At 39.2% G+C, this 69,607-nt stretch overlaps 2 protein-coding genes across 3 annotated transcripts in view; both read right to left on the bottom strand.

Moving 5' to 3' along the window:
* gabra1 (gamma-aminobutyric acid type A receptor subunit alpha1) overlaps positions 1 to 4,424 on the bottom strand; it is a 31,054-nt gene extending 26,630 nt beyond the window's left edge. Inside the window, exons 1-2 of one of the 2 annotated variants that reach the window (XM_035666749.1) lie at positions 4,324 to 4,424; positions 1,861 to 1,966 (exon numbers count right to left, since the gene is read on the bottom strand). In XM_035666749.1, coding sequence (XP_035522642.1) covers positions 1,861 to 1,940 — 80 coding nt within the window. In that variant the 5' untranslated portion in view covers positions 1,941 to 1,966; positions 4,324 to 4,424. Of the gene's footprint in view, positions 1 to 1,860; positions 1,967 to 3,461; positions 3,665 to 4,323 lie in introns of those variants that run through there. The other variant, XM_035666750.1, reaches the window with a different exon arrangement.
* Positions 4,425 to 34,839: 30,415 nt separating this feature from the next.
* On the bottom strand, positions 34,840 to 63,063 carry gabra6b (gamma-aminobutyric acid type A receptor subunit alpha6b). Its single transcript, XM_035666748.1, has 10 exons — positions 62,689 to 63,063; positions 62,412 to 62,536; positions 61,925 to 61,992; positions 60,709 to 60,929; positions 59,985 to 60,067; positions 59,202 to 59,345; positions 58,596 to 58,748; positions 53,759 to 54,042; positions 46,677 to 46,933; positions 34,840 to 38,708 (listed from the first exon to the last, which is right to left on the bottom strand). Exons 1-10 carry the CDS (start codon positions 62,775 to 62,777, stop codon positions 38,696 to 38,698), a joined length of 1,437 nt encoding a protein of 478 aa, XP_035522641.1. The 5' UTR covers positions 62,778 to 63,063; the 3' UTR covers positions 34,840 to 38,695.
* Between the last annotated feature and the right edge of the window lie 6,544 nt (positions 63,064 to 69,607).

The raw sequence follows: 69,607 nt of genomic DNA, 5'->3' as shown, positions 1-69,607 counted from the left end.
TCTCTCTCTCTCTCCCTTTCTCCATTTTACTGTATCTCTCTTTCTCTCTCTCCTTCTCTCTCGTCACTCGGATATCTAATTATAAGGCAATTTCTTGCGTTGGCAACATACTGTAGCAGAGTGCTAGGTCTTCCTGATTACCGTGTCTCGTTGAAATCCCCCAAGGTGTGTATGTGTGTGTGTGTGTGTGTGTGTGTGTGTGTATGTGTGAGTGTGTGATTCTGGATTTGACTTCAAAAAGGGGACTGGATCATACAGTAAATCTTTGGGTGATAATTGCTTTGCAGTGACAGTTCCTCAGTAAAGTAATCAGTACTTTTACATTTTCTCTAATGTGCTCAACATACAGCACATCAAACCCAGTAAATCAGACCCTCCACTGGCTAGTCAGTACATCTCAAATCTAACCCAACTTCCATGATTAATAAGTTATATCAACTGAGTGTGTATTAAGGACGTATGACAGTGCACCATATATTCAAAATAGGACACATCCATCTGTGATCTGCATGTGCTCTGGGCATCTAAGATGAAACATGTAATGTGTGCTGTATGGACGACGTGTGTTTTTTTGGTGTAGTTGTTGTCACTGAGAGATAAGCAAGTTGGACCATCTTAAGGCATCACCGTTCAAGTCAACTGCCTGTGACAGTTCTTCTGAATTATTCAACCGTGCAGAAAAGCCTGATCCCCTCAGTCTCTCCAGGATTCTCCAGAAGAACCACAATGGGATGAGAGCTCAAATGATCTCGTGCACTTGCAACAGCTGATGAATTTTACTTTTGGAGTTGCTGTCTTGGTTGTAACCGTGAATGTCTAACTGGTCTGCAGGTTTATTTACTGTAGAGTTCACTGTCAGAGTTATCCACGTTAATCCCATGAGTGGAGTCAGCTTAAGATGTTTTAAGGTGTGCTACACATGAATGCTGCCCAGCATTTGAATCATGTGGGAATTAATGCAGTTGCAGTCACATGACAGTGGATCGTATTGCTGTCATCTTTCATCCAATCATTTCCTCTCTTTCTCCTTCTGTCTCCTTCTGGTTAGATGACATCCAACACCTCAGTGTTGACATTGAGAAGTGTGTCTGTACATTGAGCCTACTATCCCTGCAGTCACTGTCAAAAACACATGTGCACAAATTTGTGCCAAATATCATGCTGCAACACACATCCTCTAGTGTACACAGTCCAGGTCTTAAAATGAGAATGCAGATGTTGGCCTACAAGGCCAGTGAACCAAAAAAAGAGCGTAGCACTGTGGTAACATGTATAGTGGCTATTTTGGCTCTCCGTCTCCTTTCTCTGTGTTGCACTTCGTATTACTTTTATGCAATTATAAGCATGGAGTGTCCTGTGGGGATGCCCCAGTTACAACCACAGTGAATATGCTCTGTAAGGGTGTAACCCAATAAACTCAGCAATAGGTAGGGAGATGGAATATCAGCCTAGCAGGTGTACCACTGGCTGCCCCCTTGGCTGGCTGACTGCCTGACTGATTTACTGACACATTTACTAGCCAGTTGACCATTTGGCAAGCACTGAGGCCAGCATTAAAAGGTAATTGTCCTTTTCAGCAAAACTACATTCATAATTTGCCCAACGCAGCATGGTCTTCACTGTTTGTCCCCCAAATGTCACTACGCACTATACAGTGTTCTAGTGATATCTTGATCATATTATTTAGACCTACAACAATGAGCCCACTGGGTGACTTAAAATCAAAAGTCATATGAACAGTGGCAATGACATACGTAGATTATCTGTGGTGTTCACATATTTAGAATTATCAAGTGATACAATAATAATAAAAGTAATGCACAGGTACATATGTATTTCTAAGTCTAAGTTTGTTCTTACCTTTTCCCACCCAGTACGCTGTTGGCGACAAGCAAGCAAGCCCACAGACACAGAAAGGTCGTCCTGCTCCGTCCACACATAGTTGCAATATGAGGACCTTTCACTGCTGGAGGTCAAAGAGAGAGAGAAAAGAGCATCATTACCAAGTCACACGAGCCAGTGGTCCACCATTAACTCCAGGGTGTCATCACATTAAGTGTCAACAAGGATGTAGATGTGCTTAAACAACAGCCAGAGTGGAGGTGGAGGCTGTGAGGGAGACCTTGTTCCTATAGAGATGCTTTATGAGTGAGGTGTTTGGTCCAGCTTCTCAACATCTCTCACAGATTCTCTGACAGCACATGAATCAAACCAAATGGCCCTGCCACATGCATTGGGCCATCTTATGGCACTTGACACACGCACTTTACATCATCGTTTTGAATTATCTGTCACATTGACAGAGACACATTCTACACCTTAACTATGTGGGGGAACCGAATTTAAATAGCTGCCCAGCATTTCCATAATCAGAAAGAGACTCAGTGTAAGTGCGACTTTCATAACTGACACACAGTACACACGCATACGGCATGGCTGCATCTGTAGCGCATAATGATTAAGAAGAAATAACAAGGCAACACATCATCGACCACATAACACCCCGTGTGAGCTTGTAGCACCTGTACACAGCCTCCTCTAATACCCTGCAATGTGAAACGCGGCGGTACCGCAATATCAAATCAAATCCCCCTAAAATGAGAGCATTTGCTTCCTCCTCAATCATTAAGCTATGATGTCAGCCGGGTCATAAAGTATGTAAGCAATTAGCCTGCGCTATTGCGCATGCAAAACACAATGCTCAGATTCACGGTCCATTTTTGAAGGCATAATCAATGTGTCCACGAGAGGACCAATTACTTACTTACAGGAAAGCGCAAAACCAGTATTTCACAAACGACCACCAAATCCTGCCACTGAAACACAGCCCACATAGAAGACAATACCCCTGCTATACTTGCTTGTGATGTTCCAAGGTGCACTGTGAGCGAATGGGGGTCGGGGGACACACAATGCTCTCTTAAAATGAAATAAAAAAATAAAATAAATCCTTCGGTTGACAAGGATTTGACAAAGCAGGGATAATGCAGATTAACGAATGGAGAGGAAAATCCCGCACAAGCACACTTTCTAAGTTATTCAGAGGAAATGTCACCCTTCTCCCCTGCCATATACGAACATATATCAGCTGGGTAGAAATTTAGCATGCAACTGGCATCCCTGCGAGGCTGGTTTAAATACATGCATGGCGATCCAATTCGTGCGTGGCGGAGTAATTAAGCAAATGTGCGTTGATGGTGTTTTTATTCGGAGCGCTGTCCGTGGTGCTGAAATCAGGCTGCCTCCCGTTAAACACATCAAACGGCTCCTGTTTGCCATAAAATCCCCCGTAAACGATCCCAATTTCGACGGCAGACTCCCCCTTCTCCCCAATAAAACTCGCCTTCGATTCTAGCGGTGTCCAGCAACACAAACCATCCCTTTTTCTAAATCCGAGTGTTACTCCCCTCTCCCCTTCTTCTGCCTGAAAAAAGGCGAGAAAAATGGAGAAAATCACTTACAGCAGATGAGTCGGGGTATATTCGCTGTCCGCTGGCTATATCCTCAAACTTTTGAGAATATCTTTTCTAGCCGGACTGAATGAGAAAAATCCTCTGTGATCTCAGATCTGACGAATTTTAGCTTGAGGCTGGAGAAGCGGCTGCTGACGATATGCGCAGGTCTCTCTCACTGTTCATTGGTGGTGCTGTAGTGAGTTGAACTCTCGCAGTCTGTCAGCAACAAAAAAAAAAAAAAAAGATCTTCTAGTAAACTAACGAATCTGATCTGTGCACCGAGGTCCCTATCCAAAATAAACGATTTAGTTCATAAATCGTACCTGTAAATAAAGTGCATGGCAAACAGACTGTGCCCAAGCGCAGACCATTTAATTTTAGAATAGGCTGTACTAACCCAATATAAAGACTAGCCCGCCCATTTTATATGCAGCACAATTTAACTTCCACTGCTGTCGCCCTAATCTCTTTTCAGTGGCTGCTAAATAAAAATCCTCTTACATTTTCAACTGGGATCCCTTGTTTTTTCCCCATCGCGCTTTCTCCTTTCACTGTCTCGCTCCCTGACTCCTACGTGATGATTTCCACGGGGATAAAATTGACATTTATCAAAAGACCGTCTCGCAACCAAGCTGCTAGAGCATCTAACGGACAAGAGTAGCAGTGATAAAACCGACAGTAAGTTCTTAGGATGAAACAAACAAAAAAAAGGGTTAAAACACCGAATGGGCTGCACGACTCGGATACGCGCGCACACAAGCAGGGAAAAGACACCTCCAAAATGTTTAAGAAAATCGTGTTCCCTCACCAGCTATCCACTGATGAGACGAGCCTCTCTTTGCAATAAAATCCTCCTCGAATCACTCACCGTCTCCTAAAAGCCTGCGTTTCGCATCGAGACAACAGCACCGTGTCTCTGTTTACAGCCAAATATTCTGCTGCTACAGCCGCGCCACTCAAGACTGAGCTCAGAACGGCGAGGAGCGCTGAGCTGCGTGCATCTGCAAGGGAGGAAAAAAAATTGGGCTGATGATACCCAGCGTATATTTTTGTAGTCATCTGCGTATTTCAAGTTAAACTACAAATCAGAGGACATTTTCATCACCGAAGACTACAGCAGCAGGCATAAGAGGGAAAACAAGGACATTCTTAGGGGTAGTTTATTATCATATCAGGGCAATTCATGCTTGCACAGCCTCACATTAAACCCAAGCTGTTGATTTTGGAATGCTTTTGACAGAGGAGCAACTCATTTTTGACTGGGGGTTTATTTTCATCAGAGCAGCAGTGAGCTGGCAGTGTAGTCACGTCAGTCCAGTCTGCAGTGCAACGTTTCCTCTGCGAGTGTGTGTGCGTGTGTATGTGTGTGCGTTGCCTCCTCACGCGTGGTTAAAGTAGTGCATGTGCGTGATTAGTTATGAGGGACGTCACGGGCTTATGTGGCTCTGTATTCTCTGCATTCAATAAGACCTATCTCAAACCAAACTGTACGACGCTTCATGATACACATGTTAAATGAACGTCGTTTGCAAACCTTCTAAATACAACTAAATAAGAACAATCAATTCATTCAGATATTTTAATAGGCTACATTGACTTATTCCCCCTCTTTATCCCTCTTCCTGCGCTCTGCTCATATTTCGCCCTCATAACCTGATGCTGCCGGTGCACGCGCATATTTTAATACTAATAACAAGGGGGGAGGAAACACCCTCCACAACCCACTGTGATCCCTCCATAGAATTAATGCTATTGTAATGCAAGTGGAGTATCATTTCAAGCCGCTTCCCTTCTCTCAAAGCCAGACGCCACCGCTGCATGTGACTCGATTTGCCTCTGCGCGCGCGTGCACGTGCGAGCATGCATAACCAACACGTGCCCGCGTGCGTGTTGTGTTGTGCGCGCACGGCCGAGACGGATAGCGGAGAAGGGAAAAGTACGACTCTCGTCTCTCCAACCCCCCCCCCGCCGCCCCCTCCAACCCTCCTCCTCCTCCTCCTCCCTCCTCACGTTTGAATAACCTTCCGTTCTGAGGAAAGAGGAGGATTTTCTTTGCAGGCAACAACCGACAGCTTCCGCAAAACACTGCAAGTGATCAGTTAAGAGGAATTTTTCAGCGATGCCGCTCAAACAAATAACGACCATCGACGGCGACTTGCCTATTCACAGCTCCATCTCTGGGCAGGTGATGAGAACGGATAGTGAAGTGAGGTGTGTGTGTGTGTGTGTTTGCGGGTAAGGCTAAACGGAGAGAGATGGATGACGGTAATTTGGGTGAGAGATGTGCAGGTTATGGGGAAATAATCACTCGCTGTGAACAGTGCTTTTGAATTTTAAAGGAAGGGATATTGACGAGCTACGCCCCCCCTCCCTTCTCTGTTTGTGCATCCATCATGGTGCTGTATTTAGTGATAATTTGTTTCACACCAACTTAAAGTACCTTCTGTGGCAAATTGATATTCAGAAGCAAAGTGTGGAGGAGTCTTGTATCGCTGACACATTAACACAAGTACAAATTACAGAAGTAGCCTGCAGTCACAACCTTTTTATCCCTGTGTTTTTGTTTTGTATTGGGTGCCTATGTGTGTTTCTGAACATGTATGTTTTGCTCAGGTGCACCATCAATCTTGAACATGTCAATGTATTTCAGGATTTGTCCATTTGACCTTTTAAGGTTAAGTTATTCAGACGGTTTTTCACTGTTTCTCAGTGTGTGAGTGTATTCACGTGGAAGTGCACAATTACTTGCTCTTCCGGGGTTTCCTATGGAGCCTTTGTCCAGCACTTACAGTAACAAACCAGGATTGTTGTCTCACAGAGGAAAAGTGGCCCTCTTGACTCTTACAGGTTTTGCTGAACTATTTTTAGTTTAGTGAACACCTGCTTGTTAATAACTGTGACACAGTCTCAGCACCCGCATATTATTTTTCAGTCCTTGTCCATAAGCTCACAGACAGCAGCAGGTAAGGTCTCAGTTTCAGCTTATTTGTAGGCCGTAAAAGGCATTTTAAAAAGGATAAAACCAGGACTGGTGTGAGAGGGCTTTTTTTCTTCTTTGGAGTGGACCAGAGCACTCTTCACAGGGGAGGACTGTCTTAATTTGGCATGTGATGTCGATTGGAAATTCCGGAGTCTCTCATGGCCAGCAGCACTGTAGTTCTGGTTAGGTCAGGGCTGCCTCTCGATGAAGAGGTCGCTCAAGACCACTCTCTGTCCAGTAGGCAACAGCAGGCAGGACTCCCATCTGGCTGCCTCCAACTGAGGCTGTAGCAGGAAAGAGTGAGAGAGAGAGATAAACCCAAGTGAAGTACTTCAGTTCAATTACTGCAGTAAAGCTTGATTTGTGCTTGCCTTTTTTGCCCCTTGGGCTTGTGCATTTCACAGTGCCAGCGGGTTGAAACTCTGCTACTGCTCTGGCTCTTGAACCTGGACTCAGTGTATGCTGCTTAACAGTGTCTAATTCCCCTCCTCTCCAGCTCCTGGTTTTATTTTTGTATCATCCATTAACAGGCTAAATGAGACTTTTTGAATCCGCAGGAATATTTTCAGTGAGGTGCTATCCACATGTGGTACCAAAAAGAGGAGAAGCACTCACAGGAAATCAAAATCAGTGTTCCTGTAGCGCTCCTCCAACAAACAAGAATGACGGATTGGCTTCAGAGTGGACCAGAATCCACCGTCAGAAGTTGATGCTGCCAAATTGCTGGGTACCTACCTTGTAGCAGTTTTACTGGTGGACACAGCCTCCTTCTGCAAAATGACTGTGAGTGACTGAGAGTGGCTTGCCTCAATCAGTCGTCCTGAAGAATAAATCAGGCCGTTGCAGAAGACAAAAGGGTGCTCCCCCTCTGTGAGCTGTTCTATGCAATCAGCCATAAGGTGATAGCTCCTCTGACTGACTGTTTCAGGCCAAGTCCTGTGCAACACAGACACACAACTGTTCATGTAGGCAGACATGCAAACATTTAAACTTATACACACCTATGTGAATGTTTATATGCATACATGCTTTTATACAAAAATGCATACTGTACAGACTGCATGTGCACACATGAACTTAGCTGAATGAACTTGTGCAACTGCCATTGATAATCTTAGTAAAGATTGCTCGGTGGTTTGATCAGTTAGGTCGTAAAGGACCAGTGTGGAGGATTTAGTGACATCTAGTGGTGAAGTTGCACATTGCAACCAACTGAATGCTGCTCGCCTTCCAAACATGTATGAGAAACTACGGTGGCTGTGAAACCCGTGAAAAGGGCCCAATCTACTGTTTGGTTTGTCCATTCTGGGATACCGTAGAAACATGGCAGTTCAAACATGGTTATCCCCATGGAAGAGGTCCACCCCCTCCATAGATAAAAAGGTTTCATTCTAAGGTAACAAAACACAATTCTTATTTTCAGGTGATTACACACTAATGGAAACATACCTATTCCATTTCTGACAATAGATCCTCCTAAATGTTATACACTGGACCTTTAAAAAAAAAGATTTTGTTGAAATCATGATTGGCATGGTTCTTATTTGAACCAAATATAAAGACTCAAGCCAGACATATGTCAAGTTTAAAAAGACTGGCACAGTTATTAAAAAAATAAAAAATAAAATGTAAATAAAGAAAATTGAAGTTCTGCTGAGCATATTTTAGACAAACAAGGAATTATTTTTGTATAAGCTGACATACAATTTTAATGAAACCCTTGAATCTTTTCCCAAATGTTGTACTATACATACAATCTACCCACAGGCTGGAGAAACCAGTCATTATTGATGTAGACAAACATTTAACAGGACTGGAAAACAAAAAAAATAACGTTGTTGGTATTATTTAGTTGTGTATTAAAAGACCTGTCAATCACTTTAGAAGTGTTAGTAGGTTGGTACACCTGTGTTTAACGTTTGCTAGTGGGGATTCATAGTGTTCTCCAATCAGTGTGGGCAGTGGCTAATAAATGGCCTATAGTTTTTCTTGGATTAATCTGAAATCATCGCCAACATAAGGCAGTAAACAGACAACTTCACTTTCCTGAGAGTTCACATCAGACTCAACCACTCCATTGTTGCAGTTGCTACATTTAATAGTTACTGTCACAACTGACCCGTAGGAAGGCAAAGGGACAAGAATAAGACATATTAAACATACACAATAATATATAATGCTGTAAGAGATACTTAAATAACTGCTGGGATATTAGACCAGATTATATTGCATAAATAAATATAGCTTAAATATAAAACAAATGGGAAAGATAAACTCAAGTAATTAAAGTAAACCAATCTGTGCTGTAACTACAGTATATTACAAAGTCTTGAGAAAATATACTGCATGTACTTATGTACACAAGCAAATCCTATACATATGTCCATTAGCAGGCACACATGCATATGCATACATAAGGGTTGTGCGCAAACATCCACGTATATCCTGCTGTATGCTGTGGTAAAGCCATTGCGAATTATATACAAGCATAAACACGCCCACATCCATCTACACACACACACACACACACACGTAAAACAACAACACATATATAAACTCCATGTGAATGGATATCAATAGAAATACACAGGTCAGCTCCATTTTTAGAATAAGCCTACATATATGTGCTAACATGAACCAAAGAATTTAGAGGCCTCTCTGCTATATCTCTGTACCACAAAGTACATATTGCATACCATTGATTTTCTGTATACAAAGACACCCAGTGGACTACTATCCAGTTACTGTCATGCTTGTATGTGAACTGTGTGGGTGTGTGCATGCATGCATTTATATACTGTGCATACATGTGTATATACAGTCTGCTTGCAATAAGCTTTTACTTTACAGTATTTTCATATAGTCACAACCATTTTCTTGAAGCTAACAGAGATACAAATAAAGTCAAAGTAATAAAGAGGAAGATAAAATAAATACTTTTTAAATATATTTTTTTAACTGATATGAGACAATATACCATCTTAATTTTCCAGCAAGGTTAAATGTTACACTGACTCTTCATGTTACATAGTTTTCTGTTTATGGCTAGTAAATTCTACAGTGATCTATGATATGTACAGTTCCAGCCCATTTCAGTTGGACTCAAGCCAGAATTCACTTAATTAACTCCCATGCCAATATGAACATGAGTATATAAGCTGTTTGAAAATTTAAAAAGGGCACTGTCTAGAGAAACTCTAGACCCAGGGGCGGGCCCAGAGGGGGGCCCAGGTGCCAGTTGGCTTGTTAGTATTATGGATGGATTATTGAACAGGTATGCAGGGTACAGGCCCAAGGGCACCTGGACCCAACCTCTATGAAGCATAGATTGTATAATTAAAAATTTACGTAGTCTCCATGATATCACCCGTAAGTTTCTGAAGAACTGTTGTAAAGTTCAACATGTGGTGGCCCTGGCCATTGCCATCTTGGCAGTCTTGACTCCGCCAGCTCCCAGCTAATCCAAAAATGGGCAAAGACGTGGAGCTGAGGCAGGCTGATTGAAGCCTGGTTAATGAAAGCAGCCACCTGTGACAGCACCTACCTGTCACTCAAAGCGACCTTGCCCTTAATCATGCATAACTTTAAACCTTATTACAATTTAAACTGGTAAATTATGTAAAAATTCTGTACAGATAAATGAATGGAAAATGAAACAATAAGAGACCTAAACAGTTTTTTGTACCAGCCTGTAAACATGTTTATTTCTACTGGAAAACAGTTGGCCATAATAATAGTGGCCTTATAGAGATTGACTCACTTCTGTACCCACCCTCAAGTGGCTGTTCGAAGAACTACAGTTTTTGTTACTTGTTTAGTTATTTGTATTGGCTTCATTTGCCACGCAGGTTCCCATTTGATGTAAAGTGACTGTTAGTAGTTTGGTTGGAAAGTCAATCAAGCAAATAGAAAGAGACACACACTGACAACAAACACAACAATGAATAGAGCAAAATGACCACAAAGTGATACAAAACAACAACGGAGAGATGAACAATCACTACAAAGAGACGCAAACGAGATGCAAAGTGAGTATAGAGATATGCAAAACAACCACAAAGAGAAGAAAACAACTATACAACCATTTTGTGTCTCTTTCAGTCTGGGGGTCTTGCTTCTATCTATTTACATGACTGTGTCCCGGTAGCTGTCACTTCAATACAGCTCATCGGAGTCAGCCTCTAGTGGCCATTAGAGGAAGTGCTTCTGTGGACCCGCTTTGGTTTCAGCATTCAGCTGTGGTGGTTGTTGCATACTGTGATGAACTGACGTGTCTTTTAGACTTGGAGGTGTCAATGTATTTTAACTAACACTAAATTAATGTCTCTTCCTGATGGCCTTGATCTCTCTTGGTTTTTCCATCTCATTCTTCTTGGTTTATATCCATACTGGCTCGTTTCTCCCTTTCCCTAAAACACTGACGTCTGCTCATGAATACACTCTAAACATATACACACAAACAGTGCTGTAGATGCGAGTGAGTAGGGCCACGGTGCGGAGGCAGACGCACAGCAGCAGCAGCAGCAGCGCTCTCCCTCGTCAGTTTACATAACACTGATTATAACCCTGAGATTTAGCCAACCGACGCGCAACAGTTTAGTTTGGCCTGGGCATTAAAACCTCACTGACCATCTGTTCCACTGCTTAGTTGCTTTCCTTCAAATACTTTTCCTGGACACTGATTCTACCTAATGAAACTGTATGCTGTTGCCACTCAAGCATCAGAGATCATTGATGTGACTTGTTTTTGCTCAAGTGTTTTCAGTGCTCAAGTTTTGAGCTTATGCAAATTCCATGTATAGCTAATATTTATCATTATCAAAATAATAAATTATTAGAAATGCCAGTTAACTGCACAAAAGACAGAGTGTAATTCAGTTTTGAAATTATTTTGGTAATATGATTTTTTGTTGGGCTCTTTTGCCTTTATTGAATAGGACAGCTGTAGAGTGACAGAAAGGGGGGTAGAGAGAGGGGATGACACACAGCAAAGGGCTTTAGGTCGGATTCGAACCCAGCCACTGCAGCATGAACTCAGCTTGGTACATGAAGCTACCAGAGTGCCCCTTATCCTCTGCATTGTTGTTAAAAAATATCTTGACCTTTTTATTCGGACATGAGAGTATTTAAAGTTGACACTTTGCACTTGTTAAGTTATTAAGATCAGGTCAGATAATGCAATGTCCAAATCTATTGTTTGCCCAAAATATATGTGGTTAAGGAGAAGTTTCCAAACCAGATTTTCCACAAGCTGTCCTTCTGACAGTGAATGTTTGACATAACCTAGAAGGTTTCCTATAAAAGGACAGCTATTTTTAATCGTTTAAATGTCAACGTTTGTTTGCAGGGCAGATAGCTATTCAATATATCAGAACCTCTAAGCTGAAGAGACAAACACAGCTTGTTATCCTCATATGATGGACATACAATTACTCGGCTTTTGTTCACATACCAATTACTAAGTTACATGTTGTCAATATTTAGGTATCAAAGATGACTTCCCCCAGTGAAATGTCGTATCTTTGAGTAAATAGTTGAAATCTGTGCTCATTTAAATGTACCCTGTAACCCTAACCCTGCAGACTGCTCACAGGCTGATTGACTTATTGATGACAGATATATAAACATGCTGACTAAGCATTGGAAAGAACTCTATTTCAATATTTTCTATACTGTCGTTATATTTTACATATATCATATTTATCTTCCTTCTTGTCTGTAATGAAATTGTGATTAAATACAAAATTTCTTCTATTTTCTTCTCCTCTCTTAATTGTGTTTAAATTTACATAATTATATAATGCTTGTTTCTACATCTATCTCCCGATCTTACAAAATTAACCATTAGTTAACACAGGTCGCAACACAACACACAACAACATCTGCAGTATACAACAGGTATTATTGAGCAATTTATTGCAGTGACGTGATATGTTTATAAGATTCATTAGATAAGTTATTACCCTGCATATTCCTGCAAAAATGCCGTGGCAACACACCTTAAGATCTGTGAATGTTAGCTCAGACTGCTCTGGGATACAACCAAACAGAACTGTAGATTTTGATCTTTCTGTAAATTTTCCTTTATTCTGCTAATGTCTCTTCACGAGTAGACTGTAGACATCAGTGTTAATGAAATCAAACTGTTGGAAGTGTAAAAGCAATAAGGTTAGTGCTTCTGCTGCAACCCTATTGGATTGTCCTTCTCTAAGAGCTGATGTATGGTTATGTCAGTGGTCATTTGTGTTATGAAGATCAACCGATTGTTATAGTCGAGGAGTCCTCTACATCTCTAAATGTGACTCAGCCTCCTCTGCGATGGACCTTGCTATCCTCCCTTTGTCCAATATTTCCTCTGAGTGCAGTTTACAAGTTAGAGTACAGACATTAATGGATCATAAACTCGCTTCCCTCTCCAGATGCGATGGAGAAATTGCAGTGTAGAACCATTACTGTAGCTATGGCAATTATATGGAATGACAGTTCCTCTCAAACATCCCACTGATCCCAAAATAAAGACAGAATGAGAGAGAGAGAGATAGACAGCGATTGCGGAGAGAGAGAGAGAGAGAGAGATGTTCTCTGATTGTTAGCACAAGGTAATGAAACACTGAAAAGGTGACATTATCAACATGTGGGTTGAGATATTCAGCGAGACTGTTGCTGCCTCTATTTCTGGAGGTGTGGGAGTATTTGTGTATTCATGTGTATGTGTGTGTAAATGTGTGTATGTGTGTGTTTGTGTCTGTGTGATTGAGAGAGAAACCGGTGGTGTCAGTGTGCAGTGTGTGTGTGTGTGTGTGTGTGTGTGTGTGTGTGTGAAAGAGAGAAAGTGACAGAATAAAAAACTGAGATAGAGCGGAGGAAAAAGAAAATTTTTTCACACATCTCCTACCTCATTAGAACCGATCATTCAGTCATTCAGCAAAACTGTGAATTTGTATGGAGGTGCTATTCTGGGTGGCAGCCACAAAAAGTTGCTCTTCAATTCCCACCACACAGCCAAGACTGAGAATATTTATTTTTGACACATATCATTATGATTAATGCCTTAAGAGTTGTTGTTAGTATATCTCAATGTGTCAAATGGTAAGACATGGAGAACAATGGCCTGCTGTGCACACCCCTAAATCAAATGACGAAAGCATACACTGCAAAAGTGTCCGTTTTTACAATAATTTATCTACTTCTTTCTAAAGATCACTGTATTGTGCTCCATTACTTTGAAACATGCACATATTTCCTCTCCATTGAGTGTCTAGTTAGAATGTGTGGAATCAGTGATGGTGCTTTTTCTGTTGTGCATTGCAGTATCCTTTGAAGTTACCCTTGCCATAAATCTCTGTAGAAAAAGGGTTAGTAATGTCATTCAAAAATGCCATACAAACTAATGTAATAACTTCCCTACAATACAATAAAACTGAAAAGCACATAATGTATTAAAAACACTATAATAGCAGCACTTTTTTAAGGCATTCTGTGTAATTATTCTCTTATGTTGAGCAGTGGCAAGTAACATGACATCATAACATCAGGGAAGCACACAGGAGAAGTATGCCTCTCAGGGCAGCTTCTCTAACATGTGGTTAAAGTTGTGAAACAGTTGCAGGTTGGTTAGTTTTAGGTACCAAACTACTTGGTTAGGTTTAAGAAAAGAACAAGGTTTTAGCCAAAATAATACATTATTTTTGGCCTTTGGTTTTACACAGGACACAAACTGAAAACCCTGGAAACAAACTTCTCTCACAGGCACCTGGCTTATCTAAGTTACTATGTTTAAGCACCAAAATTGCTTGGTAAGGTTTAGAAAAAGATAATTTTTGGGTTAAAATAACAAGTCAATGTTGACTTTTTTTTTTTCACAAAAGACTCCTTGACTATGTGGAAGTCCAGTGTTTTCCTTTCTGCCAGAAAGCCCTGAAAGCAAACTTCAGATATCTCATTATCTGGCTTTTGTTTTGCCATACATCAGACATAATCTCTTCCATCTCTCGTTGTTGGCATGAGCAAATCAAACAGACACAGACCATCAATCCTTGATCAGAGTCTAGCAGAAACAGAAGTGGTGGAACTTGATGGCTATTTTTTGTTTTCATTCTCCTTGCACTCGTTCAGTGGAAGCTGCTTCCACTCAGAATACATTAAATGGAGTGAAAGAGAAGCGAGAGAGAGAGAGAGAGAGAGAGAGAGAGAGAGGGAGAGATATTGAGAGAGAGATAGATATATTTGAAATAACAGCAAAATAAGTGTCTGCTTGTGTGTCTACTTCTCAACTTGTCACTGTCAAATACAGCTGCTGGCCTTTAGCAGCTCTTCTTACATGTTGTTAAAGTGACAGTAAACAGTGTAAAGGGGGGAGAGAAAAAAGCAGACGCAACTGAGAGATTTTTACATAGTTAAGATACCACAAAGAACGGGATCATTAAACTCATTTGTACTAATTGACACCAATTTGTATTAATACAGAAGTTTTTTCAGTTTTATTACATTAATGCTGCTCACTACAATAAAAATGTAAAAAACTATGTTGTGACTTGCAGCCACGGCTGCCATCACTGCTACTGTTGTTCATATAGTATTTCAAAAGCCCCACCCTCAACCCCCAACATCCACCTGTAGGCTTTAAGTCTACATTTCCCCCGAGATGGAAGTTATTATTGTTGCTCTCCACTGCTGTGGGGTTTCTTTGTGGGGAGTGATGAGGTCAAAACTTAGACATCAAATCTGTACATATTCTAGTTTGTGACTATTGAGTCATAATGATTCAATGGTCAACAAACAAATTCATGCACAAAGGAGAAATGTGATTTTCAGAGTAAATGCAGTCACTAACAAATGAAAATTAATAGTGCTAATAAAACTTCTCAGAGCACTAAAAGACCCCATCCATAAATAAGTAACAAAGAGTGCAGCCTGTGATTCAGGGGATATGAAAGCCAGACTCAGACTTTTGATTTTAGTCTAAGCCAGGGGTCTCCAACGTGGTGCCTGAGGGCATCTGGTAGCCTGCGACTAGCCTGAACATGTGGTGGCCACAGAGCATGTTCTGTAAATTAAATCTTAATCTTAAATATTTGCACGATGCTTCACAACCACAATTCCAATTTAAATTGGTTCAAATACGCTATGTTATTCTATTGAAAGTATTTATAACATGGATGTAGAAGAAGATGGGAGTGTAGAGAGTAGCCCTCTGACCAATTTTCTCCTTTAGGTAGGGCCCTGCACTTCAAAAAGGTTGGAGACTCACTGGCTTTAAGCCACTGAGGACAAAAACTTAGAGATTAGCATGAGCAACGCACGATTCCTTGGGCAGACAAACTGCCGTTATCCAAATAGACTTCAACAGCGCAACTGTTTAGAATAGCAGGAGAAAGACGAGTGATGAAGCCGTTTTTCGGATAAACAGCTTGTGGGATGCACTGTGTACTGATGAGGCATACTACAGTACCTCTAATTGTGGAGAAATCAATAACTAGTGAAACAGGTTTCATAAAGTAAAAGTTCTAATAAGGGTTTGAGATGGTCAAACACCCATCACTGCCATATAAATAACAGCTTTTGCTCCCTAATTTGAATTTATGAGGAAACCAGGCCCGACCTGGTGGCAGGCATACAGAATCATAATATACAAACATCCACTCTCCTCACAAATGCTTTTGCTTATGCCAGTTATATAGAGGCATCAAAAATAAATTGGGACTATTAAATAAACAAAAACTCCTTATAGCTGCTGTAAATTATTTTCTGATTGTAGGCACACACTGCAGCCCTTATTTCTGTGTTGACATGCATTGCCGCCTAATAGTCTTGTAAACAAGATTGTTTTATTTTTTGATTTTTTTTGCTATTCTGTAAGAAAGATGCGAGGAAATTAGTTGACATAAAAATGCAGGGCTGCACAGTAAATATTTAAACTCTATATGAACACATATGGATACAAAATCATGAAGACACTTTCATTATTCACACACTTCTACAATAACACCTGCTAACACAAACACATCCTCACCAAGACACACACCCAAGTGCACAATGGCCATCTAGCTTTGTGAGAGGTGATATCATCCATGCTTCGCCGGTGAAATCCAAGGTCAAGTGCTTAATGAAGATTGATGTTGGTGTGATGTGGGCCTAAATTGACAGCATTGACTGCGTGGCATTGTGTGTGTGTGTGTGTGTGTGTGTGTTTGTGTGTGTTTGTGTGTAAACATACAAAAGGAATATCTGGAAAGTGACAGTGAGAGACCAATATGTGTAAAACGTATGAGTTACATACAGAAACTGTATCAGAAGTGTAAATAAAATTCAGATCAGACATCTTTTATCTGTGACCAATGCTTAAAGGCTGTGTTTAGGCTACATTAGCTTGTTCCTTATGCTTTTCAACCCCCACCAAGCCTCCATTCAGCCTCTATAGCTAGTTGACTATGATTGATGAAAGGCACTAGACCACATTGGTGAGGGAGAGGTGACTACTGAAGCTTACAGAGGTAATAAGGTGTGATGGTGGTTGAGATGGCTGCAGTGGATGTATTAGTGCCACATACAGTAGAATGTAGGTTCACATTCTCTTAAGCATCAATCCCATTTTGGATAAAGCACTCTGGCTGAAAAGACCTTACAGGTTATGACAGTTTGAGACTCAGTCCTTTGGCTTTAACGTTTTAAGAGAGCTCTTCATGCTTTGATGATGTGAATGAATAGAGTTAAAAGAAATCCCAGCTCTTGCTCATCAACATAAGGAGGGCCGAATGGAATATATGACAGGACACTCTTAACTGTATTGCTGAAAAATCAGAAACATTGTTGCATGAAGTTACAATGAGTTTTAATGGATATATTTTATATTTCTGTTTTTGAGAACATCAGATGTTGCATTTATAGTGACATCAGGAAGAACCGTCAAAGTTTTAGTTCAAGCACAGGAGGCCTAGGTAGTGGTATCAGTTTCAAGATTATGGTTAGGCAATGAGCCTTAATTAATTCTGTGTTTTTGATTGAAAGTAAATTTATGGTTCAGGGTTAAGTTAATTCTAGGGTGAAGTTATTGTTGCTGTTACACCCATGTGTAACAGCAGCAATACATGACTCACAGTGAAGAAGATAAGATGTGTATGTGTGCACATGTGCATTCCTCCACTTTGGAAATGTTGCTAATAATAAAACAAGAGTTTTTGGTTCAGTGTTCTTTCAAATTTGCTATTGGTTACAACTTACAACTGATTTGTTTTTGATTTATTACTTTCTTTCTTTAAAGTAAGTGAAAAGGATTTGCATATACGCACACTGCCAGAAGATACCACTGTCATACCATTACTTGTTACAATTCCCTTTTGTCTCTGGCACTCATTCTTGTTTCTTGAAGTTTCAAACACTCCTCAAGGTATTTGGGACTGGACCTTGTAGCTGATTGCTTGTGTGAGGATGAAGAATGAATGAGAATGAACCTTTGTAGTTTTTCATCTCATTGAAACTGACTAATAACAGTTTTTCTGCATAAGTATTGTAGTATAGCAGTTTCTTGGAGCAAAGCAGTTGGGGTAAGTTGGGGACAGAAAAATAGAGATTTGTGAGTTTTATACATTTAGTCAACCATTAAAGGACCAGTGTGTTGGATTTAGTGGCATCTAGAAGTGTAGATTACAACAGATTACAACCCCCTTGCCTAACCCTCACATTCCAAGCATGTAGGAGAAGCTACGGGGGGCTGAAAACAAAAAATGCAAAAGGCCCTATCGAGCACCAGTGTTTGATTTGTCCCTGCTGGGCTATAGATACATGGCAGTTTAACTCTCTAGAATAGGACCTGCTCTCTCCTGTAGATAAAAACGGTTCATTCTACGGTACAACAATTCTTATTTTCAGGTGAATATACACAAATGAAAACATGCCCAGGAATAGCAAAGTCCATTTCTGCCAGTAGATCCTTCTACTAGACTTAGATCTTAATTCACAAAACCTTATGAATAAGGAAACTCCATAATTGTGATTTACCTATGACTGTTATAAACTGGTTTGAATGAAATGGTTGGTTTGTTTTTCCCATTTTATTTATTTTTAATAATGAGAGACTGATCTAAAAATCATTGGATGTATTCTGCTTTTTGAAATAAGAATTATTGCTGCTTTGTCGATAGAATGATTTACATTTAAGGAACTGTTGGAATAAAATGTGAATTCCCTTTTTCAGAGGCTGATTGACTCAACATATATCACATCAGCCCTGAAGCCAACACTGTAATCCTCCTCAGTTTTGTCCCCTGTGTCGCGTGTGCTTCCTGCACCTGTGGCATTTCTGAAGCTATGATTTCAAATTGTCATATTAATGCTTTTTCTGACCTCTAGGGCCAAGACATCAATCTCTGAAGAGGGAATAGAATTGTGTTGGACACCTGGAGCCATTCACTCTACTAAGATGGCCTGTCCACTTTATGGTGATGTTACTTCCAGGACACAGGGTCAGTTTAGCTTCCCTAAACGGTCAATGCTTCTCTGAGACAGTGTTGTTGGCATCTTTCTCCGCTACTTTATGATTTTGATGATCATTTGCTCAGGAGTGTTTTTAACTCTATTTTGTTTTTTTACACCTTTTTCAAGCAGAGGCAGGTTTTAAGACATGAGATCCTAAGACTAAAACCAAGGCCATGGGTCCTTTCTACTTCCAACCCATCTGACATAGCTGTAACAAAGTAGGGATTGACCCTTGTGTGCCTTCCTGAAAGAACATCACTGAAGAGGTGGCAACCCATATTTATTTACATGTTGGCATGCAGCTGATGCTCTCGCCCATGGCTGTTTAAAATGGGCAGGGATGGTTCAGTGTCTTGCTCAAAGAGAGTGTGACAGAGTGATCACATCGGCTGCTGAGACGGCAGATTGGAGTTTTAGCTCTACAAACACCTCCTGGAGACAAAGCTGGTTAAAGGTTAAAGCTCAATAAACAGGACTAAATAATTAAAGTTTTCCTGGCATGGCCTTTGTCCCAATTCCACACTCCATGTTCGTTTAAAAAAACAGGTTTTGAGTGGGCAGAGTGTTCACACCTACATGTGACAAACTTAAGTATTTGCAAAAGTTTTGACTGTGCTGTTCATGTAAGCTATTGTCCAAAATTGGTGGACTCCAGAAAGTATTAAATATTTGTTCTCTCTTTGTGAGCCTTCATAGATTATTTTCATGGAACACATTTCCACATGTCACAGTTGAAAAAGCACAGGTGTAAATTATATAATGATGGCTGAATTAATTTAGCTGCTTCAGTTCCAGGGCCCTAGTGTTGTGCATGCTGGCTCACAGTCACATACTGTTTTGTTTTATTTGTAGTTTAGTTGATAGTGTTTGTTTTTGTGTTACCTATTTTCTTTCTTTCTTTTTGGTATGATCACCCATCATATACCATTTGTATTCAGATTGTTATCGTTTTAGTCTTTTGGTCAGTTTGGTCTCTTCAGTCCTGTTCAATTTATGTTATCATAGCTTGAGTTTTTATGCTTCTGTCAACCTACGTCCTAGCTTCTTTTTGACAGTTAAATTTGACTCTAAAAATGTTTAAAACTCCACCTTATGCAGAATACATTAAACCTGTGACCTTTATGTTAAATTGCCTGGAAGTAATCATTTTCAAGGGATCTATTGTTGGCTGAGGTTTTGTGGGATGACAGCTGTGCTTCCGCAGGCTATGGGAAGAGGAATGTTTTCTCTTGTTTGGGTTGAGTGTCAGGCCTAAAATGATATATGCTGATGTGAAATATGTCAACTCAACATTGGCCCGAAGGTTCTCCTTGGAGCAGGTATTTACTTGAGCACCGTCAGCATATTGGACCAGGCTATAAATTGGTTGACATAGAATACGGCTGCTGTGTATTTCTATGGGAAGCAATCTCTGACAAGCAGGCCATCCATGCCGGGAAAACAGAGAATAGAGGGGTTGGACTTTATGAGGCACAGCATCATCATCATCACCATCATCATCATTGTTATTGCTGTTTACCAATAAATGCACTGCATCTCTATACTCATTTTTTTGTCAAGCGTCTCTGCCCTAATCAGTTTCAGTTATCATTTAATGCTTCCCCCTCTACTCTCACTTATCTATTCAGCACACTGACCATGTTCAGATGCCTCCCTTCTCATTTCTTTTCTCTGGCAAGCCCCTCTTTTCTCATTTACAACCTTCATCCATCCATCCATACACCCATCCGGCCATCATCCATCCATCCATTTATTCACCCATAGACATTCATCTATCCATCCAGCCAATCCCTTATCTTCCTCCTACAGAGTCCATTACATCCGCCTCTCATCCCTTATCCTGGGTTCACCTGTACTGTTATATGTCTCTCATCCTTCTGCTTCCTCCTTGACACACCCACCCTGTGCTAATATATCTTCTTCCAATTGAGTCTTTCTCGGACCTCCGCCTTTCTAAATTACTCTGGCTCCATTATTTGTTTCCTATTCTTCATTTGTTGTGTCTTCTTTGTACCATTCTTCAGTACGTCCTGCTTTCTTTCTTTTCATTTCACAGGAACATGACTTTTTATTAAACTTTTCCCCACCAAAAAAAGACAGATTTCTTTTGCACATTCTGTTGCTTCATTGTAGGCTTGATTTTGTCTTCACCTTACATTATCTCTCATCTGATACTGACATCCTTCTCCTTGACTATGTTTTTATCTCCTCTTCTGCCCTCCTTTTTCCTCTACCCTTTGCTCCTTTTAGTCCCATTTCCCGGCTAATGCTTTAACCTTTAACTTTTGCCCATGTCTGCATCTTCCAAATAACATTTTTCATCATTCTGCATCATCCTGTCATTGCCCTTTTCCACCTACGTTTTTCATGCTACTATCAGCCTCTCTCTCTTACTTTCTATAATGGACACAAACTTCTCCCTCATTCCCCTGCTCCCCTCTCCCCCACACTTTCCTTTTTCTTAAATCTGATATGCCCCCTAGTGTGCGCTCAACAGTCTCATTGTGTGTAGTTAGATTATTTACAGATTTTATTTCCATGCAATATTAGTAGAGCAGCACATTTTTTATGTGCAAATAAAGTCTAAATAAATGAAGACTAAATGTATAAATGTGATCGCTGGTATATTTTCTCATCGTTATATAAATTATTTTCTTTTTTCAGTAACCTAGTTTGGGTATGACTCATAAATTAACAGATGAAAGGGCCTATATTTTTGCAAAACTGCTATTTTTGGTTATAAAACACCACCACCATGTTTGCCTGCATATCAACCACATTATGCCATAGCTTGTTCACATTATAAAGATTATGACACAAGCAATGTATTGCCAGGAAAGAAAGCTGTTAAATTAATGTGAACCCAAAAAAAAATCAATCTTACTCATACTGTAAGCTCAACAGGGATTATTTAGGTTTTGCTTTCAGCTTGGTCATGCAAAACCACCCACCAGTGGGAAACACAGCTTTTACATAAGATCAACTACATAGCCTGCAGCAAATAGTTAGGAATCAGTGATGTTATTGATTGAGTTCTTTGACTTACACTACAGTAACATTCTTTGTGCATAAACCTATCATATAAAGTCTGCAAAGTCTTTAGAGTTATTTTTAGTCAGAACCACATATTGTTTTGTTTCCATAGGTGACAGTCAAGAACACATTACCATACTGTTTTTCTAAGGCATTGTGGGTGGTACAAGAAAAAACAATAATTAGTGTATTCCAGCTTTTAAGAAAACATTTGGTTTTCCTTAACCATGTTTTTTAAAGAACATTGTTCAAATGCTTTTATTAAATTGAAATAAATATTGGATTATGGTTGGTAGTGCATAAATAGAAGTCCTTCACATATTCTTATCATAACCACAATCCTGCTGCACTACTACACAGATTCAGGGAGCATATACAGCCGATGGTACTTTAAGCTTTGTTGGAAAGTTTGGGAACTGGGTATCCCAAATTGAAGAAAGTACAACAAAAAAAAAACACCCAAAAAAACAAAAACAGAAGAAAACCACAAAACCTAAGCGTTACAATTTTAACCATAATTCAATTTTAATCAGTCTACACAGGCTGCGTAACAGCTTGTGTGTTACTCACACAAAATGCACAACCCACAGAATATTTTTATGCTATTTTCTTCTCCACAGCGGAACAGAGTAGTCACTTCATAACATACCTATATGACATTTTACAATATTGTGATATTATATATGCTACATAAACCAACCAAAATGTGGCTTTCATTGGTGCTGATTATGGTGCCTCTCTGTTTTGCAGGAAGCATACTTTTTCTTATTCATAAAATGAAAATGTCAGGAATATGATATATCATTAAAGATTACTGAAGAAGACAGCAGAGTCCATGGAGACTGCCAAAATGTTTTTAATACTTAATCAGTTCACTCAGTAAAAAAGTAAATGTTTATATTCTTTTATCCTCCTGATTAAAAACATATATTTTGGTGCATGATCTTTCCCCTTGTGAGTGTCTAAACATGGGTTACAAACCACGTATAAAGTTTAATTTAAAAAAAAAAGGTACAGTAACTTCCTTAAACAGCTTGGCGCTGTAGTTTTTGGCAAACCTTTCACCAACGAGAGTAAATAGTGCATTTTGTTGGGTACTATTTTCAGTTGCGGATTAATATGTTCTTGCTGGATCACCAGACTAATCCTTTAAAGGCCATGATAATTTTGCAAACAAAGACTTATGGTGCTATAGTCATATGAGACACTTAAAAGACCAGTGCGTAGGATTTAGTGGCATCTGGCAGTACAGTTGCAGACTGCAACTCCTTCGCTTCACCCCCTCTTTCCAAGCACAATAGAGAAATACGGTGGCCCTTAAATGTCTCATTCTAAGTTAATGAAAACATAACAGTTCTTATTATACACTAATAAAAAAAACATACCTATGAATATTATATTACATTTCTGCCAATAGAATCTCACAAGTGTTACACACTGGACCGTTAAGTTGCTGTGGTTGAAATATCATAACTTACTGTTTTATGTCTCTTCTGTACCTGATCTGCTGTAGGTGAAACACAAACAAACACAAATATGACAATCTTAGAGGGACAAAAGTAGTAGATGACCTTTTCAGCTGTCCATATCATCAGTTAAACAATCAAGATAAACTGAAAGTGTCCAGGCAGACAATGATCATTCAACCAGAACAACCATGCCTTGACCCATGTTACACAACTGTCTGGTAGGGTCTCATCATGCGCTTGAAGGTTTATTATTCAGTTAGATTTGCTCTCATGTATTTGTGTTAGGCAAGGTTTGCTCAAATATTTGAGATCGACCGCCAACTTGATCTCATTCTTTCTTTGTATTATATTTTTATTTGTAGAGAACAGTAAAATGATTGTGATGAGAAAATGTTGTTTTTCCCCCAGACTTTTCATGACATTTTGGTTTTCACATTTCCTAGATCTCTAAGGTAAAATCATCTAACCATACATCTAAGAATGTATAAATCCATCCATCCATCCACATATCTATCCCCCTCTCGTCCCCTCATCCCACCATCCACCCACCCACCCAGCCAGCCAGCTATAGCTAGCCATCTGTTATTTTCTCAACTTTTTCCCTTGCTCCCTACTCTCCCTCTATTTCTACCTCTCTCATCTATTCTCTCTCTCTCCCTCTCTCCATCCATGATATAAACGCCCTGCTCCAGTGAGCAGTGAGCTTTTTCCCAGACATCCTGACGGAGAGAGACAACCTTGGCAGAAGACTTTATGTAAGCAGTTCATTAGCTTCTCGGCTCTGGACCCCCTACACTCACATGGTAATCAAAGTGGCCGCCATGGTGAGAAATTACCCAGAAAAATATCAATTTGACATACAGACTGAAAACACTCCAGCCGGACATGTTATGCAACTGTGACCCTGGTCTTTTTGCACTGCAGGAGTGATGGCATTGTGGGGCAGAAAAGGCCAGACCGTTGATTAAAGGGACTAATTAAAAGGCCTTTATTTAACTGTCCTTTTAAACTGGCACTTTTTACACAAGAGACACCTCCTAAACTCAGGTCTGGGAAACCAGTGCTGTGTTATGATACGGTTTAATTCCACAACAGAGGGCTGTTACTGCACCTCACCTGCCACTTGCAATGATAAGCAACAGAGTAGTTGCGGTTGAATAGAGTGTATGTCGTTGAAATTGCCTGTGTTATGGGAATGGTTATTGATTCTGGGTGCACTTACTGTGGCAGTCTGTACAGGAAGATGTGTCATATAAAAGCCTCTGCTTCTTTTTATGTTGAGAAATTCATTTTTTTTTTCAGATAAGCTGTGTTTTATATTAAGCACTGCAAAATTAATTGATTGTATTGGCAAAACTCAGGTATGAATCTACTCATCAGCTATAATGATATAGATTGTACTACCTAACAGTATATAAAGTAGTTAAAATTAGCTCCACCTTAACCAACTACAACAACAAATTTAATATATAATACTATGACACTCACAGGGGACCTTTTTCTGCATTATGGGTTTTTTACATTTTATTTTCAATGCAGGAATTATATTTGTAATGCAGTATTTCCACAGTGTGCTGTTGCTACTTTTACTAAAGGAAAGCATTTGAATAAGTCCTCCACCACTGTCTTTCAATGTGTTCATTGTGTGCGTCAATTTGCAATCTATTTATGTCAGGCTCTGTTTTGGATATAAATTTAGAGAAAATACAAAGGGACTGTATGCGTTTGAGTTTGAAAAACTAGGAAGAAGAAGACGAAGAAGAAAAAGAAGATAATGTTTCTGAATGAAAACATTTATTATGTAACACTGCCACTGAATAAGTGAATTGGGTACCAGCTAAAGGGCTTAAGCATGAATATTTTGAACTCACCCCTGGATTACAAATAATAAGACTAAATTATAATTTTATCTGACATGTTACCTAGGTTAGTTGCCTTACTGTTTGCCATAATTAAACCAATTAGGCTAAATGATTCTGAACAATAACCAGGCACATTCACCAGGTATGAGCTGCAGACTTAGACAGGGACATTTCCTTTGGATAGTTAAGCCAAAGATTGTACAGCGAAATGGATGCTGCTGATTCTGCTGTGATGTAGAATAAAGGAGTGTATGGTTGAAAAAAAACAACAACATTCTGATAATACTCAATCACAAATCACTGATTAGATCCGCATCTATTGTGTTTCTTAAAATTGACACATTGGTCCGTCTAATTGAAGAAAATAAAGCCCTGATACACAGACAGGGTTGCTGTCCTTTGGCACAAAAGACCCTCCCTTTCTCTCCCAAAAACTAATTTTTTTCCATTTTGTCTGACCTTTCCAGGAAACGAAAGAAAAGGAAAGGAAAAGAATGGAAGGGAAAGGAAAGGAAACTTATTTGTTTTTTGTATGTAATAATATTCAGTGAAATGAATAAAGAAGGTCTTCTGTTTTTGTATTTTGTGAATGCATGCTTAAGAATTGGAAGTGAAACTGCATAACACATGATGTTGCTGCCTGAGTGAACATGCAGATCCTGTATGACTATAACAACAGCAGCTGGTATGAGGTGTGGGAAAACCAACTCAAAGTTAGCTGAGGAACAGATGGACCAGCTGGTCTCTTCTGGTGGGTTACCATGGTAATGTGGATTTGACCTTATTTGTGTCTAATATTTCTAAACCCCCCCACCCCACCAAATCCTATCTTTAATAAGATAGGTATGTCCATATTTATATACGCATATGTGTGCTCACATGGATATCCAATTAAACACACATTACTTAGCCATCAACAAAAAACACACACGTTCATACCCGCTTGCCCACACGCATATGTACACACCTATTTCCAGCAGAATCCAACAGCACCCGCTGTGCTTGGAGTCACTGTTGCCTCTTCTCGTTCAACTTGCTTTCTAGACCCAGGGGAGGTCTCCTGTGTTCTTCATTAGCATAGGTTCTGTCCACAGCATGCAGCTTGTCATCAATCTTCCACTTAAGATATGCAAAGTTGGAGCAAAAAAAGGGAGAGGAAAAAAATCAGATGACAGAATTCTGTAGGTAAATTTTACAGTAGAGTCTAATGGTGGTAGAGTGGCAGAGTAGAGTGTGTTAATTAGTTCACAGGCTTTTATGGCTATATGTAAAGAAAGGGATATTTCCAGTGACAAATTGTTAACACTATGACCTCTGTCAAGGAAGTAACCGTATGTATGGCAACAGTACTAATGCTTCATAAATCTATAAAGGAGTCATTATTCTTTAAATGATCTGTGTGTCAAATTCATCTTGTGAGTGAAGTTTTTCAAATAAACTGTACTGTTACTGTTGTTGTACAATGAACCTTGAGCCACCTTAAATCTTAGCTGTTTTACTTTCTTTAAAGTCCTCTTTGGTTGCTGAACTTTCCTTGGTTGTTTCCTTCCCTGTACCAGTCTACTCCTCCCATTCTCAACCTGCCTTCTTTATAGCTTATGCCAAAATGCCAAAATGAAAGCTAAATGCATTGATTACAATGAAGTGTTCTAGCTACTATTAAGCTGCCAATAAAACTCTTTTTTCCTCTTGAGTGCATGGAGCCAGGAAGCCCAGTTGATGTATAGAGATGCTTTAATGCAAAAATCATGGTGCCTAATATACTGTTGGATGCTATAAATTGCCTACATAGCTGTTTATATACTGCTTTAGGAGTGCTGGACAGGTTAGAGGATGTATGTATATCAACATATTTTTTTGAGTATTTTTTTTCCGTTTGTTCATATGTTTGTACCAATGTAAATATATATTTTTATGCAAACCATGATCATAGTTCACATTCTGACATGGGACATCAGCTTGTTTCTTATTTCATGTTATGTGGATTAATGGCAGAGTGCATCCACAGTACTATAGTATAATCTAGATGTTGATGTCACACCAAGCTGCTTAATAGCAGTGGTTTCTCAATAAGTACAAATCTGCTCTCTCTCTCTCTCTCTCTCTCTCCCCTGCTGTAATCTTCACAATGAATGTATTTTGCCTAAACTGCAGTGTCAGGAGTAACACTACACTTCACACTCTGAATGAATGAGGGATTTAGGTGTACCAGTTTGTGGACAGGAGTAGAGTTAAAACATACATCACTGGACAGCTGAGCAACCAGCGGTACTGTTTAGCCGTGCAATGGGTTTGTCAATAATGTCTGAATACAATTCAGCCTTTTACAAGGTGTGAGTGAATATATGCCATAAATACAGGCGGTGGACAAATTTTTCAAGGACACATTAATTCAATTCTGCACAATAGCCCAGCAATACTAACATTGCAAGGTTAATTTATTATGATTATTAATAATATTATTTAATATATTTTTAGACTGTGTCAGAGACTTGTTGAATCAATTTTGTGGTTAGTTTGTAGGCCATAGCTTGTAATACATTGGAGTAATGGATTGCATCTGGCCTGCCTTATAATTTGTCCACCAAGTACTCTCCTTGATTATTTTATTTAAGAAGATGACTGACTTCCACTTCAATGTCCTGAACCATAATCAATACAAACAGATGGAAAACACCATTGCTATTAAAGTGTAAAACATAGTAAATTAAAGAATAGTAAATTGATGAAAACAAACATTAATTACTGATACTACAAATACTACTTGTGCTACAGTGCTTGTGGATCAATAAAAGTAATAAGGGTTAAATGGTCATATCCTCAGTAGGCTGCCTCTGTGATTGCCCGACCATCAAAAAAACACGACCATCAACGCTGTTTTAGGTGGGATTAGACACATCATCAATATGATCAATAAAGCTCCTTAAAACATGCTCCCTTGTCCCTTCAGACTGCCCATGTTCGCATGTGAGTACAAAGTGGCAGCCCCTTAAATGTAGCATGTTTAAGATATATCATAGGGAGGAGGGAAGCCCTTGATTGATTATTCTCTGAACCACCCGGTATCACTGTACTATACATTTTGTTGTGATACTGGGCTGCTTGGAAGGTTCCTCTGCCACCTCCTTCAGCTTGTCAGTTGTCTCTCAGCAGGAAATGTGTCAATTCTTCACATTTTACAGTAAACCTAACTTACACATGCATCCAGTTATTTTATTTTTATATGCACTCACGATTCATGTTAAATGAAATTTCTGGGTGTTATGAGTGGATTGTGGACTGAAAAAGAGGTGAATTGTTTCACAATTGTGTTACTTTGTCTTGTACAGAGTGTAAAACAAACACAGAGGGATGTGTTTGGAGCCAAGATTTGTCTGTCATGCCTTGTTTAAATAAGATGATTTTGATTCAAATTTAGTTGGCTAGTCGCCCGGGCCACAGGATCACATCTGTTAATTTCTTCTAATAAAACCTGGTTGCACAAACTGCAGCAACTTAATTATTAAAGTGTGAACTCAGATACATTTGTTACACTCTGTAACCAAATGGTATTTAGTTACCCAGGCAAATGCACAGGCTATGTGTAATGCTTTAGTTTTAATTGATTGGAGGAACCTGATTATCTGATATCTGTGAGTTGTACTCCTAAAGTAAAATGTATGAAACATGAAACTGAGTGGAGAAGATGAATAAATCCCTCATCTTTTCTCTGACAGTACAGAGTCTTATGCAAAAGGTGTTTGTGAAGATGGCGAGAAACACAGAATCAAAATAACAAGTCTGAATGCTGAATACAATGAATCCTATTTAGTGCCTGGGAAATAAGGATGTGAGTAACACGTATAAGGAAACAGATGTGTACTCATGAGTAATATGTTGGAGGAGAGTACAAGCTTGATGATGCAGAAGTTGAGATGTGACCTTTCACCTGCCAGCGTGGGAGACCCAGCCGCTGGTACCCTGCCATCTCCTCAAAAGGCTCCAACTGACCTCTTGCAATAAGAAAAACTTGGTTGCTATGGTATCGAGAGGAATTTTAATGATATGCTTGGGGGAGTTGCTATGTAGAAGCTTTACAGAGACCAGTTTAATGCTGCCAAAGACGCACCATATCTCCATGCATACAATAGCAATAGGTTATTTGAACTGCCAAAAGTGATTACAACAGTGCTTTGTTTTAAGTGGGGCCCAGGTGGTGGTGCATGTTCCTTTCCATTTTGTATGGGTATTGCACAGAATACTTTAGCCATGCATAAGTTGATTATGCCAAATTAACCATATATTATTTTTTTTAACACTGGTTTTATTGAAGAACATTATACACAATTCATAAAACAAAAAGGAATTTGAAGGATTTTGCCCTCTGAACAGCATCCAAATTTGTACAGTAATTGTTTTTCCCCTTGACACAATTTGCCAAGAGTTTTTCTCAGACTCAGAGTCAAATCAGCACACACAGACATTACACCCACTGCTAGAATAAGCCGAACACACTCAACAATTGTGGAAGATCTCTGATGTAAACATCCATAAATATAAGTGTTCTGTATAACTTCAGATCTGGACACAGATAGTAGCTTTACACCCTTTTTTGACAACACGAGGCAGTGCTGAATCTCTTTTGAAACCAAGCCAACGTATTTTTCTTTTCTGGTTATTTGCCTGAAAGGAGACACTAGCAACAAGCATTCAAAATTATGGAGATGCGCACTGTATCTTTACGATGTTGTTTCAACCTCCTTATTTGAGATTTCTAAGGATTTCGATCTTTTTGAAGTTTAAATTTTAAACAAAAATTGCCTAACCGATCAAATGAACCTAGGGTATGTGTGTTGTGTTCAAAGAGAACTAATGAAACATTTTTGTACTTTCATAGAGACTCATTTTTTTTATCTTACTTTAAAATGCTTATCAAAACTCCTCATCTGCCCAGTGTGGTGCTTCCATATCAAGAGTGTGCGGAGCGCTTGAGTGTATCGAAGGAGGTCGTTCGTCACTGATTCTGTAGTTATTTTTAACCGTCTCCCATGTGCAGGTCTAATCAGAACAGGATGTTCCTCATCAAATTAACCAGGAAATATATTTTCATGAAATGAGACTGGGTCTGTACATATAACCTACCATGATATAGCAGTCTAAGGTCAATTACACAGCAGGGTTACTGGGGCTAAATGCAGATCAGAGTTTTGCAATTTCTCCTCTAATAGCTTAGATTCTGATGAGGTCAAGCTTGTTAGTTACTTCATAAGAGGGCAATAAGCCACAGACAAAGTAATATTTGAAATAAATGACAAGTCTACCCTCAGTTTTTTTCTCCTTGTTATTAAAACCAAAGAAAATTGTACAATTTTCATCTCCAGCCTTTTGTAATCTCCCAAGTAAATGTTGTGAAAGGAGGGAGGCCAAGTTTAACTGTATAGTGTATCAGAAACATTTATTTTATATCAGGATTATGTCCTGATGACTAGTTTTAAATGTTTTTACATAGTTACATTTACAAGTGTAACATACATACAATAATAACTTTATGGTATATCAGATTTCAGGTAAAACATGAATTTGTTAATCCAGTAATATATGTTAGACAATATATATTGATACCATGTTATGGTAATACGTTGGTATAATACGTCTTAATAAAGAGGCCTGCATGCTGATCAAATTACCTGTGATCACATGCACATTTTATATGTTGATTTGATGTGAGTTTGCTTCGTACTGGGATTTGATTTCAACAATACTGTCAGAGTTGTGAACAGTTCTCCCATTTTAGCATAAAACTTGCATTAAAAAAACTGCTGCAAACTTAAAAGTTAAGCTTATTTTATTACCACAATAACCACATTTTAGTATTGATGACATTTGCAGTAATACATTTTTGCAAACTACTCTCCTCCTCATGCTACATCAATTTTACTTACTATATTCTATAACTACTAGTGTAATTACTTCCTATATTCTACAAATTAAGCATAGCGTTAGTTCAGGCAGGCCACAAAGTCAGGCTCAGCTCTTTATTCCAGAGATATCAGCTGATCACAGCTAATCATACACACACACTCATGCCCCTGAATGGCTCAAAGCTGATCCTCCTAAGCTTCTATTGGAAACCATTAAACTCGCTACGCTGACAGCTCAGCTGATTTCCCTCATGCGATCCAATTGGCAAATATCATTCATGGGCCTATTATAACTCTTTAGCTTGCCTATCTTTTGCTGGCTTCTCCTACAAGCCTTTTTGCATACCACCTTCACCTCAGCTCTCCTTTTTATTGTGTATCTAATTATCAATGTTCAATTTTTCTGATTGCATTGATGCTTGCTCTGCTCTGTACCCTGGGTCCTCTGCTGCCGTCTCACTTGGTCTTCAACCTTTACATTGTATCACATGAAGGGCAGGAGGTGTGGTCTCCCTGCTTTAGTGTCTCCACAAGGCCACATGGAAGGGCAAGGAGTCCCAGAACAGAGCCATACCGCCAAATGTAATATTCTGCTTTGGAATAAAAGTTATTTTGACAAAAGTGTTCCTGACTGAACTACTTGTGTAATCACATTTCGCAGAGATCCACCCTACTGCTGTGTAAGCAGCATTTTCCTCTTGCAGTACCGTAAGATCAGTAACATTTTCATGCTTGAAGTGTGAAGTGAACAAGTAAAAAACAAATGACACACAATTTATGTTGTCATCAACCTAAAGAGCAATCTCTCCCTGTTCGAAATAATTTTGCCACAAGTGAGATTGAGAAAGTCACTCCAGCTGTAATGAGCTTCTTCAGACCTCATTTACATTTCATACAGTTACACATTGCATAATATCACTAAATACTGAGGTTTTTCTTGGGTCGATAAAACACTGAGGACCCCAAAAGCCTAACTGGATCAGCGCTCTTCAAAACACTTCAGGCCCATATTTTTCCATATATTCAACAGCTGAAATGTGAGATGCCTTGTGATAGTTCCGTTCCCAAGATACTCTACAGTGAGTGAAACATCCTAAGCATTGTTTCATGTACCGTGCTGCCACTAAGCAGCAAATGGAATTGGAGATCTGTGTGCATGACACCACATTACATCCTTCAGAGGAAAAGGAGATGGAACGAAATGAAATGAGATCTAGCCGGCACCTCCACACAAACCCCACTATAGTGTGTCTGTCTCTCTGTCACACAGGGAGAGACAGAAAGAGAGAGTCTGAGTATGTTTCCCATCTGTGTGACACTTGGCGTTCCGGGTTATTGGCTGGTTTGTGCCGCCATGCTTCTTCTCGAGCACCAGCTCGGCATGTCAGGCACGAGAGAGCTGGAGTTCTGCTTGTGTGCCCCTTTTATTTATTCATCTTTTATCTGAATCCCTTTTCCCCTTTTCTCTTTCTACTTATTATATCTCACTCTTTCAGATTCTCTCCACTATCTACTGCAGTTTATTGCCGACTATCCTCTCACCTCTCCATCTTTGCATCTTTCCTCTCACCGTCTTCTTCCTGTTTCCTCTCTTCCCCCTCCCTCTCCCCGTCCTCCTGTCTCTCTATCTTCTTCTCTCCTGGGTTGACAGTGTGGAAAGTTGACGAATCAGACTGCATGTGACAGCCCGGCATGTGAGCGAATCCGATGTGGTTAATATGGTGCCTGCTGACAGCGCTGTGGAAATTGTTCACAGTGGAGGAGCACTGAGACACTTTGGCCCAGCTACCCTCAATCACCCTGCTGCTAGTGTGTGTGCGTAGGGGGGAACATGTGTTTACTTGTGCGTGTGTGCGCATGTGCATATTTGTGTGTGTATAAACAGTTTTTCTTGGGGATCAAAGGTTAGCAGAATAGGCCGCCTTCCATTTTCTCTGCCTACACGTATTATCGCGCTGTTCCTTAAGAGTTCACATCACCATGAGAGTGAAAGCAGAGGAGCTTCACCGGATGAAATAAAGTGATACTCACATCCACCTCTCATAATGGACTTACAGGAAACAAAGTAGGTACTCATAAAACTCATGTAACATGATGGCTTACTATTGATAAGATCATATATAAAGAGGTGGGTAACTCTGGGTGTGTTTCCCAGTCTAAACCTCAGCAAATAATGTGCAAAACACTTAGCCTACCTCCCTCTTTCTGTCTGAAGCTCATTTCTGCACCTGTAACTGAGATACAGTAAGTGATACCTTAAATTGAGCATTGCATTGATGTTTTGACACTTTTCATGGTTCAGGTATACTTTCTATCATTTGTCAGAATTTATTGTTTTTGTTTGATTGATACATTTGACTTCTATAAAATATTATCTTATTAAATTATATGAATAATAATAAATAATATTAATAAATAAATAAATTATTCTGTGTTGTTTTTCCCTTTGATATTTGATTTTTTTCTTTTCCACTATTTTATGTAATTTAAATTAAGTAACAGTTCTACATAATGAATAGGTACATATATTCTTAAATGATTTATAAACTTTAAAGCAAAAGTTATTGAGACAATCGTTTTTTTATATGTTTTTGGGGGCATTTTTATGCCTTTATTATAGGTTTGACAGAAGACAAATTACAGGAAATAAGTAGGGATAAGGATGATGAATGACATGCAACAAAGGTCCACAGCTCATTTGAGACAATCATACAGAAAAAAATCATTTCTTGTTATATTATTCAGCTATGTAACTTTATCTAAACACTTATTATCTATTATGCCCAACTCAAATTCACTGTACCTGTAGTGCATTTGGTTATTATTGTTATAAATCTGTGTCCTGTATTTTTGGTATATATTTGTTCATGCATGAGCATCTGTTTGAATCCTCAAATGTACACACATATTTCTGCATGTCAGTCTTTGTGTGCATGTGGTTGCTGTGTGCTCTCAAACTGTGATTTTCTCTGTGCGTGTGTAAAAAACATATGGTGAGTCAGTGTGTAGGAGTTGAGTGCCAGTGTGTCTGTGGGAGGAGGGAGAGTGGTTAGGTGGTCATGGAAAAGAGAAAGGATTCAGGTTGTGCACCAATAGGTGGCACTCTACCCTTTTGTGATTGGCTACGGTGACCCAGACTAAGACAGGTTTGGAAGAACATGTGTTTGCATTGGAATGGAACGAGAAGTTGGATGATAAAACTCCCTTTTTTCAGTCCTCTGGTCATTTCTGCCTGCCTGCTGCTCTTATAGTGTAGAGGAAAGAAAGCCGGGTGATAGGAAAGTGTGCTTGGGGTTGGGGGCAGAGGTTTCCCCATTTTGGGTATATGAATGGAGAGTTAACGCTGCTGGGGTTAAAGGGTCACTTTACTTTAGGGCTAAATGCATGACTTTATTGTGGTTTTTTAGGCAAAAGGTTTGTGAGTTGGCAGGTTTCTTTGCCTGGGCAGCTTTTCATCTACACCAGGGTGCACTGCATGTGCATGTGTAGCTGTTTATATATAGCTGCGTAAACAGGATTGTTTGTGTGTATGTGTTTGCAGTGCAAAGTGCCACTGAATGTCAACCAACTCTCAGTGTCATATGCTGTAGTTCACTGTAGTGTCACCCATTCACAGAGTAAAACATATCAAGAGAGAATTATATAAATCAAACATAAACACAACCCTTCCATTCTCTGAAGACATTTCATATCACATCATTTCTTTAATCATTGGTAGTGATAAAGGATTCACATTTAGCGTACAGTAGCGTTCATGTGTGAAATAAGAATTATTGTCTTTATACTGTGTGGTTTAAAGTAACAAATTAAACTGATTATATTAAACCATTGTGATCTTCTGCATGACAACACACTCTAATAACTATCCAAAAATGTAAATTTAGGCATCTGTTTAGATGAAAAAGGGTTCCTTACATGTCATATAATGTAGATTATGGCAGTAATAAGAACATTTCCTGCTAAGAAGGGCTACAGATTGCCCCTTATAACAAAGATTCTATTTTCATAATCCTACAATGAGCAGAGCCATTAAGGCTATTTTAAAATACTTGTCTCACTGCAAGTGGTAGTTATATACAAGAGGAAGAGAGGAATATGTAATGTGCGCATATATATATATGTATATATGCATATATGCACATACAAACTGGCTTTATTGAACATAGTAATATACAATTCTGTGGGAAAAGTGAGTAGGGCTTAATTTATTAACAGGGGACAAAATACCTGAATAAATAAAAACAGGCCATCCTCATGACAATACAAACTAATGGAGGGCAATGTGTACAAGGAGCAAATGTGGAGGAACTAAACTGCTCAAATACAACAGTGACAAAAGTCTGTCATTCAAACCAGTACAAATGGTTAATGCAGTACAGCTGAGCATCAAGCAGGGTCATACAGTTGGAATACAAATAGCAACCTACAGAAATACTTAATCATATTCACAAAATATACACAGAGTAAGTAACAATGTAGAGCATTCATTGTCTTCTAAATTGTGCCCACAATTTCTAGGCAAATGAAAAAAAAAAGGATTAACACTGGCTAAATGAAAGAATCAATAAAGCCCATGCCTGTGGAATGAAACAAAATGACAAAAGGGCAGTTTATGGCCGCAGTCACCATAGCAATAGAATTCTATATTCTATGGAGTTCACAACCTTCTACATTCAACAACCCTAACAAGCACATAAAGGGTCGGAGGTCATGCAAGTGCCGTTCTCGCGGAGGTGCGATGGAGCAGAGCAGCTAGGCTGTTTATATCAGTCATATAAAAAAAAAGCACACACGCTCACACACACACATCCATACACACCCTCTCACTGCAGCTTATTTCTGTTTCACTATATGACTTAAGTTTATTCTGCAGAAACGCACTCAGTCACCACTGGAGGTGGGAGGTCGCTGGTGTTCTGAGGCTCCATTGGGGTTGAGCCAGCAGTTCTGTAGCAGTCCGAGTACACTGGCAGTCAGGTTTTCCCACAATAGAGCCTGACAAACAGGGCAATAAGGGCTGAAATGCCCTGTCTCATCAGCCTCTGCCTCAAAGACAGAGCGGAGGAGGGTGAATGAAGTAGAAATAGAGGGAGGATACAAAGACAGTTCATACAGTCTGACACCACTGTTCTTTTAGTCCTCTGGTGTACAAGTTAAAGAAACATGCAACAACAGGCAAATGAACAAATTCTTTTGCACTCCATAATTGACAACAGTAGGCCACAGTTACACATAATTTCAATGTCAACTGTCCAAAGATTTGAAGTACACTCATGAGTCCTGTCACAGACCTGCAATTAAAGTTTTATTTTTTTAATAGCTTAACTCTAACCATACCTTAGTTGTATAGTTGCCATGCACAAATATTGTAGAAAGCAACAATTTAAAATCCTTGGCACTGGATGTAATCCGATTTTTTGCAGAATTGTCCAATATTGATGTTCTTGCCTGGCAATAGAGTTGCTTGTTTGCAAGTTCACAAAAGCTTTACAACTTCAGAATATGGTTTTAAACCATAGTCTATATTGCATTTTTCAATTGCATTGCATATTTTTGTTATTGAAAAACTATGTTTATGATGTAAAGTTTTATTCATGCATTACTTATTTATTATGCCAGCCTTACTGTACTGAGCTCTACCATGCTGGTCTGTTCACAAATGCTCATAAGAAATACACATAATTACAACAAATGCAGAGCTTCTTTACCAACCGCAATTTAAGAAAAAAAATCATAAAACAATATTAAAGAACTAGGAAATCATGTTAATTATTGTTATATAACTTTCATAGATGATTAAGAACAAAGGGGTAATTATCAACAGTTGTTGTTTTTTTTTCATAATGTTTGTGTGAGAAAATCAAATATCAACTGAACAGCCAGAGGAAGTGTACAGTTTTCATGACTACTATAATCTTTTGGCGCAGTGTGCAGGTTTTTCTATTTCAGAAGGTCCCTGTGTTAATAGGAGACTTCTTTAATGAGAACATTCTTGTGGATGATGGATGTCATGAGGAAGAAAACACACATTAGTTTATATATAGACACCACATGGCTTTAACATGTTATCCACTTAATTGGAAACAGTGTATAATCATATGCAAATCCACACAAGTGGATTAATTATGAATATGTTTTGGCATTTTGTATAATTGATGATGATAGGTTTTTGATTCTGTTTTTCACTGTTTTTTAATGAAAACCAAAAGCCAGATTTGTCATCTCAAGAAATAATTGGCAACCAATGTAGGAGTCTTTTAACTTCAATAAAATTACTACAATTAATGTAAAAAATTAAAAAGAAAATGAAAACAATGTTAGTGTATAAAGACTAAAATCTTCATGGGGGAACGATAGGGAGTTGCCAGGATACATAAACATATTACTATATCAGATGCTAATGAGTATATGTGCTGTAATGTGTTGATTGCATGTTTTCCTGTTTTTTTAATGCATGTCTGGCATAAGACACTGCCACATTATCAATCTATTATGTTTACATTCATAGTGCACGGACATGTGTTGCATGTCCTGGATTTGCAGCTCAGACTAATTCCTCTGGCTTACACTAAATATCTGGCTAACTTTGTTTTCCTAACAATTTTGCAGTGTCCTCTGTTTCTGTAAATTTTCCCCAAAAATGGTATACCAGATGGATCACAGCTTTTGCGCTTTTGAGTGTTTGTATTTTTTTTATATTTGTACGTGCACGTTTCTCCATCTGCATGTGCATGTGACAGCGAATATCCAACCGGGCCAACGTATCTGTGGAACACACCATAAAAACCCTTTGAAGATCTTGCTTCACATCCTCTGTACTCCATCAGCGGAGGGAAATTAAGCCAATGAACCACAAAATGTTGTTGCAAATGAGTGTTGTGGAGGGGGAAAAAAATGAAGAGTAGAAAAAAAGAGCTGGGAGTGAGAGAGTTCCTGCAAGTCAGTCAGTCACACTGGATCCAGTCAGGACAAAGGGTACACTCATTTCCTCAAGTGTGTTCCAAGTATCGGGGTAGGGAATGTGTCATTTCAAACACACATGCAAGATCGCTCTCATGTGTGGTAATGCATGCATGTTACACGCATACAGAAATAATACAACAAAGTAGTGGCTCTGCCTCTGGCGCTGCAGCCTAGCTAGCTTAGCTGTTATGTCCAGCTCCATCCAACTTGGGCAGGGAATACAGGACAGACACTTTTTTTTTTAATATATATGTTGAGGAAGAGAAATAAAGAAATTAAAGAGACAGAGAGAGAGATATAATACCTGTTTGAAATGGTTCCATAGCCTGGGGCCCACAGGCTGTGAGCTCCCAGGTCAAGTTGGCAATAGAAGCTGGTTCCTCTGCTCTCAACACACCCACTTTCCAAGGGAGTACTTAAAAAGAAATACAATGCACTGAGGCGGCATAAAAGAGTGCTTGGCAAACGTCTGTCATCTGTTTATTGTGTGTTTATATCTGCGTCTGTGTCCGTGCAGGTGTATGCAAGAGTGTGATTTCCCGGAAGACGAACTCTTGGCTTAGACGGTATCCCTGTAAAAAAAGAAAGAAGAGAAATAAAGATACAATTAGTGAAAAAGTGGCAGCTGTGCACACTGTCTGTGTGTTAAGGAGAGATGAGGAGAGAAAGAGCACCCTGGTATAGCTTCCTAGAGTAAATAACTGTTTTCTCTTTGAATTATAAATATGATATTTTATCACATTCAAACATACAGCTATATGCATACAGACACCTACTCACACACCTACTCCATTTCACATCCGTCCACATCTGCCTGCCGACAAGCACAAACGCTCATTGGTATGATGTAACAGCATGCTCCAGTTCAGTCTTGCTGTGAAGGTTGGCATCCATTCCAGGCTGAATTTAAAATTTGAATTTATTCAGTCCCTCGCTGCCAAAGTTGTTCCAAAGACCTTGTGAAACTCGTCTGGGAACCTCTGCCAGGTAGTTCACACCTCCACCTCCTCCGCCTGATGTGTTAAAGCAGGAGACACTTTTGACAGCACTGAGAGGCATTTTCAGCCAGAGAACTTACATGGCTGCTGGCAAAAAAATGCCAGCTTTCTGTGTGTTTTCGGTTGGTAGATAGGTGAGGAGGCGTTTTGAGGTAGAATAGGTATTATGTCCATGTGAGGGCTAACATGGGTCTAAAATTCTGTTAAATCTGATTGATTCAAATTAAAACATTTTCTAAAATGTTACTTGTTATAATTGTTATATACATATTATACATTTTAGTTTGAAATGTATGTCTGTATTCACTAACTGGATATTAAGCAGTTAACACATCCGTCTATACACATGCATGTTTGTGACTGGATGTGATAGAGTAGTATGTCTGTGTGTCTGTGTCCATGTGCATTGTAACAGAGGGAGGCTAATTCATAGCATTTGAAGGATGCCTACAAATTTCTCAAAAAAAAGCTAGTGCAAACAAAAACAACACATGAGGAAAGAGATTCATTTTAAATTGAAAAAAAGAGTGCAATGCAAAACAACAACAACAACAACAACAAAAATGAAAGGTTTTACACCTTCTAACTATATTTCTAAATAGGGTTTAAATCAGCAAACCAAAGCTATTTTTAAGTTTGATTCTGCTACACATAAGCAACTATAATAACTTTCCAGGTCTCTTACTGGACCTATTTCACCTGTGAGGCTTAACTGATGACTTAGTATGAAACAGAATATATTGTTGATATATTTGCCTACAATTCTATTTATCTTATGTATTGATTTTAAAAATGGTTAACTGGAACATTATAACAAGAACACTTGCCAGCCAATGAGACACAAGTGATTCCTGTGACCTTTGTATAAGGTTGTACAGTTGTTATCCTCTGTTATTTAAGAAAAACGCCTCACTTGCAAGTGATAACTTACAATTGTATCCATTGTGACTTAAAATGAGCGAGGAATGTTCAGTGTCTTGCTTTAGGGCATCATATCAGGTCATGAAACCGCTGACAGACTCATACTGGCTCTTGCTTGTGACCTTTTGGACCATTTCTCTTTAGACAAAGCTGTCCCACTACATGCTACATTTGTATTTGCTAGTGAAGTAGTAAAGTAAACAGATGGAAGAAGACTAGTGGTGGGGATAAACATTTTTTAAAGGGCCCAAACTGTGTACGTGCAATCAATTTATTTCTGCTGTCAAAATGATCAAATATAATAGGACATAATTACTTTAATTAATATTAAGGTTCCTTGGGGGCACCACCTTTCAAGAAGGGAAAATGAATGAATGAATGAATCAATAATTGATTGACTGGTCTGAGCCACTGTAAATCATCTAGCTTCCGATGGTGTCAGAGGCTGTGCTAGAAGTCACATACTAACGTACTGAATACTAGTCAGTATGCATACTGCTTTCTTATGTCATATGTTGTCTCTGTATCACAAGAGTGTATCGATCACAACATTACTTCTTACACTGAATGTACTATTTTCCAGTATTACAAATTAATGTAAAAATGGGGGAGAGAGGGGCACTAAAAAACTATTGTTTGTTGTTCCCGTTTGAGTATTGAGAAGCAGAAGAGGAGGCTGCTGAGTTGCGGAGCACGCTAGGAGGACAAGGAAGAGGAGGAGGATGGTGCGATCTTAGCGTGTCTCTGGCTATGTGAGTTATCTTATAAAGTTTACCTAAAGCAGTGCGTAACTAAATAGATTAAAGACGGAACAGTAGATATAAATCTTGCTGAAGTCATCTGCTGTGTTAGCTGCAGTGGTCTGTGTGACTGTGGAGCAAGAGGGGTCTGTGAGCAAAATGTTAACCTTTACTCAGCAGATTGCACTGAAACAGACCGTATGCTTCCAGTCACATAAAAAATGACATAAAGTAGCTTCTGTCTGTCCCCTGATCACTTTAACCATTTTATGATCTGTATGGCTAACAGTGATCTATGGGTAAGGGAGTTGCATGAGCCTGATGATGAGCAAAAACAGCTTCAAGTGCATTACCAAAGTCCTCTGGACTGAAGTCTTTCACAGATTTGCATATAGCCTGGTAAATCCAAGATATATTGCAATCAGATTTGAGACAGAGATGCATATGAGTGAATATGTGTAAACGAGAGTGAAGACTGCAGTGATGTACATGTGACTGAGCTGTCAGTCACATAAACTGTTCCAATGTAGACACCAGCTCTGGTAAAAGTGAAAGCAGCCCTGCTCAGTGGTATGTCCCACAGTTGAATCACAATCCATCGTACAATGCCTCACACTTTACCATTAACACTTTACATTTTATTGCTATTTTTATGCAGCACTACCCACACTAGTGACCCCTTGATTCTGAGTTAGATCCACCGTAATACAAATATCACATCCATTAAATGAAAGCGGGCAGTTCTATTCACTCCAGAAAAATAAATATACAGCTCCAGTGGCCCTAACTGAAAGCCCATAGCAGTACATGATACAGACCTCTCTTTCTCTCTGTAGCTTTGCTTTCATCATAGAAGGTCGTCCTGCGAAGTTGAGCTGGACCAGAAGAAAACTCTGTTTGTGTGTGTGTGTCTACTTCTGTAAGGATACAGGCGAACAAGTGTATAAATGTGCCATGGCAGCAGTGCCTACCGACTGGAGGCTATTTTAATGAATAGCACCATTCAGGGCGAGACATGAAGGAAACAAATTTGCTGAAAACACTTCCTTTCATGAAGGGCCCCAGCTGGTTGGCTGACTGGTTGCTGACTCGATGGCTGGCAGGCTGACTAGTGTATGTGTGTCAGAGTGGGTACAGCAGGTGATAAGCCCTGCTCCTCTTTATTGCCCATCAGAGTGCCAGGCTTGAAAAACAACTTCCCCATTGTTGCTCATAAATCAAAACCACTAAATGCTGTTTCCAACTCAATTCCTATTTTTGACTGCGGGGCCGTAGCCATAACTTTGGTGTAATGATCATTCAATTACAGGCCACTCAGACAGGGAACAAAGAAGACTGATATAAACAGCGATCCACTATCTATCATATTTCTCTCTGCGGCCTCATGGGAATTGCTACATCTGCCTTTGTCACCTAGTTTATGTGTGCCTGCATGAATGCATTCCTCACACATCTACCTGTGTTTACATGGACGTCTGTGTGCACACTAAAGCGTGAATGTGAACATTTACAAATCCTTATAGGGAGATAAATTGTTATCACATCATATTCGTCCCTGACTTTCTCTTCACATACATGCTCTTTCCCTCTATCAATCACACTCAATTGCTTTCTCTATTTCTCGCTTTATCTCAGTGTCCCTCTCGCCGCTACCCCCTCCCTGTCTCTGTACTCCCCCTTCCCATCTCTCTCTCTCCCATGGTAAACTGCCTGTACTCTGCTTACTCTTTGATAAGACAGGAAAGCCCAACAAGCTAAGCAGAGTGGTGTCTCTACCGCATCTACTCAGCATTAGTCATCTAGCCATTTTAAAGCGAAGATTAATAAAACATTTTTAAAAATGAGTTTATTCCTTTTGTGTGATTTAACTTCTAGGAGAGAACTTTTATTATGATGGTCACATCCTGTGACCTTTTTCCAGGTCTCTTAACCCAAGACCCCCTGATGACGCAGTGACCAGTTATAACAAAACAGCTGGTTGTACTTTGGTCGCTCTCTTTGCTCTTTTCTCTTCTCCCTCACCGGGTCATGGCTGTCTGAGCTCTGCAAACACGTCGACGGCCAAACAAGAAAGGATTACAGCGCAGAGGAAGCAGCTGCGACACAAAGTCTGCCAGCTAACTTCACATGCTAACAAATCGAGTTAATGCTGAGCTATTAACTCTGCACACAGGACAATAGGAGTGAAACAGCTTCTTCCGTTGTGCACAAGTGGACACTGCACAGCAAAGATGTTTTTCATATCAGAAACACAACATTTTCCCAGCCTAGCTCACAGGATCGCCAGCTAGCGACCCACCAAACCGATAACTCCTCCCCAATACTTTCACAGTCTGATTCAGTAACATACTGGGTATAAACAGCTTTGCATAGCTTAACAGTGTTCATGGCTAAGTATCAAGCATTGGACTGCTTCACTTCTCTTAATATACACATACTGATGTGTATTTTGTTGATGTTTTATTGTTGTGATCTTTGTCATGGATAATGTTAGGTTACTGTATAACCTTAGGTCTCAGCCACACCAATAGTTTAACTTGGTACTGTTCATTTAAGATCACACATAAATGTACTCCAATTTGGCCTTAAACAACCACACACGTGAAAAGGAAACTCAAGTCTTCCGCTTCACATGTTTCTGTGTCTCTGATGTAACACGTTTCATGCTCGTGCACTCAGAGCATTGAGTGTCTATATCAAAGACAGACACATCCCTTTAGGCGCGCACCCAGACATGCGTACCCTCACACACACATACACACACATGCTTCCTCTCTCACATACACACAAACACACACCTTTGTGGTATAGCTAGTGTTTAGTTTTTGCATTTGCTTTTATTTTCTTTTTAATAAATACTAGTGTATATAGCTGGCCTGTTTAATGTTGCACAAAAGTGGGTGATGCCAACCTATGTGAGTTAAAATGAACTCAACTGTAAATTCACCATCTGCAGCAACCGTGATTGGTGACAGCAGTGAGAATTATGTAACCACAATAAATCACAGTGACAACCTGCGATTGTACTGGTTCTTTGCACTGGCTGGTCACTTACAAGTTCTAACACCACTGGGATTTTCAGTTATCAGCCCTGGGGCACTGTGTGTTGTATCACCTCCTCTTTCCTTTCATCACTACCCCCACTCAATGCTTATACTTGCTCCGTCATAGTGTTGAATGTATGCACAGACATTACATTGTTTTGCACATATTGATTTATACACAAACCCACATGCAAACTGTATTGCATGGTATTTCCCCATTTCTAATTCTTGATTCCCAGGGCCTGAAGACCACCAATGCTTTCTCCCTTACAGTCCCTATCAATTAATAGAAATGGTTAAGAGAGTGTCACTAAGAGGGTTAGTCACACAGTGCTATCCGATGCCTGCCAACACTGTCATGTCATCTGACTTGTCTCAGTTCAGGCCGCAGGGCTTTTCCCTTTTTAGAGAAAGAGCAAGGCAGGGAATGAAAGGAGCTGATCCCACACAGTTGAAAAGCCCGGGAGTCACGAAGCGCATCTATAATGTGCAAATAAATGCACAACCAGGCATATGCATCTGTTTAGAGCATATGGTTGGAAAAATCAGACACAAAAACTTGCATGTACAGATTCATCATAAACTGAGGTTGCTCCTTCAACCAGCAAAACCCTCAGCAACTCTCAGTTCATTTTGTCAAGTGTCAAGCCCTACAGGATCTGTAGAGGTGATATATGAGAGCAACATACGTCTCTTGATGTCATCAAAACATTGTGATTTCATCTGCTGACAGACTTATTGCTTTGGCAATAACAATGCCATGAAGACTGCTGTTGTTCATATCTACTAGCAATAATGGCTGTGAGTCATATATATGTCTCAGTTTATACGTTTAAAAGACACCACTTGTGAAATTGACATTATGTGCCTCTGATCCTTCACAATTCACCTTGACTTATTAGCATATGATATGAAATGTTAATAAAAATATGTAGCGTGAGGAGTCCGTATCACAGTAGCCGGAGCATGTCACCCCCCTCCCCCATTTCCTGTCACTCAACATTACTTGCAAACATTTTCATTGTGTGCAGGCTGATTATTCAACTAGAAGTGGAAATCATGAATCACCTTGCTGATTTCAATCACAGTTCAGTTTAAAGGTTAGTGACTTTGTACTTCATTCACTTTTTTTTCTCTAAGCAAAGCGGTCACATCACCATTCAAATGCACTTCAGTACATATGCCAGTAAATGAACGCATTATCGTTCAGACATGCCAGTACATACAGTAGGTGATTGCTCAAAGGCACAGTATGTACAACGGTAAGCAAACACATCACTGGTCATACGGATGACCTGTGTGTTTCTCTGTGTTTAGTACATTGCAAGTCAAAGTTGTCATGTTCAGTTCAGTGTATGTCAGCAGCCAATTATTTATGACGACATCAGATTATGACTGTGGCTTTTACTGTCTTATATTAAGCTTTTAACAATCACAGATAAGCTGACAACGGCGCTCTCAGTCATACATGTGGGGAGCCCCACTGCTAAAAGCTGCTGTTTGGGTCAGTGACAATGGTGATTCAGTATAGTCAGTTTTCTTTGAAAATGTGTTGATATAGATTTGACTGAACACATCTACATTTGGCTCAAAGCACTTCTGTGTCTGAGTACAGCCTTAAAGGCAGCTAACATGTATTCTAGTATAAACTATGTCTCGTGAATGGCCAAAAACACAGAGGACATGAAATGTGCATTTTCTTGCCATCATTAAGACTATGGTTCACTGTGTATGGAAAGCACATACACCTACAGGCTATGAGTACTACAGCTCATTGGCACGGTACAGTGCTAGACACTTTCAATGACAAATACAGAGCCTGCGAGTGTTGCTTGGTGGTCCTGTATTACAATTATAGCTCAACTACTGTATCAAGCATGTGACCACTCTTTAACTGTGCTGACACATTTGGAAAACCATATGGTGAATAATTAGAGCTGAAAATGTAAGAACTTGTGTGGCTGCTGAATAATATATGGGTTCTCAGACAAACAAACACACATATGAACTAAAAACCAAAGCATATAATGGAGACAGCTGCATACTGTACATCCCCATACTATCCCAAATCCATCCCACATACACACATACTCAAATACACATACACAGATAAACAAAGCAAAGTATAACTGCAATATACAACCTGTCAAATGCACATTTCCTTAACCTTCTTCTGAGTATTGGGGCTTTTCTGCACAATGTGTTTAAAATATGGCTTTAAATATGGACTATTGTGCTCAGAATTTACACATACATTATAGACTCAATGTGTAATCTAACATACAGCATGTGACGTGTTTTTTTGTTGCTCAAAAGTACTTGTGAACAAACTGTAATATCATATATACACTAATTAGCTACGGCATGCATACATGAGCACTTAATTATTATCATAATAAATGATGGACATAGACAACTCCAACAACTTTGATGAAATCAGGCCACTTGTCAACATCAGCACCAACTTTGTGAGCTGACAAAGGACACTATGTCTGCAAATTTTGGAAACTTTCACTTATTCATCATTATTATTATTATTCATTTAAGCAGCCCATTAAAATCTCTTTTTGTAAACACTTAAAGTGAAGAAATAGGCCATGCATTGGCCCGTTTTGATTCATTTTTAAACTACCACAGTTACTTTTGCGAAAACATTTTGTTCACAAGATTAAGGAGGTGAAAAGTCTGTCCCAGTTTTACTCCATACAAGCAAAGTACAGAACTTGTGAATATGTTTTGCGGTTAGCCCGGTTGAGGTTGTGCAAGATTTAACCAAACTAATTATATTCATTAAGGAGGTGCGATAATTATTTGTAACAACTATGCCATCTGCTCACCTGGACATCTCCATTGTGTCCTTGGTGAGATAGACGATCCAGTAGACCAGGTTGAAGGCTCCGAATGAAAGGGGGAAGAGGATGCGGGAGTATTTGTCGATGATGCTGGTGCCAGTCAGAACATTGTTGGCCGGTACAGCTGAACCCTGCTGCAGGAAGGCTTGGGCATTGACAGGTGGGTTGGGAAATGTTTTTGCAGGGCGGTCAAACAGCGGGGCCGAGTTCATCCTCTTCTTCAGCACACTACTTGCATCAACCTTGGAAATGCACAGAGGAAACATATACAATCTGTAAGAGGAGATCTGCATTAAAGAGAATATTGCATGATGTAATATGAGGGTATTAATAATTAAACTGATGCTGTGCTGTTGTACCCACAGTGTCATAAAACATCATATTGTATGTGCCAGGAATGTTAATAGTGTAGTAGAAACTGAGTCTGTATGTAAAAGGACATGTTATAATGTCAAATGTATATTGACATCGTTGACACATTACACACAATCAAGCAAAACTAAAAAAAAACCTCCTCACTTTTAAAATGGAAAATTCTGCTGGGAAGCTATAAAATTTTGTCTAACTGGTGGGCTTTTTCCACTATACACTATTAGTACACAACCTAATGTTTGTGCCATATTCTCACAGCTATGAGTTGATATAAACACTGTCTAGAATACCAATGAGTACCACAGTAATTAAGCGCAACAAAGGAAATCAATGATGTTTTGTTTTTGATTTTATGTGATTTCAATCAACCCGTTCCATGAAGATTGATGCAGTTGAAGAAAGCAAACAAAACATATTAAACAAAAGAGTCTCACAGTATATTGACACATGGTTATCGCAATGCCTCATCAACTTTCAGTAAACCAGTGTGATCTCAGCACATGCTCCCTTCTCCAATAGTTGTAAATCAGCTACAGTATGTGTGCAGAGAGAAAGCGAGAGTATATCTGTGAAATGCATGGAACACCTTGTAGCCTGAAAGTAGAGCCAGGGGAGAGTGAGAGAGAGACTGAAAGGGAGAGTCATCCCTTTTTAAACCAAAGAAAACAGTATACATTATTGGGACAACCTGAAGTACCATATGGAACAGTTACTTCTTGATGGATCAAGCAAGTCTTGATATACCTGTGTAACAGTGGCTATCTTACAATAGGAAAGATTTATTTATACAGCTCAATATCACAAATATGACCATTTCTAAACTAATTTCATGTTACCTTTATGCTAGTTCAATACCACATTTGCATATGAAGTTTTCCTAAATTCTTTACCAAAACAAGTTTGTAATTCTAACATGAACCGATACTTTTGCAGAATAACGATAAAGTTCATTACAGTGTACAGTTTTATATAGTTGCTCTCAGGTTTTGGGAAATAAACTCCCTAGTTCACTGATCAGTCCAGCTTCCAGCTGTCGGCTTATTCAGTTTACCATGGATGTTTTTTTCCCATCCTACAGTCTTGGAGCAAAGAGTGAACTTGCAAGATTTAGGCTGGATTTGTGAGGTTACAGGATTACATGCTCTTCTACAGGTTAAGAGACTATTAAACTGTTACAATCCTCTGGCTGAGGGGAACACTTCCAAAAATGCATGGTGGCCAATCTCAAAATAACACTAGATTAGTCCCTGAGTTATTTATTTCACAAACCTATACACACTTTCACCCTACAGTAAATGTGCATTTAAAAACTGTATCTATTGGTATGTACAACTCATGACCATTAAATATAGTGTATTTGTTTAAACTGAGTTATCCTGTCATTCCAGTTCTGTATGAAGGTTAGACGTCAGGAGCATAACCATGGAAACATGTTACAGAGAGAAACGATCTATATACAGTAGAGCAGTTTTTCCATATGAGAACTGAAGGTCTATGGATAGAGGGTGTTGTTTTACATGTTGTTTTACAAGTCCATGGAGAAAATGTATTTATTTTTGCTTGGCTTGACTATAGATTACAGTACAGACTGTTTCTTTTTGGTCTAAAACTAATATAGAATATCTTTCTTCCTGTGTGGTAAACCACAAAACTGTAATCCGTGGTATCCCTAAAGCACAAGATCATCCTTCACTGTTGTATAGTACTGATAGTTGGAAAGTACAACGTGTGACAAAAAGAGAGACAAAAAAGAAAGGAAGCTGCTACATTATGATCAAAGATTTAAAAAAAAACATCAATTCTCTTCAGGCATAATTATTGTGAGAAATGTCTTTAAGGGACTACGATCTACATTAAAGTCTTATCAGCGTTTCACTCTTAACAGAGAGGAGAGTAAAAATTTAAGGGGAGCGGTGAAAGGTGTATCGGGTAAAAGAAGAGATATAGAAAAACAATAAATCAGCATATGTAAAACCCTATAGGGACATGGCAGTGGGGAACAGAAGGGATGTGAGAGGGAGTTGGTCCAGGTGATCTAACAGCTGGTCATCCTGACGTTAAGCTTTCTCATCGCTAAATTACATTGTGTGCCCCAATATGTGAGTTAGGTATGCTTCCTCCTGTTGAATCACTGCTCATTTGTAAGGTCAAGGTTAATTTGAGATCGAGGATTCATGCTCAAACAGGAATCTGGTCGAGCAGGTCAATATGATATAACTGGTCAAGATCATGCAGTGAGTACACGTTTCATGCGTGGCTTGTGTGTGCACTGTACTGTAGGTTTGTGCAGCTGATCCGATGCATAAGCTATTTTCGATAATGACAGGCGTGCTTGGCTTCTTCCTGGTCAAATCCCAGAGGGATGAGCTCCTCTTCCTTTTATCCACTTCTTTAGATTTCAACAGACCCACTTTAACACATGGAGGATCGGCACTGAATGATGTATGGATATTTTGGGTGTGTTAAGTTTTCATGTATGGGGGTGAGTGGGAGCTACATGTGTGATTATATATGTTTCATTGTGGTATGTTTAGGTGTCAGTGTGTGAAATGAGGTTACTTACTGTGCCCTACCAATATGGCATGGGAGTAAGTGCATGGAGGTTCATCTATGTGGGTGTTGAGTGGGTGTATTATTAGTAGACGGTGGAGTTGGATATGTGTATGTAAATGTACTTTTTATATAATGCATTGCACTGCAGGGCAGTAATTATCCTGGCTATATCAGCTATGGCACTCCTTTTTTAATTGTTTAGGTTTAGAAAGTAAAATAATGAAAATGGATATGGGTTGGGGTTGGGGTTAAAAATGCAAAATACACAGATTATAGATACTCAGTTTGTGTTTGTGTGTTATGGTCTACATTCATCATAAGTGCTGCAAGAATACAAGATGAACCAGTGAACAAGACTACCTGATCGTCAGTTGTATATAAAATCTAATTTTTCCGCATTTACAACATCCTCTAAATATTACGCTGCATTTTCAACATCTACTCTGGAAAAGTACTGTTACAAAATTGTACATTTACATGCAAATGAAAAAACACTTTAACAGACTTTTCTGACTTCTGATTCTGGCAGATCATGCCCTCCCTCAAGTTCACACTCCAACTTAAACCTTGATATAATTTTAGCCACTAGTTTACACTTTTCTGTATATGCTAGTTCCAGAGGGAACTTTCAAAAAACACTAGTGACAACACAGCAAGTGCAAGCAAGTGATTCGGTCACATATGTTCCAATGCAAACGTTAGGGGGGAAAAAATTGAAACATTAAACAAATATCTTCTATTTGGAATGATAACATGGTTGCTCGGATCCAGAATTTGTACAGACTGAGTCACTCTGGTCCACTCATTTTCTCTGCTGGACAAATATTACTGTAAGTCTGCTAGGTTATTGTTGGTGTTGGGTTTAAACGTTGGTTTCATCATTCTTGTGAGACAGATGACATCTATGAGATCATGAAAATATCTTCTAAAAAATGACATTTTGATTATACTATAGGTTTTTGCTGGGAAATGTGTGACGAAGTCACAGTATGAGTGCTGAGGTGATACACAGGCATACACACAATTATTGGACAAGAAAATTAAAGATACACTCTCTGGAGTTTTTGATCACTAGTGTGTTAATTTTGAAGAGTGTTCCAAAGTTTAACTTATGTCCTGTTGTCTGCTAGCACACAAATGAGAACACATGATCGAGAGGTTGACCGCAGGTCAGTAATGCAAAAGTATAGTGCATGCAAGGCATAAAACACGAAGAAGATGACAAAGACACCAAATGGCAATCTCTATGATTGCCAGTGTCTATCAAAAAAGGACATCTATATGGCGTCTCTTGGTTCCACACTGTCCCAGTGATCTATTTAGCGCAAACAAGAAAACACCACAGAGCAACTTTAGGTACAGTGCATGCTATATTTTGTTGTCAACACTCTTGAGCTTGAAAATAATAACACTCATTCAGTTTAATTATCAGGAAACCAGGATGCCAGGACAAATGCTTGAAAATCAAATCCGTCCCAATTTTAATCAGGATGTCTTTTCACCCAAGCAGCGATCACTAATACTGTGATTGCCGGCACCTGTGGCTGGGCCTATAAATAAAGGTCCCTTCGTTTTCTCTCTCTCTCTGTCTCTTTACTTCTTTTTCTCTTCCTACATCTGTTTTATGTTCTGTTAATTTCCTGCGCCGCATACTGCACCATCTACTCTCACACACCACTGACAATGCATGCACCTTTTAGCCACACTGACAACACTCCCTTTCCTTTGTGTTTACAGTAGTATATTTGATTCATTAAATAAACCATTTATCTTATGTTGTTGTGAGGATTCCATTCCTGTTGTGGCCTTACCTGACAGTCATAACAGGTCGTAGTGTTTTAAATCGTGACTGGTGGATGTCTATTTCTATTCCCAATGATACACCATTGTTTTTTTCCCTTTTTTCTGTGTAATGAAGAGTCTCCCTCCTACATATTTGTTGAAAGCAGTCATTTTCCATGATGCATCCCTCCCACTCTCTCTTTCTCTCAGTGTAACTCTCTCTCATGCACACACAACACAAAAACACACCACACTGGCCCCTCACATCCATCTCCCCATCTTGCGCCACAGAAATGGACTGAGCCAGCTTTCTCAGCCCCTACTGTGCTTCATTGTGGTGGCTGCCCTCCTTCTTGTGAGCCTGCAGTGATCTGCTGGATATTCCCTTAATCTATGGCTCTTACATAATCTGCAGCAATGTCGTTCACAGAACCACCGCCTGTCTCCTCATGTCACTCTCTGTGGTTATCACAGAGTTACAGGGCAGAATAGAGGACTGGGCGAGAGGGATGGATGGACGATAGATACACTGTAGATGGATAGATGGATAAGAAATTGTATAGAGTGATGAGTGAACTGTATTGATGTGTGTGTGTGTGTGGGGGGCCTTACTGCAGATTACGTGTATGCATTCATATGACCCTGTATATGTGTTTGTGTGTGTGCTGCAGATTATGTGTGCACGTGTGTCCTTCTGTGGGTCTGTGAGTACAAGCGTGGATAAAGCGGCAATTGCGGCGTCTCAGTGTGTATATGTGGACAGCACATTCAAGGAAAACGAGAGGAGCAGAGGCAAAATAGGGACGGTCAAGAGATGTGTGTTTGTGCATGAGGGAGAGAGGGAGCAAGTGTGTGGGAAAAGAGAATAGAGGGCTCACATAAAGAGCACAGCAGGGGGGATGGAGGAGAAGCAGAAAAATGGGGATAATGCTACATGTTTGTGCATTTGTGTGTGTATGTGTTTGCTTGAGGGAGAAGAAAGGGAGTAGATGGGTGAACAGGAGGGAAAATAAAAGATTTCTTAGGAAGAACTTGAGAGCAGGTCAGAAGGTAGAAAAAATGGTGCACAGGTAATATAAAAAGAATGTAAACCAGGCAAAACCAAACACAATGTCATACAATGCTCCCCTGACTAATCAGTGCTATGTGTATGTGCAACCACTGACAAAGCTGGCTATGACCTTCGCCACTCTGACCAGTACATCCAGTTGGCCTTAGAGCCACAGACCCAAAGCATTTGAAAAAAAAAACAATAATAAGTAGTTCAGTATGAAAAGGAGAGCGAATAAAACAAATTGCACCACAAATTGATCCACTACCAGTCTCTGAACAGAGATATTCAACTAGAAGAATGTCTAAAAATAAAAAGAAATGGGAATGGAAGCTATATCTTAACAAAACATGAGAGATTGTAAGAGCTCGCTATATAAAATGATGAATCAGAGCCAAAACACAGACACACACAGACAGATCACCTGTCAACATACATCTGTCTTTAACAACATAAACATAATTACTATTATCTTTGTCTTTATCCACTATTTACTTTATCTGCTTTTGCAACACAGATGTGCTTACACATCAAGCCAAAAAAGCTAACTGAAGCTGAAAAAAATAGAACAATGAAATTGACATAAAAACAATGAGCTGAGAATGGATTTAGATAGAGAGAGAGACAAACAGAACAAGAGGAGAAGGTTCATGTACTGGGAGTATTAGTAATTTCAAGATGTAAAACTACTGCCTATACTAAACCACAACGTTCTGCATGTGCTCCACTGAATTCTAATGTAAAGGCAGTGGTACATCATTGCTGTGAAACCTGAAGTGTTGGCGGTCAGCCAACATTATACCAGAATTGAAATCAGTATGCCTTTCCTAATTTAAGCTAATTGAAAAGGTTACATAGACAAAATACATGTTATTATTCTGCGCAAAGTTCAATGAGGGAGAATAGCTCAGAAAATGAGCACTGACGTTATAACGTCAAACATTCAGCAAATGGGGCAAAAAGCTCTCTGAAGAATTACATTATTTCGCACCTTAGTTTAGGTTTGTGAGAAAAAAGCGAAGCACACGCTGATGCAGTGGTTTGATGAAGAGATTTCCAGGCATGTTATCAGGCCAAGTGAAGCCTTTTACCTTTCCTGTGAGTGCAGCTCTGATCACCACAGCAACGCTGTGCACTTTTTAAAGTCTGTATCTGTACCTAACACCAAAAATCACTAACTGTAACCAATGTGTATTAAGACAAGTGGGAAGTGATTGTGTGTCTGTTGTTATGAGGTTAAAACTTGAGTCATAATGGATTTGTCAATGCCTGTAAACAATGAAAGTGCGAAACAGAGGGGCAGACTTACTGAAGAAACCTCTCCGTCGTTCCCTGTGGCTGCAGCCGGAGCTGCAGCTGCAGCTGCCGCTGCCGCCTCCTGGGCTGCTGCCTTCATGGCTGCTGCCTTCCGCAGCTCCCGGTTGGCCTGCAGGGTGGAGAAGTAGTTGACGGCCGCAAACTCAATCAGGGCGGAGAAAACAAAGGCAAAGCAAACGGCGATGAACCAATCCATGGCCGTAGCATAAGAAACTTTGGGAAGGGAGTGGCGGGCGCTGATACTGAGTGTTGTCATGGTCAAGACAGTGGTGATACCTGCATAAGGGGAGGAGAGAGACGTTAGGAACCTGCTGTTCTTCATTTCACATTTTATCTCACTATGGTGCTGCGATTGATGGGTTGTCTTTATTCTTACTGTTTTGGGATACTGTGGCAGTATGTTATTTTAACCTTTTTTTTTCTTTATTGCAGAGAGTTAGATGATAAGATTTACAGACCAATCTGTGAAGCTCACTAATTAACACATTTGTTGTCTTGTTTGTTTAATGTTCACACAAAGAGAAAAGTCACTTTGCTCATCCTGTTAGCCAAAAAACATGTTCTTTAGTGAGCTTAAGAGGTGTTCAGGCTTTTTTTTGTGGACAGAGCCAGTATAGCTGTTTTCTCCTGCTTACAGTCTTAATACTAAGCTAAGCTGACCACCACCTGGCTCTAATGCATCAAAATGGTATTCATCTTTTCATCTAACTCTTGTTAATAGTGTGAAAAACTGTTTTTGTCTAACTAATGTCTAACTATTCCTTTAATGATGTTTTGTTACATTGCTCAGTGTGGTACAATGTAATTTTCTTTTCAGTGACCCCTTTCTGATAGGTAAATATCATTTTCAGGATGTTATTATTATAAACATTCTAGTAAAACATGCAGGAGGTAGTATATTACATAGATGGACAATGGTTATTTACCTCTTTACTTTATTCTCAGTGTTGTGAATAATGATGTTCCAGAAAAGTGAAGTGGGTGAATGTCTGTGTTTCTGTAAAACTGTCATATGACTTAACACCTGCAAATGTTTGTAAATTAATAACAGTGGAGAGGATTGATTATGAGAGACCACTGCAATCAGCTTGAATTGGACAAACAAACACCCTAGATGCGCAGACACACACAGACACCACCAAACATAATGTTACACTATACATTGGAAAACAACTTCTGAATAAATAGCTAACATTCAGGCTGCACTAGAGTGTCTTTTCTCCAAATCAATAGATCAAATCTATCAGGTCGTCTCATCAAAGCCATTTTATCATTATGTTGCTAAAAAAAAAAAGCCATTATCATTTCAGTTCTCTTAGCAAAATCTGCCATCTGGCAAATAACGTCTGTGATCATTCAGCATTGCAGAGATGATAGCAGTTGAAGCACTCATGTTTTCAGTATTTATTTGACAACAATTCTGCAGAGATGATTCAAAGCTAGTTCCTAGTGAGGTCTTCGCATGAACCACTGTGAATCATTGACACTCAGGTCTGAAAGCTATCAACAAAAAAGTGAGTATTTTCCAAACTAGTGGTGTATTCCTATGTGCATGAGATTGAAATCTTACTTATAGTGTGTATGCTAATAGCTTATAGGGGCTAAATTTGAGTTTTCCTGTCATGCTGATAAATGTATGATATAATGTTAATAGTGGAGAAAAGTGGAAAAAGCAATACGATGAAAAAGCAACAGTAATAAAATCATCTAATTCTAATCAAATTTTAGACATGCACATAAATGCCTGCAATGAATATTGAATCATGTTTGAAATTGATGGCAGCATATTAAAACCACTTATTAATCACTTAGATGAGTGGGTGTTAATAAATAAATAAATATTCTTGTGTCTTGTCTAAAAAATCACATTATTACATATAAAGAAATACAATATAATCTAACATTATGTAATTTCATGTAACAAAATGAGGACATTTTGCCAATGAATCATAGTGTTTACACAATTGATTTTCCTAAGGAATATCTCTGACACATGGCAGCAGCTCTGTTTCATGGCATATAACTAGAATGTCAGGCCATGTGGCATTTCAGCTCAGTGAGGTTTGCCAAAAAGTCACTTCAGTGGATGCTAATCTGTCCAAAGACAGACTAACTCTTGCCCCCGCACTGGCACGCCAATAAAAGAGACCAAATGTCTATAAACATTCTCGAGAAAGCCATCCAGTAAGATGACCAGACACAAGCCACAAAGCATTTGCTAATATTCGCTAATAAATAAACGTCTCAGTGGATAGGTGGGAGAGTGAAAGCAATATGTTTTTGATATCTTTCTTAGTTGAAGTAAGACTGCACTAGGTGTAAAATTCTGGCCAAAGCTCCAGATGAAGCATAGACTACTACTCTGAGTACAACCTCAAAGAATATAAAACTAATAAAAGCACTGTATAGATCTGAGGGCATTCATAAATTCTCTTGGATACATGATGGTTTGAGAATAGATTGGACCACACAAAAGGTCCATGGCAGGTGCATTTTAGAGGCACTTTTGAAGTGTCAAACTATGAAAACATACCAAAAATAGATCTGAAGTGCAATTTTAACTCTACAAAAATGCCTCTTAGTCACTGAAAAAGGATTTTCCTCTGTCTTGCCCAGATTCCATCCTTATTAAGTCAGAGAAAGATGCTGACAATGAACATCTCTTTTAATGGCCCATTAACAAAGTACATATCTAATTCACTTTCATCAAGCTAAAGCAAGCAGGGAAAAAGGGCCATTGAACACTGCTATCCATGCTTTTACCAAATGTGCGCTGTAGCTGTGCACATTTCATTAGCAGTGTAAGAACTTACAGGGGATTTAATGCACCTAATAATGTCTCAAAAGCATTTTCTATACACCACTTCAGCAGTGAAAGCTAGCAACTCTCAAACACAACCTCCTCGGATAGCCAACCAATGCTGACTGTCTCAAGCTCAAGCACAACTTGAATGATTGCAAAGGGGAGGAGGGACATGGGAAGAAAGCCTGTCAGGGTAGGAGGGAGAGGCAAGAGAAAGAGGAAGAAAGAAAGAAAGAAAGAGTGTAGGAGGGAGGGGGATGGAGTATAAAGACAGGATAGAAATGAAATGCCTGGGGCATTTATGTGCTTTTATAGGAAAAAAAGCAAGGTACAAATTAGGCCACACTCAATTAAGTCTGTGAGACTTGTGCTTAAGGGACTTTCAGCTCTTAGAGAGGTTGCTGACAATCCAGCGCATACTATGACTTTATGTGCAGAGTGGAGCACATCCATGTAGCAATTTGTCTTCTCTTCTGCCTCATTTTCAACTTTCTATGCCACATGAAATGGCAGATATCAACCAGCATTGATGAAACATACTAAGATAAAGGCTTTTTTGGACATATTGTTTGCTGTCCTTTACACCAAAAAATATGGAACTACATGCAAGCACTTTAGGAGCTTATAACCAGGGCGCTTTAATTTAAGAAACAAACTGTATTGCATTTGAAGATGATTCCAAAATGTGGCATTAGACCTCTTCTAAAATACCCAGTGTGCCTTGAGCCTACCCAGAGCTCCTTTATAACAACAACCAATCCAAAGAATGAGCAGTTTTTTTATCCTATACCCAATATTGAGTGAAATGAAAACAGCAGGACGAGTGAGGTTAATGAGTTGCCACAGATGTGCCTTCTGCATGGGGCCTCAACTTCCACATGAACACCAATGATTGGTATCTATTCTCTGAAGAAGTGCGCAGGCTCGAGGTGCTGGCCCGCTTCCAAATACAAGCGCAGACCTACGGAACCTACAAGGGCCAGTAGTGTTACTCCGCTCAGCTGCAGCTTGTGGAAAATTAACATAAGGGGAAATTAAATTATAAAGGGTAGGAATTTTTTTTTTCTTTGCTTTGTCTCTGTCTTTTAGTCTCTCATTCCTCTCAGTTTCTTTCTCTCTCTATGTCTTTGTTCAGTGTCTCTCACCCTCTCTGCTCCCGAGGCTAAAGCTTGATGGCAACTGTAGCGTAATGTAATGTGAGCAAGCGGAACCTGTGAGTGCTCGGAAGAGGGCCAAGTAAACATCCTCCCTCTCTCGGCCCTTGCATGACCAATTTCAAAAAGGACATTTATTCCCCATTAATTCAGCTCCACCACAGTGGAGGAGGATTACAGATAATGAAGAAAGGTTAAAACATGCTGTGTTGACTGTGTCTGTCTTTGTTCTCTTGCAGAAGGTTGTATTTTAAGGATCACTCTGTGCGGTTTAATCTAATCAGAGTTAAGTAAATGGAAGAAAATATGTTTGCTTAAAGTTTGCAGAGCTAGACTGAAACTGCAGGTCAAGCAGTGGGTGTTGAGTCGATAAATCCAGAGAATCTTCATTTAAGCTTTGGAGACTTAAAAAAAAATAAAGTTGAGTTTTGAAAACTTAGTGACAAAAACTTTATGTAAGCAACTTGCAACATGTTAAACTAAGACTCATCATAAAGTCTAAGACACTACACTATAATGCATCAGAGGCACAGCTTTAGAAATTAACTGACTTGTTCTACTCAGTGATTTGACTTGATTTGCCTTTTTCCTAACATGATAGTCCTCTTTAAATGATTGCAAACAAAAGAAACAATTTTTTTAAGAGAAAAAGGCATCATTATTTGCAAGACTATTTTGTTGCAATTTTTGGCTGCTAAAATGAAAGCAGTCCAATATTTTTTCTGTTAATTATTCCATTCCAACACAAAGGTAATGTGCAGCATGTGTTATTCTTCCATTCGCTTCAGTCTACCAACATGTCCCTTTTTACATGAATATTCTGAAAACAAGCTTGAATGTATATGAGTAAAGTGAGTTTTAAAAAAGCTTACCAAACACAGTCCGAGCTGGAACTGATTCCTTATTAATCCAGAAAGAGACTTGGGCCAGGATGACCGTCATAATACAGGGAATGTAAGTCTGAATCAGGAAGAAGCCCATTTTCCTTTGCAGGTGGAAGTGGACAGTCATGATGACATATTCACCTGACAAAGTGAACACCAGATATTTGTGTTTCTTTTGGTGGTAAATCATCAATTTATAGACAAACAAGCAGGACTGACAACATAATAACATCTCTTCAAAAAAGTGAAATACCTATTTTGAGCAAAAAAAAATTATAATTACAGTTTAGTTAGTCTTAATTGTTAAGAACAGCAATCATACTTAAATGTGTTAATTGCATGCAATTTAATTGTATCTTTTCAAAGATACATTGGTTTAAAATAAAAACTCTCATTTACAGTACAAAATATTACATAACCCCACAGAAAACATTAATAAAAACATGTCACACATCACATCAAAAGTTCAAACCACAGATCACACTCAAATATGCGACTAGGAGCTGTGAAAGAGTGATCTAAGTTAGTAACAATCTCAACACATACTGCACACTGGAATAGATTCACGCACTTCTGAGCACAAGCTCTGCTCACCTGTATTGGATTTTAGCCTCTCGCTTGACACTGTCTGACCGATGAGGTCGTACTGCAGCAAACTGGATGACTCCTGTGGCACCTCCACAGACGACAGAGGACCTTTCTTCCAAGTGTACACAATCTCGCTGATAGGGTAAGCATCTAGACAGGATGGATGAAGAGCTTTGTAAAACAGGAACATCCATCATTTAATAAAAGTGCTGTTTTTTTAATAATTTAGGGCACAAAGAAATAAACTTTGACACTGCGAGAGAATAATAGACAGATTTTTACTGCCTCCTGGGTTCTAGCTCTTAAAAGGCTGCGATTCTTAAAAATAAGAAATCAAATAAATAAATAAGCATACAAACAAATAACTGCGTATTAAACTGCTGAACTGAAACATTATTAGTGAGCCAAAATTAAATAAAAATCCAGCATATGTTTTTGGAAAAATCTGACTTAATCCCATCGTCATTCAAAGAGATAGGAGCCAATTGCTAATGTTATTGCTGATACAAAATGACAGGAGTTACAGATAACCTTTAGATGTGATTTTAATTTTTATACACATCTTTGCAGGCCTGGTCATCTATAGACTTGACACATGTTGAGTGAGGAACTCCTGTCATTTTTTTTTTTTTTTTTAATGTGCCCCAAATGTACTGTATCTGACATTTCAAATTGAAATCTTTGAATATATGCTGTCAGATTACTCAGTCAGTTGCTCAGTGACAAAGTGATCATTTGAGAGTGACACCATCTGTCAGACCAGCGAGGCTTAACAGAAAACAAACTCACAACTGCCGAACTTGAGCGGGCAGGCATGGCCATCCATCGGGAAGTTCATCAGACGCATGGGGCACTCTGCATTTATAGTTAATCTGTCAGAATAGAGAAGATTTGAAAGGAGTGTTTGATTTATATTTGATACACTGTTACTGGCTAAGTAATGACTACTGTTTTAAGCAGGATCCAGTCAGTGTTGTGCCATGTTATACAATGCCTGACACACTAACTAAAAGAATATTTAGTAAAAAGTGGATGGGGTGAACTCTAGAGATTAAAATGTGATTATTTCGTATTATAGCCTGTTATAGCAATATATCACATCCTGTTGTAGAGAGTGTAAGCTGCACCTCTCACAAAGGGAACTAACTACATAAGTTCACAGCATAGATTAAACACAATTTTTTAATTGAATTATTAAATATTTTAAAGGGAAGTTGATCCACTTAAATAAGCGTTTTAAAAAACTGTTTTTGGGACATCAGTAACTCAAGGGGATTTTTTTTCATGCTACATATCTCCTTTTGGAACAAAGCTGGAGTCATGTTTGTTTGAATTGCTTTCCAGGCCTGTTTTCAGTATCAGATGGCACATATCTTGTTTTTGGAATGGCACTCCTCATTTCTTTTCATGTCTGTGCATATTCTTGGATGCCTGTTTGTTTGATTCGCTTTCCAGGTCTGTGCTCTATTCCGGTCTTGGCTGGGTTTGGAGCTCACTGTCCAGCACTGTTTACCTCATGGTGTAGAGGATAGTTCCGTTCTGCATGATGCGGAACAGCTTGTTGGGGGTGGTCATGTTGTGCGAGATCGACCTCTTGCCATTCCGGAAAAAGGTGTCCGGCGTCCAGATCTTGCTGACCATCAGGTTGTTGAGCCGCAGGATCTCGATAGGGCCCTCGAATTTCAGCCGTTCGTCAATCCATGTCTGACGAAAGAACACGTCCATGGTGTATTCCTGGATTGGAGAGTGTGGGTTAAGGGTTTTATTTACTACTACTACTCACTACTACCACTTCGACTGCTGGTGCTGCTTCTGCTCATGATGCTACTATCTCCACTACCCCCAGAGAGAATGGCAGATGGGTTGGTGAGCCATGGTTTCATTGGACCTGCTGGATAGGGTACTGGCAATGTGATTAGTTTTTTGTTTTTTTTGTTTTGTTTCTGGACTCTTACACTATTGCTGCCAGTACTAGTGAAATTAAAAGCTTAGGTTTGCGCTTATTTACCAATTAATAAAAGGGAATTAATATGGGGTTTTAAATACAAACAAGTCCATTCTGGACACATATATTTTTTCTCAAAATAGCCCAAAGATATTTTTTTTTTATCATGAACATTAAATTCCTTCAAAAGACAATGCATCTCAAACAGATGCCAAGACACAAAACATCTTTCTTGATTGATGATGAACATGAATACAGTTTATTTCATCCTCAGAGTCAGCATAAATTGCACATTAAGAGTCTGTCCTAGATGCCTTTAGATCAAATGGTTGGCCTTGCTGCCCTGAAGAGCCTTTTACATTTCTCTCTATAGAACTGCCGCCAGCGTATCACATGGCAGTGCAAGTAGGCTTTAGATGCAGTATAAGCCTAAACAGACATACAGCCCTCAGCCTATCCCATGTCGAGGGTAGCAAACCTATCCCATCCCAACATCAGCCACATCGCTCTCCCTCTCTGGCAGGGGGGATTGTCAACCAGATTAAAATCCTAAGCTGCACTAATGACATCCTGCCCAAATGCTGGAATAATGAAGGCTGGGAGAACCATGCCTTGATACTATATGCACAGAGTTACTGGGAAAACAGCACATATTCACTTTTGTGTTCATACATTAACAGTGGCTTTGTTAATAACTGATAAAACACATGCATTTGTACGACAGCCAGTAAATTAGCTTGTGCATCCTGTATGACTGCTTCAGCGGTCAGCATGGTTTACATACCATCTCAACATCTGAAACCGGTCCAAAGCTGGTGACAAAGATGTCAGTTTTGACCTCTGTGACTGGACCTACAGCAGAAGGATAAGTAGTTGCTTTGATACAGACAAAAAACAACAACTTTAAAACTGACATTTGAATGTTTTTCAAAATAGAAGCCAGTAAAAACATATATAGCTATATCTAATGTATATCCTATACAAAGAGCAAAATGGCCACTGAAAATCAAATTTGTTTAACAAAATAGAACAGGAAATTGATTTTAAGTTGATTCTCAAACTCAGTTTGCTTTTGTCAGCTGGTAATTGTGTCATAATTGTATAAAATAAAATAAAATAATATCACTAACCATTTCAGCACAAAACTAAATACAAATGAGGCACACATTACTGCTGGAGTAAAACTTTATCTTCTGAGAAAAAGAACATCGATCCAATAATTTATGAGGCAAGAACACATAAAATACAACATGACACAGTCATTAGCATACCTCCAAATCCAGGTCGCAGCCTGTTGTCATAGCCATCCAGTAATCTATCCAATATACGCGTGATGTTATCCAAATAGATACTGGTGTCACTGTGCTGGTTTCCCCAAACACTGCTCACACTGTAACTAAAGTACATATGCACCTTTGAAAGCTTACATCAACAGATAAGAAAACAGTTGAAAAATGCAGAGTTTCTCAAATGCACATCCATCCACAGTCTCTGGTTGCCGTGCGTAAAAGTCCGAGAACATGCAGAGAAAAGAGTTGTCATACTCACCAAGACAGAAATAAGCAAGTTAAAAGGAAAGCCATGCCTCGCAAACACCCCACAACTAGAAACCCCTGGTCAACTTTTAAAATCAGCATATTCCATCTCTTAAAAGCATGATTAAACGCGGGTCTGGTCTTCTTTTAGTTGTGAACCGTGCGAGGATATCGCGCCAGTCCAGCACGACTTGACTTTCCCTCTAGTGCGGTTGCGCCCGCCTCAGTCTGAATCGCTCAGTTGGAAAAACCTGAAGAGTTTTTAAGAGAGTGAAGAGGAGGGACGAGGGGGACATTAACGTTAATAGAACGAGGCATTTTATAAGAAATACACCGGTCTGAAGTGCAACTTGGATATTCAGAAAATGTTTCAGTTTGACGGAAATAATGACGGTGCCTATTTGATTAAAAGGAGTTGAAGAGAAAAGAGCGATGGAGAGAAAACAGAGAGAGAGGGGGGAGGGAGAAGTGGAGGAAGAGAGCTTGCCTTGCACAAATACAGTACTATCATATCAATGGACAGTAGCCTATACCCAGTGACCCTTCGAATGCATTATAATTTTTAAACATCATTTTGCTACCGCCTTCTCAGCTTGTGTTACCTATGTGTGTGTGAGTGTGTGTGTGTGTGTGTGTGTGTAAAACCACTGGTCTCCGGCATGCAAAGACAGAAAAATGCTACTCGAGATAAAGCATGATGAACTGTGATTCATATAGTGGTTGGGTGGTTGAGTGGAGTAGGTGGTAGATACATTTAGTGCAACTTCAAACTCACAATATCCATAGACCAAGAGCAAGGGGAATTTACCTCGCAGTCACTGCCGACTATTCTTACCGGGATGACATAAGTTTATTTCTTTTGCAAAAACACAGTTCAAGAAATTGCATCATTTTGACTAAAGCAAGCACTGTGTTGGAGGGCTTGTTTGAATGCACTAACATTTGTGATTATAACCCTTGCACTGAACATAACCTAAGATGAAGTGAAAATAAAACAAAAAACAATTCATGCAATATAAAAAAAAATCCAAAATACAATATATTCTGATGTTCCAACTTCAGCGAGTTTCTTCACTACATTATGTCTCCATTGATCATTGAGCTAGAATATGTTATTTCAGCACAGCATTACTTTTTCATTATAAGTGGTATCATAGTTATGTTATCAATAATTCACGTGAGAGAGAAAAAAATATAGGATATTCTTCTGACAGCATTAAAATGTGGAGCTTGATTACGCAACATAATCCTTCAACTCTGGTCTCTTTGTACTCAAAACACAAGTTATATAATGATCTCAAAATATGATCATATGCAAACAACAATGGATCACTTTCAGATCAAGTGCACCAAGAGTTAGTCCTCTCAAAGAAGATTAGATGCTACTGCAATATATCTGATGAATGGATAGGATCCTTTTGGTTTTCAATGAAAACCTCTGGTTAGTACTGATTTAACTCTATAATCAAAAAGTTCAGTAGGATTTCAAGTTTACTATAGGGTAACTGGAATTTGCTTTTCCACATGTTCTACACACAAACATAGTTTATATCTTGTGGTGCAACAATGAAGAGGAGTTATGTGGTATGGTGTGCTGTCCAAGGACATATGTTACCTATAAATGATTATACTGGGGATCAGACCAAACATCTTTTTTTTCAGTGTCCACTACAACCTGCAATCCAAGACTTGTAGCAATAGAAGAAAAAGAAGTAGCAGTAGTAATAGGAGTAGAAGTGGCAGGTGTAACATTAATTCATGTAACAGTAGTATACGAGGAATAGCAATAGGAATAGTAGGAGAGGTAGACATTGTAGTAGCAGTAGCAGGCAAGTAGGAGAAGTAGCAGCAGCATTTGTCATATAAACATTCACATAGTACTGGAGCAGTTGTAGTGGCAATTGAGAATTAATCTTGTATAATTTGTGAACAAGTTGCTGTTTCAGTTTCTCCGTGGACTTGCTGGTAGACAAAGTAATCTGACGCTAATGCTGTGATCAACTTGATCTTATCAACCATGAGGTCAACTCATCTGACCAACCCCAGTGCACTGACCATGAAAGGCTCCTGACCTGATTCACTTTGCTGACACTAAATGAGTTTGTGGGTGAGCCAGGACAAGAGGGAACTTATTCCATTCCTCATTGGTGTGGATTAGCATGCTATGCAATGGCTTCTAACATCAGAAGCAAGCAGAGGCCTGCACACACACACATGCACACGCGCTCACGTGATATAGACGAGAGCCATTACTCTTTAATCCACCTCTATAGCTGATAGCTTTAAGTATCATGCACTGGACACACCCACACAGTCATTATTAATCTCTGTTTTTTAGGCATGTCACCTATACTAGTCTATTTAGTATTCACACAAAATTAGTGCAATACAATTCTGAATTCATACTAAGAGGGGTTCTGCAGCAACCCAATATTTTTTAAAGATTGTTCTATGCGCACTCACATGCATGTTCTTGCATGCACCTCTGTCTTATGTGCCTGTTTGCCCCCCTGATTTTCTATCAGTAAAGTTAGTGTTTGTTCCAGATATACAGGCTTCCTTACTGGCTAATTGTCTGACAGGCTGACTAAATGGCCAATAGATAGAACGGTACAGTAAGTAGCGAGATGCATCTCCTAAATGGCTGGATGGAGTGACTTATGGACAGCTATACAAATGGAATTCCTGCCTTTTTGACTGAATCACTGTTTTCCTGGATACAAAGGCTTGAAACGTGCTCTGTTAAAACATACACAATAAGTCCTGCAGAGACTAGAGAAGCAGATGGTTAGACTGGCTAAATTGGGAGCTATGTAAATTCAGATCATTATATAAAACAGATTTTAATCCTACAAACTGACAAACTGATAATAGCTCAGGTGAATCCTTTTACCCGGCTTATTGATTATCCTGCCATAACCCTCATATTCTGACATGACACTATATTCCATCTGGCCCAATTCATGCCTTCTCTATAAGTGGTCATTTGTTTTTAAAGCCTGTGTCAAGCGAACAATGTTAAATAATGGGAAGCCATTATATTTAATAGACAATATTTCCACAAAATATAATCACTGAACCATTCATTAGACTTAAGGTCTGAATTGAGATGAAAGAGGCGTAGTGATTATGATGGATTGCAATTATGTATGCTTCATTCCATGAGAACAATACACCTCATATGCCATGGTGGGTAGCAATTCAATTATGTCAATTTCGGAAGTACAATTACTTCGGGAAGATAAGGGGACATACTTCAAAATCCAACGTGTTTTGATAAAGAAAAAAAAGAGCCTTCAGTAGGAGTTTGTTAATTAGTTCATTATTCAACAAAACAGGATTTAATTAAACATGTCATGATATGTACTCTGTATTTGATTCTCCATAACATGCAGCTGGGTGCCGAGCTAGCAGATTACTGCAAGAAACTTTCCGGAATTCGCTGACCTTTTAAAGGAAAAGGAGCTCTCAGACAGCAGAACCAGGAAGGGGTTTCTTTGTTAAGCTGTTTGCTCCGTGCTAGTCATTCATTCTTTTTTTTGTGGAAAACAGACTGACACTGACATACACAAAAGCAAGCTGTGGGGAAGAGAAAAAAGCTGCAGAAACAGATGACAACGACACAAGAACAGAAGAAAAGAAAGACCTCTCTCGCTCAAGATCTGTTCTGAATACCGTACAGTACATCTTATGTTCAGCTCCGTGGACAGTTCCGACATCCAACTTATTTTTATCACACTGAAGTACTATACACAATGACAATTCAAAGTCATGCTAGTACACTGTAGCTCACAGTGGCTCTTACACACTGCAGCATTTCATTGCTTGTTATTACCCAAAAAAGTGCATTGTCTAAACTCATTTCTGGCCACACCACAGTACTTCTATAAATACACGATATCTCCCACGTGAGATGGACCCACTGTACTTCATGAGCCTCACCATGTGGTATCTATGGTAACCACTTACAGTAGGAGAAACTCAGCATGTGTGGTGTGTGTGTGTGTGTATGTGAGAGCGAGAAAGAGAGAGAGAAAGAGAGAGAGAGAGAGATAGTATTTCCAGACTTTAAGAGCTAAATGTGTTCACAAGAATAGAAAAGTAAGAATTTTTGGGATATTGCTTCTGAAAGTGATTTGAATGAGGTCACAGTGAAGTTTGAAGAAGTATGATTTGATGTTCAGTCAGTGGTCAAAAAGGTTTAGGGTTAAGACTTGAATTTAGGGATGTGTATAGGGGTTAGGGTTAGGTAGAAGCTCCAGAATTAGTGGTTAGAAAATAAATATTGGACGATAAAGGTTCCCACATAACTTCCATGTATAGGTTAGTGGTTATATATTGTGTATGGTATTATGTCTATGGGTTAGTGGTTGGGTGTTTGTAAGTGCCTCTACGTCCGTAAACTCATTGCTTAAGACCTAGATTAAACTTAGTGCTTTGAAAACTTTGGGACTCACTATATCCTTTCTCTCTTTCTCAACCCCCGTAGCCACACATCCAGAACAGTGTACACAAACAGTAGTTCTTTAAAATCTCTACTCATAAGACATGATGTGCTGCACCACCTCCAGTGGATTCAGCGTCGGGAAAAATTTCCACTGCAGTTTCCATGGAGACCAAACCATATCATAGTAAGATAAAATAAATGTTGATTTTGAGAAAACAGTTGTCCTCACTGCCACAGTTGACCTTTTACCTGACTGCAGCCAAAGCTTTACAGCGAACTGTGCTGGACAACTGCCAACAGCCTGCAGTACAGAGAGAGAAAATAAAAGCAGTAAAAAAACAACCACAAAGTCAATTCAATAAACTTTACTGCCTCAAGGTTTGTATTGTTATTGAAATGTAAATGTTATGCATATAATAATTGATCTTTTCTTCAAATGACACAGAACTGTCAATGCAACACTGGGGGCATAGCTTTTTGTAAATACATAGACACAAAATTCCCACATACCCAACAAAGACACAAATATATAAATATACACATTACATGGGTCTATTACATACATAAAGATGAAAAACAAATATGTTACCATTTCTATGGCAACTGATCCATTTTCACTGCAAGACCATTTGTCAAGAAAACTTTATTTTGTTATTGCCTCAGCTGACCTGTAAGCTACAGAAGAAAACAAAAAAAGGAGTTATTAAGCAGCATAAATCTCTGCCAGAAGCCCAAGCAAAATACAAAGACATTGGCAAGTTAACAAACAATGAAAATGTACTTCAGTTTTAGGACTTTCATTTCAACAACTCATATTTTTAATATAACCAGGTTTAGACTGGGTTAGAGATAGACGGTTAACAGGTGCAGACTTTTTGTACTGGTCGTGAAAGCATTAGTGTGCATGTTGTACTTTTGTGGTTATCAACACATGTAGGGCAATCAACACATCAATTCATACAGTGCAGCAAAACACTTTTTTTTTATTTAGTTGAGGCTAAATTTGTGCTCACATTTTGAAACCATGCATATGATATTCCTCCTTCAGCAGATGTAAGAGTAGAGAGTAAGTATTCAGTCTCTATGGTTACCACTTGTAGTTATGGAAAAAGAATCAATGTCAAGTTAAAGTCAGCAAGCTTGCAGAGGTGGTACTGCCAACTCTGCGGAGCTGTCTTCAAACTGAGTTGATCTGATTAAACCTGACCTGGTCAAAACAGCTGGTTGTCCATCAAGGTTGCAATTTATTCACCTGAATACAGCGACTGCTAAACTTCAGGTGCAAAACAAAATTTAAATGAATACTTTTTATTCCATAAATATTAGCCCTTTAAAATGCACCATTGGACTGTTTGGTAGGTTTATACTAAACAAAACAAAAAAGCTTTTAGAGAATAGTGTTGTAACTATATGTCCAGTAAAACGTTTGAGAATAGATCTCAGTTATAATATCTATTCTATAACAGAAAGTCCTTTCCATTTAAATAATTGATATCCTATGTTGAAACTAAAGTGCCATTTTGAATGGCATCAAGTGTAGGCCTCATTGTGTTATAGTAGCTCTTGATCTTTGTAATCTGCAGGTGGCATGGTGAAATGGCAACACAAGAGGCAAAATCATCCTGTGTCACCGTCTAAATCATCACTTCTGATGCCAAGACACCAAAAGAGGGGCTTTTGGCAGAGGCCCTCAAATAATCCTCCTATCCTTCCCTCCTTCCATCACTCCCTCCATCTTTCCACCGGTACCAACTGTGGCTAAAGCTGACACTCAGCTTGGACTCCTGTCAGCAGTTCTGGCAGTGATGACCAACGTCTGTCAGGGGCATTGTGAAAGACTGAGAGCGACAGATGAAGAGAAAGAGTGTGTGAAGGTAGGCAAGGAATCAGCCAACTATCTGCTGTTTTGGTGGTAGTTAGGCAGGGAAGGACACCGTAACCTTGACAAGGTAGCAGGTGGCACCTCCTCTGGTAGAGGGAGGGTAATGAGGCATAAAGGTTGGCTGATGGAGTTCGTTTGTCCTGCTTATCTACACTTCAGAGGTCGAAACCACCACCGTGACATTTTGCCTGGGACAGGTGGAGATCCTGGCCAACAGCAGCCCTCTGGTCATGCCAGGGCTTGCATGGAAACCCTGCAGTCTAGGACACATCCAGGGTTGTTTTCAGGCAAAGTTGATAGGCTATTTTGATAGCTTGGCGGATGGTTGGATGGATCTGTGAGGTATAGTAAAATTTGTGAACATAATTGCTCGCAAAAGTGTCAAATCATCGAAGCTGCAGAGGAAAACAACCATTATTTTGGTATCCTGATCGTTCAGTGGGAGATTGATGACTTTGTATTATTTTTAATTGTCTGATTTTACACCAATCAGCCATATCATTAAGACCACTAGCAGGTGAAGTGAATAACACTGATTATCTCATTATCATGGCACCTATCAGTGGGTGGGATATATTAGGAAGAAAGTGAACATCTACAAAG

Source organism: Morone saxatilis, unplaced genomic scaffold (assembly GCF_004916995.1).
Source record: "Morone saxatilis isolate NCDOM2014 unplaced genomic scaffold, NCSU_SB_2.0 Contig20, whole genome shotgun sequence".
Classification (NCBI taxonomy): Eukaryota; Metazoa; Chordata; class Actinopteri; family Moronidae; genus Morone; species Morone saxatilis.
This window is presented reverse-complemented; position numbering and strand designations above follow the sequence as displayed.

Bases quoted from the DNA above. Each gene is read 5' to 3' on its own strand.
- gabra6b (XM_035666748.1), bottom strand. From the start codon at position 62,777: ATGCTGATTTTAAAAGTTGACCAGGGGTTTCTAGTTGTGGGGTGTTTG. The intron at 54,043-58,595 runs GTAAGCTTTTTT...CCCCTTATGCAG, and splicing joins TCCAGCTCGGACTGTGTTTG to GTATCACCACTGTCTTGACC. The intron at 46,934-53,758 runs GTAAGTCTGCCC...TGCATTTCCAAG, and splicing joins ACGACGGAGAGGTTTCTTCA to GTTGATGCAAGTAGTGTGCT.